General features: G+C 40.9%; 4 protein-coding genes across 11 annotated transcripts in view; 3 read left to right on the plus strand and 1 right to left on the minus strand.

The window, feature by feature from the left end:
- Positions 1-16,352, plus strand: part of dnmt3ab (DNA (cytosine-5-)-methyltransferase 3 alpha b) — a 47,814-nt gene extending 31,462 nt beyond the window's left edge. For all 5 annotated transcript variants that reach the window (XM_008399114.2, XM_008399113.2, XM_008399118.2 and 2 more), the window contains 17 exons: positions 303-677; positions 2,302-2,460; positions 2,675-2,782; positions 3,974-4,130; positions 4,219-4,359; positions 5,478-5,522; positions 5,744-5,823; positions 5,942-6,054; positions 8,423-8,606; positions 8,692-8,776; positions 8,921-9,066; positions 9,241-9,331; positions 9,447-9,595; positions 10,214-10,299; positions 10,472-10,541; positions 11,422-11,540; positions 12,016-16,352. In XM_008399114.2, coding sequence (XP_008397336.1) covers positions 303-677; positions 2,302-2,460; positions 2,675-2,782; positions 3,974-4,130; positions 4,219-4,359; positions 5,478-5,522; positions 5,744-5,823; positions 5,942-6,054; positions 8,423-8,606; positions 8,692-8,776; positions 8,921-9,066; positions 9,241-9,331; positions 9,447-9,595; positions 10,214-10,299; positions 10,472-10,541; positions 11,422-11,540; positions 12,016-12,157 — 2,250 coding nt within the window. In that variant the 3' untranslated portion in view covers positions 12,158-16,352. The remainder of the gene's footprint in view (positions 1-302; positions 678-2,301; positions 2,461-2,674; positions 2,783-3,973; positions 4,131-4,218; positions 4,360-5,477; positions 5,523-5,743; positions 5,824-5,941; positions 6,055-8,422; positions 8,607-8,691; positions 8,777-8,920; positions 9,067-9,240; positions 9,332-9,446; positions 9,596-10,213; positions 10,300-10,471; positions 10,542-11,421; positions 11,541-12,015) is intronic.
- Positions 16,353-19,270: 2,918 nt separating this feature from the next.
- On the plus strand, positions 19,271-30,094 carry dpysl5a (dihydropyrimidinase like 5a). 2 transcript variants are annotated; one of them, XM_017302443.1, is made up of 14 exons: positions 19,348-19,436; positions 21,301-21,524; positions 21,647-21,917; positions 23,829-23,987; positions 24,419-24,598; positions 24,683-24,751; positions 25,494-25,538; positions 25,644-25,719; positions 25,806-25,962; positions 26,060-26,201; positions 26,976-27,118; positions 27,241-27,448; positions 27,550-27,718; positions 28,573-30,094. In XM_017302443.1, the coding sequence occupies exons 2-14, from the start codon at positions 21,520-21,522 to the stop codon at positions 28,656-28,658; spliced, it is 1,710 nt and encodes a 569-aa protein (XP_017157932.1). In that variant the 5' UTR covers positions 19,348-19,436; positions 21,301-21,519; the 3' UTR covers positions 28,659-30,094. The 2 variants fall into 2 exon arrangements, with proteins under 2 accessions (XP_008397334.1, XP_017157932.1); XM_008399112.2 differs by lacking the exon at positions 21,301-21,524 and having other exon boundaries at positions 19,271-19,436.
- Positions 30,095-31,261: 1,167 nt separating this feature from the next.
- On the plus strand, positions 31,262-41,246 carry mapre3a (microtubule-associated protein, RP/EB family, member 3a). Of its 2 annotated transcripts, none has more exons than XM_008399109.1 (7): positions 31,262-31,369; positions 33,153-33,280; positions 33,367-33,512; positions 34,208-34,400; positions 36,135-36,277; positions 39,555-39,707; positions 39,940-41,246. In XM_008399109.1, exons 2-7 carry the CDS (start codon positions 33,160-33,162, stop codon positions 40,006-40,008), a joined length of 825 nt encoding a protein of 274 aa, XP_008397331.1. In that variant the 5' UTR covers positions 31,262-31,369; positions 33,153-33,159; the 3' UTR covers positions 40,009-41,246. The 2 variants fall into 2 exon arrangements, with proteins under 2 accessions (XP_008397331.1, XP_008397332.1); XM_008399110.2 differs by having other exon boundaries at positions 34,208-34,364.
- Positions 41,247-42,210: 964 nt separating this feature from the next.
- On the minus strand, positions 42,211-60,744 carry LOC103458372 (otoferlin). 2 transcript variants are annotated; one of them, XM_017302426.1, is made up of 42 exons: positions 60,439-60,744; positions 59,243-59,313; positions 58,751-58,874; positions 58,622-58,676; positions 58,122-58,253; positions 57,965-58,027; positions 57,774-57,858; positions 56,387-56,546; positions 56,108-56,294; positions 55,837-56,023; positions 54,611-54,834; positions 54,286-54,394; positions 53,719-53,902; positions 52,654-52,774; positions 52,459-52,559; positions 52,274-52,364; positions 52,071-52,187; positions 51,843-51,995; positions 51,511-51,700; positions 50,708-50,832; positions 50,491-50,622; positions 48,704-48,865; positions 48,501-48,620; positions 48,247-48,408; positions 47,957-48,119; positions 47,649-47,722; positions 47,459-47,485; positions 47,233-47,364; positions 47,036-47,108; positions 46,711-46,820; positions 46,468-46,605; positions 46,256-46,387; positions 46,016-46,143; positions 45,758-45,928; positions 45,487-45,647; positions 44,743-44,885; positions 44,577-44,665; positions 44,381-44,479; positions 44,029-44,270; positions 43,767-43,948; positions 42,956-43,056; positions 42,211-42,845 (listed from the first exon to the last, which is right to left on the minus strand). In XM_017302426.1, the coding sequence occupies exons 2-42, from the start codon at positions 59,286-59,288 to the stop codon at positions 42,665-42,667; spliced, it is 5,376 nt and encodes a 1,791-aa protein (XP_017157915.1). In that variant the 5' UTR covers positions 59,289-59,313; positions 60,439-60,744; the 3' UTR covers positions 42,211-42,664. The 2 variants fall into 2 exon arrangements, with proteins under 2 accessions (XP_017157915.1, XP_008397330.1); XM_008399108.2 differs by having other exon boundaries at positions 50,488-50,622.
- Between the last annotated feature and the right edge of the window lie 1,372 nt (positions 60,745-62,116).

Genomic DNA, 62,116 nt, shown 5'->3' on the forward strand with positions numbered 1-62,116 from the left:
GTCACCCCTATGAATTTTTTTTTTCTTTTCCTGCGGGCGCCACTGACTGCATTGTGTTGGGGCTATTACATAAGATCCCATTAAAGTGAAAAAAAAAGTGGAAGTAGTTCAAAGGGTATGAATACTTTTACAAGGCACAGTAAGATCCCGTTTACAAGGTTCTTTCAGACTCCGGCTCGGCATCGGCTTTGCCGTGAGGAGGTCCGTTGCTCGTGTTGCGCTGCCAAGTTCAATAGCTGCGCTGGTTTTACCCAAAACTCCTCTGTTGTTTTCTTATTTGTTTTTTTTGTTTTTTTTTATAGGCAGAGAAAAGAGCCAAGCTAATGTCAGAGATCAACATAATGAAGGACCTGGAGAAGACCGACGCAGAGAGCCGGACAGAGGAGCTCCCAATAATCAAACACCTGCAGCCTTCAAAGCAACAACCTCAGCCTCAGCCGCACAGCCAGCCTCAGCCGCAGCCTCAGTATCAGCAGCAATCACAGCCGTCTCTGCCGCAGCAGCAGCTGCAGCAGCTGCAGCAGCAGCTGCAGCAACACAAGCAGCCACCTCAACAGCAGCAGCAGCAACCTACTGACCCGGCTTCTCCCACCGTGGCCACCACCCCGGAGCCTGTCGCCATCGGAGGAGAGGAAAAAACTTCACAAAAGTCTTCAGACACCGAGCCCGAGTATGAGGTAACGCTCTGCAGAAGCACGACTTCGCTCCGCTTGTTCATTTTTTGGTAAGCTGTAGCGTGTAAGGGCTTCTGTCTTAGGGGTGAATGTGAGTTTAGAATCTCTTTGTCTTGTCAGAGCAGCTGCATATTTCAGATGGGATGTCTTAAAAGTTCACTCATACACACAATAATGCGCGATGGGGAGCAAGCAGCACATAAAACGTAAAACGCTCCTTGTGCTTTACACCAGCATCAATCTATTACTTATTCCATTTTTGACCTCGTTACAGTTTTAACTCGACAACTAATGTTTGAAATGTGGATTCATAATATTATTTAAAAAATCTCAGACTCTGAATATCGGGGAGAAAATGCCTGTTTGTGCTTCTAATGGGGTAAATACTGAACTTGAGCAATTTCCAAAACAATAAAAAGCAAGCTACCACTTTTCTGCACACACAGTTTAATTTGAGTACATTAGAATATAACTGCATCTAATTCCTCAAATGCAGAAATGCAGTGTTATGGACATGTTATAGACAGAATAGTCATCACTGGGCCTGTCACAATAAACCAACCAGTCACATGATCAATTAAAACCAGTTGAATCATTTTCATTTGCTTGAAACCGGATGATGAAAGTCTTCAATCAGGTGTTTTGGTCTTTAACTATCCCTTTTTTTGAAGGACAGCTTTGTTTACAAAGACTTCATAATTCATTTTATGTGTTTTTTCTGTTGTTTATTTGGATATTTAAAGTTCCAGTGTTAAATGTTCACTAAAATTTAAACTTTATTGATCTTTGAGAATGTGCTCTTGCATTATTAGGCAACAATATTATCGTTTATCGCAATGACTTCTGGGACGATTTATCGGCCGCTAAAATTTGTGATTGCGACAGATCTAGTCATTACTGACTTGGTGTGGAGATGAGATTTTTCATCAGAACCACAGGAGTTTCTTTCATTACCTCCCAAAAAGCATTTAGTGTGTTTTAAAAAAAAAAGGTGAGAATAAGTCTGAACATGAAAGTTTTAAAGCATGTACAAAATATGCATGTAGTGGAAACATATAATGTGGTATTTCTAAAAGAGATTGGGTTGAGCCGTCCCGTTACCACGTTTCTTTTGGTCTTTGTTTGGGCCCTAAACAAACTCAGCTCCAGTAACCCGATTCGTCGGAATGAATGGAGGCACAAAATACAAAACCTCCCTTAACAAGCTGTGACGTGTCTTTAAAATACTTTGATTTTAGCTCCGGTCTATATGATTTCTGAGCACATTTACAAACACTAAACCCACCTGCGTGTGTGTGACACCTGTGTTTACTCACCACAGAGGCTTTAACCAATCACACTCCTCTCTCAACGCTTCACATCTACAACGTATAAAATCTAAACTATGCACAGCCTTAAGACATGTGTTGGAGTGTTCTGGATAACCAGCTCTCAAAATGCATAGTTTCTCTGTGTTCTTAGGTATTTTGGTTAAGATTGTTTCTCTTTCTTTTTTATGCAACAGATAATAATTCCCCCCCCGACCCCCACCCCAAAAAAAGTAGAAAATAAGCTGTTTGGAAACGCTGTGTAACTTTGCTCAGAAGTTCATACGGAGTGGATGATTTGTGTCGTCTCCTGGCTGCAGGACGGCCGTGGTTTTGGCATCGGCGAGCTGGTTTGGGGGAAGCTGCGAGGATTTTCTTGGTGGCCGGGCCGCATCGTGTCCTGGTGTATGACGGGCCGGAGCAGAGCCGCCGAGGGAACCAGATGGGTCATGTGGTTTGGAGACGGAAAATTCTCAGTGGTGAGTGTTCGGGGCCAACACTAATATTTTTGTCAGGTGATTTTTCTTTTGGCTTTTTCAAGCAAAACACAGTCTTCTGTTTTAGTGATAACCACAAAAGGGTTTTTTTTCCCATGTATTTATTCGTGCATCTGGTTGCTCTATTGAAATGTAATATTCAGACAATTTGTAAACTTGCAGCGTCAAAACATTAATTTTTTGTGTATTTTTACAGGTATGTGTAGAGAAACTTCTGCCTTTAAGTTCATTTAATAATGCCTTTCACCAACCAACTTACAACAAACAGCCCATGTACAAGAAAGCAATCTACGAAGTGTTACAGGTGAGAGCTCCTGCCTTGTGTTTTGATGCTTCACTTAGGGCTGGACAATATGGCAAAACAATGTATCACATTATAAACTTCTCATACTGGTTGATATAAATAATTATTAATTAATTTTTTGTTTTAAATGTCTGAAATACAGCCAATCTACAGAGATTACCTTTCCTGTTTTATCCAAAAATTTCGCTCCACGTTGTCATTTTTTTATTTTTAAGCTGTACAGGCTTGGTGTTGCTCAAGTTACGCAACAGGTTGTTGCTAGGTAACCAAAGAGTGAACAAGTTAGTTGATGCCATCAGCCTTTTTTAGCTAGCCATGAGAGATCGAGTTTTGGATTTCAGTGAAATTGTTTATCACAGGTGTTATCTAGTGATATTGATTATTTGTCTATCGCAATATATATTGTTATTGATTTATTCTCCAGTACTTGTTTCACTCTATCATATTGTTGGTATATTTTAGATTCACCAACCAGAGTTTCCTGTATCCATTTTTTTTACCAATAATAAAGAAGATCTAAGGATAGCATTTAACATCTTTTCCTAGCCTTCTTACTCTGAATGTTATTTATATTAGACGGTGATGCTATCTGTACAATAGCAGTTACTGTAAATATTCTACATTTACTAAATTGAATCTAAGTTCAAATGAGTAGAAAACTGGTCCTCCTTAGCATCTAGAAAGATTAGCGTTAGCTAAGGTTAGCCATGCTAATGGAGAGTACTCTCTTAAACATCCAGGATTGTTAATGCTAATAAAAATTCGCCACTTCTTGGGGTGCTGTGGTGGTGCAGGGGCAAAGCACAACCCACATATTGAGGCCCTGGTCCTCATGCTGGTGGTCACAGGTTTAATTCCCAGCCTGGTGACATTTGCCACATGTCTTCCCTCTCTCTCATTACCTTCCTTCCTGTCAAACTACTTTCAAATAAAGGCCACTAGAGCCAACAAAACCTTTAAAAAAAATCATCACCTCTTTCTTTCCAGACAATAAATGACTTATTTTAACCAATGATATGTTGGTTTTAAAATGATATGAAGCTTCTATACATCTTGCTATCCACAGCTTACTCTATTAGCCAACACTTTTAAGCCAGAAGCATCCTGTGTGCCTCTTAATTTACAGGTCCTCTCAGTTTGTTTTTCCTTTGCCGATGAAGCTGGATTAAAATATTTTCCACATGTGTGCAGGTGGCTAGTAGCCGGACAGGAAAAGCCTTCATAGCCTGCCCCGACAGCGACGAAAGTGAAACCTCGAAATCAGTGGACATGTTAAACAAGGAGATGATTGAGTGGGCAATGACCGGGTTTCAGCCCACTGGACCTAAGGGCTTAGAGCCACCTGAAGGTAAGAACCTTTGACCTTGTGGGAGCGGGAGACGGTCGAACTCACTCGAAATCACTTCTATAATTTCCACTTTGCCTCGACTTGCTAGAGGAGCGTAACTCCGAGGTTTACCCCGAGATTTGGGTGGAGCCCGAAGCGGCGGCCTACACGCCCCCCCCAGCCAAAAAGCCTCGCAAAAGCGCGGTGGAGAAACCGAAAGTCAAGGACATCATCGACGAGAGGACGCGAGGTGAGGGGGGCCCCCGTCCGTTTGTGAACTCCTCACTCTGTTGACGAGGGGTTAATGATTGTAGGAATCAGGCAGGAAACGGGGTCAAGTTGCTGCGTATTAGTGTCGCCTACAGTTAGGACGAAACTACATTCTGTGTCTTAACAGTGGAGAGCAGCAGGAGCCATACTGACTTAGTTAAACTATCAGAGAGCTGCACATTAAAATGAATCACGGGCACAATGTGCTTCCTGTCGCACATGATCTATTTTTAGTTCGTGATCAGAGGAAGGCTCGCTCTGCCTTCCATGTACGAGTGGACGCAGCTGTGTTTGCCTGATTTGTAGATGGTTGTTCACTTTGTACAGATTTTCTTTCCAGCCTTCTCTTTTAGTCTTTTAGCTTGAAGTGCTTTTGTTGTTGCTGTTGTTGGGGAGAGATGCACCAATCAGAGTTTCACGGACAATTTCGGTTCACCTTTGATCTGACAGCATCAATCTGAACTGATTCTTCTTTAAGATAGGAGTCAGTATGATTTTTCTATCTAGTTTTTAATATTTGTAGCCGAGGTAAATGTTACGTTTAAGTTGTGCGTGAAAGAGTAGAACTGTTATTTGAAAGTTGAGATATTGAAACTGGATGATTCTTCAATCAGGTGTTTTGGTCTTTAACTATCCCTTTTTTTTTTTTTGAAGGACAGTTTTGTTTACAAAGACTTCATAATTCATTTTATTTGTTTTTTCTGTTGTTTATTTGGATATTTAAAGTGTAAATGTTCACTAAAATTGAATTCGCTTCTGGGTAGAGACCCACAATGCTTCAAAATATGTACACAAATATCAGCTTTTTGAATTTTTCTCTCAATTTTACTCATTATTCAATCATTTTAACATTTATTTAGCATAAAATCAGCCTCATACCTTCTGATTTTAGTTGCCCGTGAGTCCTTAGGGTTTTTTTTTTGAAGCAGTCAAATGATTGACTGAAGCCGCTTTGGAGTCCTCTGGACTTGATAAAGCGCTCACATCATATATGGCCATTTACCATAAGTGATGCGAGCATAAAGTGAGAACATGTTTTTTTTTTTGTAACATTTTCAGCAACATTCATTCATTCGTTTCCTCTCTTTTCTGTCACAGAGCGACTTGTTTATGAAGTGAGACAAAAGTGCCGCAGCTTGGAGGGTAAGTTCGGCTCACACATGCTCTCCAGATGCGTTCGGTCATTTTTCACTGTCGTTAAGAAGCAATCTAATCAGAATGTATGCAACTGTTCTCATAAAACACTAAAGGCAACACGTTTATTTATGTTCCGACCTCCTTTACAAACGTCCCGACTAACCTGCGTCACAGCTGACTAGATACTTTCACTCAAGTCTTCATCGCCGCCTCTCGTCTTCCTCCAGACATCTGCATCTCTTGTGGAAGTCTGAACGTGAGCCTGGAGCACCCCTTGTTCGCCGGAGGAATGTGCCAGAGCTGCAAGGTGAGACGCTGGCCCACCGAACAAATTTACCGTTTTTGAAAACAACAAAACTCTTTTTAAGTTTTTTTTTTTTTAATGTCTTAGTGCTTATATTCGGCTCCTTCTGTGCGCTTTGTAGAACTGCTTCCTGGAATGCGCGTACCAATACGACGACGACGGTTACCAGTCGTACTGCACTATCTGCTGTGGTGGACGTGAGGTGCTCATGTGTGGAAACAACAACTGCTGCAGGTGAGGGTTTGACTTTCTAATACGGCGAGCATAAATTGCGACCGCCTCGTCTTCGGTTGTGCACGTTCAACCTTGTTGGCCTCTTGTGTGGGGCGGTTAGAGGTAATTAGCATCTAGAAGTCTAGAAATTTGAGTCTGGAGAAGTACGGGAGTAAAGATGCGTCGGAAATCTCGAGCACCACTGGGTTACACAAGCTGAAATACTTTGAGCTGGAGAGAAATTAAATTGATCAAATCTGTAAAGATATAAAAGTTTTAGGTTTTTTTAATTTCTTTTAGGAAATTTAACTAAAAAGCTATGATGCTTGGGGTGTGAATGTAGGACAACAAAATCAAAAGTCCTTCCTCACATGAAGGACAACGGTTTGTCTTGAAGTTTCAGCTTAAGGCATTGCAAGATTTTCCCTTAACGGTGTGAAGCATAAACCAAAGCATCTCTTAACCAGACATGGCTCACTTTTTACAATCTCTACACTGGACTTGCAACTTCAAACCAGCATGCTACACTTTGCACTTGCTACAGTTTTAATGGAGATCAGAGAAACTGCTGAAATAAACTCATCAAGCTCAGTGACGCTTTTCATTAAAAATGGTATAGTCCAACCCTCGCACATCCAGGGCTTTTCAAAAGTTCTCAAACTCCTCCGAATTGTTCACATTTTGTCACTTTACGATCACAAACTTCAATTTAGTCAAAATGGTGTTTGATTGTAATTCTGAAAAATGTTTAATGCATTTGCTTTATGCCCTTTTTAATTTGACACCCATTGATAAAATCCTTCAGAAGTCACCTCTGTGCACTTTGATGTGCGGATAGCATCTGTTCAGATTTGTATTTGCAAGACACACACATGCTACACTTTGCACTTGCTACAGTTTTAATGGAGAATATCCTTGAGCTCTGTGACACAATCTTTGGATGAATCCACCGTTTATTAGTCCTAATAAATCAAACACAGATAGTGGCGTTATTCTTCACAAAGAGCTCGCTGTAGTCATCACGAATGTCACAACACTGATGTCAGGCTCCATCACGGAGGTCAGGCTCACGAACGGCTGATAGCAAATATTACGTCATGCGTGGTTTTTCAGTTTGAAGTCTCAAAGAAAGATCAGCCGAAGTAATTACAAGAAAACTAACGTTGAAAAAGTACCACTGAGAGTAACACGATCAGCGCACAGGGCCGTTCTTTGTGTTAACACGATGGCGTGTGACATTTTGATGATGAGTCGTTGCTTGTCAGGCCGGGCGTTTGGATGGAAACTTGATGCTCCAGCAGCCTGACCTCTGACCTCTGGAAGTGAAAACCGAGAGAATCATTCGAGCTGAGCCTAATCTATTTAACAAGGTATAAAATATCCTGTGGTAAATTAATCCCACCAGGAGACATGATTTGAACTAGGAGTGCAAGTTATTGATTAATCAGTTCGTTTAAAGTTGATTGATCTTATCGCTTGAAGAATGATTAATTGGTCAGCGGCCAAACCTCAGTTTTCTCTTGCATCGAGAAGGATGATCGTCTTTCCATAATATTAAGGGCAATGATTTTTTTAATAAGATACTAAATTTAAAAAATATATAAACATGTTAACATTATTTTTGTCTTAAATACTGACTGAATAAACAGAATATTATGGTTTTCTCACATTATTAAACTTAGATATATTTATAAGATTTAACAAAACGGGAACTCTTAAGTTGCTCAATGGAAAAATTAGAGATGAAAAGGATAAAAATATGTGAAACACTTAATTCCCCATTAACAAAGTGATCTTCATACAGAAGAACCGTCTGTAAAAGAAAGGTTAAAACTTCGCTGTCATGATTTTGAGGTTCACGACCGACCTCAAAATCAGTCTTGCGTATTGGCATCATATTTCTTTTTCATCATGCCACATTTTTTCTGTTATTCCCTCTCCTCTTGTCACCACGTCCTCGCCGGTAATTTTTAAATAAGAAGTTGACGCTGCTTTGCTCCGTCGTGCCGCTCACCTGAATGAGCCTTATTAGCGTGAAACTTAAGGAGCTTGTCGAGTGTTTTTATTTCCAAACAGAACCGAATAAAGTCCATTTTTCATCCCACACCGACCTCTGTTTGGACTGTTTCTCCTTCTGTATCAACTGGCTCCGCTTAAGGGTGACCAGCGGCGCCCTCTGCTGGGTGGCGGCCAAACTACAACACTAAATGAAGGTCCAAGCGGACGTGATTAGTCAATCTACTGGAGCTCATTTTAATTTAATAAACAGTTAATCGTAAGTCGATTAATTGTCTGCGTCCCTACTTTGGACACTGAAAGTTTGAAGTCCTGCTCCAGCCAAAGCGATTTAGCACTCGCTGTGTTAACGCAGCTGGATCTCTGTGTGCAGGTGTTTCTGTGTGGAATGTGTAGACCTCCTCGTGGGTCAAGGAGCCGCCCACGCTGCCATCAAAGAGGACCCGTGGAACTGCTTCATGTGCAGTCCGAAGGGCGTGTTTGGTCTTCTGGAGCGCCGCTCAGACTGGCCCGACCATCTGCAGCTCTTCTTCGCAAATAATCACGACCAAGATTTTGTGAGTAGTAGTAGCAAGTGCCTTGCAGAGGAGTCTCTCTCTGTGGCGTATCCGTCTGACTTTCCTTCCAATGTGTACATTTCAGGATCCACCAAAGCTTTACCCCCCAGTCCTGGTGGAGAAGAGGAGGCCCATTCGTGTTCTGTCGTTGTTTGATGGCATAGCGACAGGTTGGACTTCTTCTTCTCTTTTGTCTCAGTCTATAGGTTCAGCAACACTTGTTTACTGTCAAATAATTGATACTCGGGACTTACTCACTCTTAGTTGGTTCGACTAAATGTTGATGGATTTGTTGTTTATTACGCTCTCCACAGGACTGCTGGTGTTAAAAGAACTTGGCATCCAAGTGGATCGCTATGTGGCGTCCGAGGTGTGTGAAGACTCAATCACAGTGGGCATTGTCCGACATCAGGGGCGGATCATGTATGTTGGGGATGTGAGGAATGTCACACGCAAACATGTAAGTGAAGAGGCTTTACTTTGGGGGGGTCTTGATGAGTTTAAACTCCATCACCTGTCATAAGTATTTGCAGTGGATTGGTGGAGCACTTTAACGTTTTGTATTCTGTCACAATGCATTTGCACATGATTATTTTTCTCCCTTTGTATGACTTCGCGTTGCGTCTTTGGACAGATTCAGGAGTGGGGTCCGTTTGACCTCGTCATTGGTGGAAGTCCCTGCAACGACCTCTCAATAGTCAACCCTGCTCGCAAGGGTGTTTATGGTATGTTCACACAACTTCTCTTTTTACATTCCCCTGTAGTGTTTTATAAATCTTTCTGCTCCAGATACAAAACACAAGACTGTTCCTCAATGTGGGGACTGTTTTTGTCCCACAGGAGGCAGCGGCCGCCTCTTCTTTGAGTTCTACCGGCTGCTCCACGAGGCTCGGCCGAAGGGAGGAGACGACAGACCGTTCTTCTGGCTCTTTGAAAACGTCGTTGCGATGGGTGTGAGCGACAAGAGGGACATCTCTCGCTTTCTAGAGGTTAGCTCCTACAGTGATAGAGGACTGCCTGCGAGTTAAACATAGTAAACAAGGCAGTGGACCTCCTCTTGATTATACTTTTAATATATAAAACGATCTACCTCAAGTTATACGTGGGTAAACTTTATTTTAACAAGGCACCAAATGATTACTGGGTTGTGACTGCCCCCTTGTGGCAATTTCTTGTCGAGGAGTAATAAGGAGGAGATTAATGTTGCATTTTTCTTATCACTGCATTTTAAACACCTGATTACTTTTAAACTTTACACTAATTGTACTTCAAAACAATTTAATTCCTGTCTCTTTCAGAGCTGTGACATAAGAGGAAATAAGAACATTATTCAGATTTTTTTTGTTGTTTGTAAATTTTGATTTTATGTTATATTTTATAGATTACTATGCCCTAGACAAAATGACTTACTGTAGGCTGGCTTTTAAAAGTAAACAATGTTAAATTAAAGTAAAGTAAATTAGTTGATCCATTTAAGGATGAAACTCAGCAGATGCAGCCCCTCTTCTGTTTTTCACAGATTTTTCTTTCATTTTAATTGACAAAAAAAAAAAGAAAACTTTTGAAATTATGCTGTACTGTTTAATCTTTCTTGTCTTTAATCTCAGTGTAATCCAGTCATGATTGATGCCAAGGAGGTGTCTGCCGCTCACCGCGCCCGTTACTTTTGGGGTAATCTCCCTGGCATGAACAGGTTAGTGGCTGCACTGTCAGAAAGAAGCATCAAAGATAAGCATAAGCCTCTGCAGATATATCTCATCTCCAGAGGGTTTCGGTGGCTGTCGTAGGAGATTCTCCATCAAACCAAAGCTTTCAACTACAGTTCATGTCATTGTAAACGGCTCCCATTCGTTTCTCCTCTTCAGACCTCTGTCGGCCATGTGCTCCGACAGGCTGGACCTCCAGGACTGTTTGGAGCACGGCAGAACGGCAAAGGTACGAACATCAACCTGTTCACAGAAATCCGTTAGTAAAAAAAGTTAGCTAAAAACAAAAGTCACCGATATAAACGATTCCTTATTTATTTCTGCTCCTACATGCTGTAAATTGTGGTGGCTGCATAGCAAATGTGTATAAAAGGTCAATTTATGGATTTATCCTGTAAAAATAATCTTACTTAGAATATGTCTTTGAAATTTTAAGAATTTCAGTGAGGTAGAAAAACTCCTTCACGTTCGAAAATACTAACTAAGCTAATTACTAAATCATTAATTCAGTGTCAGACGTCTACAGCTTGTACAACAGCTCTTACTCTGTTTCTGTTAAATTTGTTGAGTTCTTAGTTTGAGAGGTTTCATCAAGTTTTTATTAAATGTCTGGACCCACAGCATCACAGATCCTCCACCGTATCTTACATTGGGAATGTCTCACTACTCAGCAGCTTCATGCCTTATTTCAAATCCAGACATACACAATTCAATTAATGAATTTAGTTGAATTAAAGCTTAGATTTTTCTAAAGTTTTCATTGAGAGATTACGTTAAGACACTAAAAACTGGCTTATTTTAGAGCTTTCAACACATCTTTATAGGTGCCATCAAATTAGGCCGCATTTGGTACTCCGCTATCCAGGAGAATATTGAAGCTTAATATGATTTCTGAAAGTTAGCAAATGTTTCCTTGATTCGGGAATACACAAATTTCCACATTCTCGGCTCCAATCTTGTAATCTGTGCCAAGAATTTTTGAGAAATACAGCTAGTGTATGATATTTCTTAAACAAGAAAAACATTATTTATTACAAGAATTATGGCTTATCTACTCATTAAAATAATAAAAACCTTGTTATTTTGATTCATGTTTTGTTTTTCTCCAGTTTGAGAAGGTGAGGACCATCACCACCAGGTCTAACTCCATCAAGCAAGGAAAGGACCAGCATTATCCCGTCTATATGAACGAAAAAGAAGACATCCTCTGGTGCCCTGAGATGGAAAGGTATGAATGATTTTTTTTTTTATGAAATAAGAATCCGTGTATTCTTTAGGCGCTTTGAAATGGGCCTTTGTCCCTTTAAGAAGCTCCTGTTCTTGCTAAGACTCCATATGGAGCAAATCGTCACAACAAAAAAGCTGTCTTCAACCACTCGGATGTGCAGTTTCACCAGGTGTTTACTAGTCTGGTGGAGCTGTGTGGGACTGGGGTTAATGGGCGGCACTTTGTGACGGAGCAAACATTTTGCACCACCAAATGGCTGTTAATAGGTAAGGTAAAAATAATGGGATCTGAAATGGTCCCCTGTGGAACACCAGTTTTGTTGTTGTTTTTTCGTTTGCATTTCTCAACCCCATTTAAATTTGATTCAAACTATGACAATGACTTTTCAGACAAACTATAATTTGAGGGTTCCGAGGTTAAGATGAGCCTTTTGGTTTTAGATCTGATCCCGTTTGCTTGTGGTTTCTCTCGTCAGGGTATTTGGCTTCCCAGTCCACTATACAGACGTTTCCAACATGAGCCGACTGGCGAGGCAGAGGCTGCTGGGCCGAGCGTGGAGCGTCCCCGTCATCCGCCACCTGTTTGCACCACTTAAAGATTACTTTGCCTGTGTTTGAGGAGCGAGACGTTGCCTTTCAGGCTATTTTAGGAACTAGAAATAATAAGAGCCTTGATTCTCAGATTATACTCTGGTATAATTTGCAAACATTGACATAGATTCACATTATCTCTTGTATTTGAATTGTAATTCTTATTCTATTTAATTTTGGGTTGTTTTTTTTATTTTTTTTGTCATTTTTTACCTTTTAGCATTGTTATCGAATATTGTTTATATGTTTGTGCGAGCTATACTTGTATGAGTGGAATTTTGTTCCTTTTTAAAACGGTGAATCAAAACGTTTCTCAGTGGAGAAAAAAAAAGAAATTTTACACCAAAACTATACAAATTGGAAATACTATTATTTTGCGGGAAAAAAAAAAAACAACACATTTGCTTTCAAATCCAAAAGTTTTTATTTTGAATGAAAACGTTTGGATCACAAAGCTAAACTTTTCTTCTCGTCGGAAATCTTTGGTCTGGCACTCGTATTTGTTTTTGGGGGTTTGTTTCAGTGCATAGCTTAAACTCTTTTTTCTTTTTACTAGTGTTTGACTTGATTAGTTCTTGTGCAAAAACTGAAATATTGCAAATCTGTACTGGACTCTTCAACACTAAACAGAGATTCTGAGATCTTAGCTTTTCCTCTAAATAGAGTCCAGCTTGAAAAAATGACAATGTAGAGAATAATTAAACCTGAACTAACCAAAATATATATTTTTATACTCCCCCACTCTTGAAGTTAATGTTTAATGCACAGCAAACCAAAAAGTGGTTTCAAGCTAAATATTCTCAACCTAAAATTGTGGAGGCGCAAAAGAAACTTTTAGCTTTGTAAGCAAACCTGTAGATGCAAATTTAAGCTTAAATTGTATTATCTTTACAAAGCAAAACATTCAATTGCATTTTTCTCTACCTTTCACATGTTTGTTTTTTTTTATTGAGATTTTTTTGTTTTGATTGATTGCATCAAAAAAGAACAAAATTCACATCATAATTCTTGAGACTACGCTTTCCTCTAGAGCAGGGGTGTCCAAAGCCGGTCCTCGAGGGCCGGCATCCTGCACGTTTTAGTTCTCTCCCTGGTGGTAGTAACAACCTTTTCAGCAGGTCAATGTTCCTCTAAGGGCTTCTAACAAGCTATCATTTGATCCAGGTGCGTTAAACCAGGGAGAGAACTAAAACATGCAGGATGCCGGCCCTCCAGGACCGACTTTGGGCACCTCTGCTCTAGAGACACTGAGACACTCGAGCGCCGAACGCGTTTTACTAAAGAGACTGAAATCTCTCGAGAAGCATGCGGGACGGCGTTTTAGGTGCGTGAAACGCGTCGGCGCCGCCGCAGCCGCAGCCGCAGCAGCAGCAGCAGCAGCAGCAGCCGTGCTTCCAGCTACTGAGCCTCGACGGGGATGTGAAAAGCGAATTTTCTTTATTTTTTTTTATTTTTTATTTTTCGTTTCGCTTCGGTGTCGGGGGAGGGCCGTGTCTCTGAAAATCCAAAACGCCAGATCACAAATACCTCTTTGTTTATGGTTTCTATACACAGCTGAAGGTAATAAAGGTACTACTGTAATATGGTTACAACACCATGGTGCTTCAAGATGATGACAGACATGATAACCCATGTGGCACTACGACTTTAGACAACACAGAGCTCTTTAACCTGTTGCTCGAAAGACTTCTGCTGGATGTTTTTACATTTAATTGAAAAAAAAAAAAAAGATGTACTAAGTTCTGGGAAACAGACTTTAAACTGCAACACAGAGCCTGTCCTCTTTTACAACTTTTGTACTGTTTCTACTGGTGCTCATTTGGTCTCCCAGCCTTTCTGCACTCAGGCCCAAGGCCTGCATCTGCACAAACAGGGTGTGAAGCTAGCCACATGGGGAATGATGTTTCCTGTCATTAAAAAAAGAAATAAATAAAACAAACAACAAAAAAAAAATCTTTTTAAGTCTTCGGTGAGCTACTTTTTTTTCTAGTGTCACCCCGACTAACGATATTACTGTACAACTGTTAGTAAGTGCTGTTGCTGGACGCCCGGTGACCGTCCTCCTCAACGTCCGCCTCTCTGAACTGAAAAAAAAAAACAACTGTCAGGTGCAAAAACTCAACAACATGGTGCGGCTTCACAAGGTTCTTCTACCTTTTATAGCAATTTTGTGCTGTTTTATCAACATTATAAGCACTTTTATATGTATACTTTCTTGTTTTCTTGATTATTATTTTTTTTATCATTATTAAATGATAATTCTTGTGAATTTTTTTTTTTTTTTTAGTTTTATGATGTGAATTGATCTACCCCTTGTGTAATACTTTTTGTATTCAGTAGGGCTGTGCCAATAGAAGTACAAGTATGGATTTTGATATGTGAAACTTGTTATTGGACTGTGTACAGTTGGTGGATTGATGTTTGTTGACCTTTCCTTTTCCTCCATCGTTCATATTGTACTCTATTTTAAAGCAGCAGCAAACCATGTCACCACTAGGCATGGGTCGGTGAGATTCTCACGGTGTGACTTTGGGTGAAAATACCATGGCTTCCTGGTATTTGTACAAACGAGTTAAGAATAAGGATCAATAACAAGATTTAATTGCTTTTATCAGAAGAAAAAGGCAACAATTATTCCTGCTGCTGCTAAATTAATGCAACCTATTGATTATTGGTGTAATATAGGGTTAGCTATAACATACATTGTCGTAGACTTAAGAGCGTAAACAACGGATAAATTCAGTTGTTTTCTTTCTAAGCTAATATGTAACAAGCTAATGCTAGCTCGGGAATTAGTCAAGCTTTCAATATATCAGAGCACACAAGCTGCTCGTAGCTTGCCAACTATACTTTTAAATTAGCACTATCTTTAAATTTAAAAAAAAGCGCGATAGGCGGCGCTTCTTTAATTTCCACACCTTTCGAATAACTCTCCGAGCTGTTTCCGGAACCTTTTTTTTTTTTTTTTTTTGCTAAAGCTAAATTTGTAGCGCTGTACAGCCAGGAAAGTTAACTTTGGTTACTCAAGCACTTTTTCTGGGCTTCTCTGAAAATGATTTTTGAACTATAGGAAATTGTATAATGGACTTTTTTTTTATCGGGCTTCAAACGGTAATGTTTAAAAAACTTCGGAATATCTTAGGACCTGTAAGCGGCTCATGCCTAGTTACCGCCCAAACTCAACGAATGTAGAAGAAGAAAAATGTCTGCCAGAGTTTAAATATTGTCACCTGCTTTTCATCTATATTTTGTCTTGGGCCTCTGGTATTTCCCTGAAAAATTTTAAGAGTGCGGATCACAGCCACCCTCGGAACCAGAGGGAGGCCATTACTCCTGATTTTAAACTAAAAGCTAAATCAGGAGGCTCGACGCCACGGTTTGTCAAAACAAAAAACTGACGTAGTGTTTGACAAAGATTTCAGCTCTCAAAAGATTTAAAGAGCCTAATGAAAGCAGATGTGATCACTTAATCTATATCGTATTTAAGATTGAAATTTTTTAAAATTTTATTTCTCTATGTAATTACTTTCTTAAGTGACCTTATCGCCATAATTTTTGTCCTCACAGAAGAGTCATATTTTCCCTGTTCTGAAACAAAAGAAAAACCCAACATCCCTTCATCTTTGTACATTTTTTTTTTTACATTTTGTAAATAGAAATTTTCAGTCACTGTTTTCCAATTCATCTTTGTTCTTTTTTAATGATTTTTATTTCATATAAGATGTACAAATATTCTTTCCTAATATATATCATCAACAACACATTTTTTTGGGGGAGGGGATAAAAGTTTTTTTTTAAAAAATCAAAAATCTGATTCAGAACTTGCTTTAAACATTAGACGTTAGCTTTTCCATCCCAATCTGTGTGAATACAGATTCGATGTCTTTGTGATGTTAGCATTGGCCTAATGGACAGCTTTAAGCATAATGGTCTCAGTGTTAGCGCACAGCCCTACCTGGTGGTGTTTTTTTTATTATTATTATTATTTTAGCTTGTATTTTAATGTTTTTTCCTTTCTGCTTATGTAAAAAGAGGGATTGTAGTTGTTTCCAATGGTGCTAAACAGTTTATCTTATCCAGAAACATATATTTAATTGGGAGAGAAATGAAAATGACAATGACTGTTTTGAGTTCTTTGTAGTGATGAAAAAAGACCTGTTATGTCAGTCATACAAATATATTAAAAAGGCATTTTAACTTTGTACTTGAAAAAAAAAAGGAGTAACAGTAAAGAAAGTTTTCCTATATTGTTTTAGACTATAGATTGCTAGATTGCTGTAGTTGGTGCTTTATCTGTGGGAAATTGTGTGAGAAAAAAAAAACAGTAATCATTTTTACTATTGCATACTGTATGCTTTACACGCGTTGCTTAACCTTACATTCCATGCTGTAATATTCATGTCTATTATCATGCTGTTGTTTTGAACTGATGCCTTTTTTTTGCCCTTTATTTTGTATCACCAACCAGTTTTTTGTGTTTGTTTTTTACTGTTAAAGGAAGGTCAATACTGTGTGATACACTCTTTTTGACTTTCTTGCTGCCATAACTGTTTTATGGCCTATATACGCTTTTTTTCCCCCGTCAAGAACAGTTCATACAGCAAATGTAGCACCCATTCTCCGCGTGACTCCCCCATACTTATGTTTAGTGTCCAGAGACAAGATAAACTCTCTGTATGTACTTGTGCTGGAGAACACTTGAATAAATGTCTTGTTTTTGTGCAAAAAAAAAAACAGCCATCTACCACTTTCTGCCTCATTATATATAAAGCATATACAACTTGGATATGTATGTATACACCCGGAACGAGTAAAGTAGACTCTAAGAACTTACCTTTCGTTGCCGTTTCAAGGTGCCTTTGGACCTTGTTCAATGCCAGGAACAAGGTCCAGGCAACGGCTAAGCCTTGCCAGTAATCAGATACCCTGCTGGTGTAACAAGTTGACCAAAGGAGGAAATTTAGACCACTGATGTTAAAACACGAAAGCTACTCACCATGTATTGTGGGTTCCACCTCAAATCCAGTATCCACTGGCTACACACTTAAGCGCACAGAAGGAGGCGGAGGCCTCATGAGCATCAGAGCCACCATCCAAGACGAAATTGCCAAGCTCCGAGAATACATCCGGAAGACAGTCCCGAGGAATGACGTGCTCTGTGAATGTCTCTGACAATGGAAACTGGACGAGAAGGAACTGAAGAAACCATCATGAGAGGTTCCACCGATAGGATAGCTGAAGTGGCTGATGCGGCCAAGTCCTACAAGTGGGTGGTGACTGAAGGACAGGACAGGAGCACCAGAGCAATAGAAGCCCAGATTTACCACAACAGGTGAGATCCCACCTGTAACAATCCAGGATGTAGGATGCTAGCAGGAAAGCAATAGATGGAACGCCTTAACTTAGTGGCCGGTATCGTGTACAGAAACTTCTGGGAAGAGCATGAATTGGAGACCCCAAAGTCAAAGTGGGAAAAAGTGGTAGAAAATGACGGAACTGAGATATATGGGACTTCCGGATTCAGACAAACAGCATGGCAATGGTCAACCAACCGGACGATGTGATCATTGATAAGCAGCACAGGATTGATGTGATTATCCCCAATGATATAAATATTAGGAAAAAAGGACTTGGGAAGAGCAAGATAGCGTATGACAGGTGAAGGCTGTGGTTGTGGTTATTGGAGTGATAAAAGAAAAAAAGACACTTACACTTTTTTCTCTCTTTGAAGTTAAATAAGACCAAACTTTTCTTGTTTTAGCTTGGTTAGAATTATCAAACTTATTTCTATTTGATAACTGGCAGAAAAATCAGGAAGAATTTTATTTTAGATTTTTTTGTAACTTTTAATTCAGAAACTTACACAAATYTGTTCAGTATTAGGGGTAGTTGTCTTTTAAGCTGTATGAATTGGGTCAAACCTTTTGGGTTTTATTATATGCATTCTGATTAAACATTTCTCTATTTAAAAAAAATCCTTTTTTATTCATCTGATGTAATATTCTAATCCCAGATGTTGTGTTTTAATTAGCTGTAAAATCATAAAGGTTTAAAAACAGGCTTGAATGTAATAGATCTATATAACATGCTCCATTTAGTGAATTATGTCAATAATATTCTAATTTATTGAATATGACTGTATGTCTCTATATTAACAACACATAAAAACTACACAAAAATAAATGATGAATCTACATGTAAAAACTTTGCCTAATTGTAGTTTTGTAAATTATTTATAAATTACTAATATAACCGCAAAGCATTGTTGGGCAGCTTGAAAGTATGACGAACTGTAGCATAATACTGTCGAAGACAACTTACAAGCCAGCGAGGAAAATATACATAAATATTAAATAATATAGAGTCCTGTTACTCACAACACAATTACCCTCGGTAGGAAGATAATACTAACAGCTAGTAACTTTTTAAAACTCCATTCAGATAAAATGTTCTACCATTGATGCTTGCCTCTCATCTCCCTCCTCATTTGATAATGGTACAGCCTCCACTGAGTGGACGCGCCCTACGTCTGCTGTGATTGGCTGTTGAGGAGACCAGCCCTCATGCAGCGCCGCTGATTGGAGCGTCGCCTCGTCTCGCGGCGTGGATGCTGCGGCGCGCGGAAGGTTAGCTAAAATAACACATACAAATCGCCACCGGACCATAGGATATGCTGCTACAAAATAAAAGGCAGAAATGTATCTTTTTTTTTTTAAGTGGGAAATTAAATTATTGTATTTTCTTGCTTGACAGAGTTTTGGCTGTCAGGTAGCGAGGCTTATTATACGTTCAACAAATGTACAATAACAGAAATGTTAGTTTATTTGTTAGTATTTCTTATTGTTTAATTACGACATAAATCTAATTTGACCTGTCAATATTTAGATTCTGGTATACCGTAATTTCTGCTGTTTAAACCCAACAACAGTCATCTAAAGAGCATTATAAAGTGTCTGTAGTATTTCAAGGTATGTTTTTTTTAATTACAAGTACAAATATAAATGGATTAATTTATTTATATATGGCTTCCTTAAAGTTCATTATTTTTGAACGGTGACGTAAAATAGTATTTGATTTCATGTGACTTTTAGTTTGAAGGGGCACATCAGACGTTTCCATTCAATCCGCTTCGCTGACTTGACGCTGATGCTGCTGCGGTGTGCTGGTCCCAGACCGGCCGGGAAGGTATCCATCTGGTGTGTGTATCTGCTTGGGAAGGGCCGTCCACGGATTGTGTTGCCTTCTGTTCCGGTCAGAAAGTAACCAGAGCGCGGATTGGAGCAGCTGCAACAGGCCCAACCTGGAGGTATGTGCTCCACATATTAGCGGTTTTATTAAGGCCAGCGGGCTTCTGCGTCTTAATCACCACCCCTGCTACCCGGACACTTTTGTTTCCGTATCCCCCCTCCCCAGGGGCTTCACGGTGCCGTTCACACCCTGGAGCTCAGCCACACCTTCTCCCTCCGTCCAGACGGGCCGCAGGGTTTAATTAATGTCTGGCCACTTAGATCGCCAGCGTTACCTTACCGCGGAGAGAGGGCGCGCAGTGGGGTTTTCTGAGTCTTGGCTGTGCAGCTGATCGTCATGATGGAGACCGGTTTCTTTGTGTCATGTGTCATCATTTTTGACTACGCCTGGAAACAAACGAGGCAAATCTGCATATTTACCAGGAATTATTTATAGATTAAAAGCGGGAGAGGAATCGGTTTTTTGTTTATGCGCGTGCGCGCAAAATGAATCAGGAATAAAAGTTGAGCACGTTAAATGAAGCGCCTGATTTATTTATTTACTATAAAACAATTTCCTAACATTCTTTAAAGAGGCCCGTTTAAGCAACTTCCACGCCGTTCACCGCCGACCACCTCCGTGTTGTAATAATACAAGTAATAAGTGAGATCACAGCGGAGCAGCAACAGCGCAGTTCGACCTGTTCGCGGAGGTTCTGGTGGATTCTCCAGAACCTCTCCCCACTATCAGGCGTCAGATCTGGAAGCGTGAGGCAGTGCCATGCCTTGCAGTAAACTTGCCGCACCCTCAGACGCACGCATCCTGCGCTTCACGCAAGCACGCACAGATCCAGGGAGATGGTGGGCACACACCATCTCCACGTCCACGCACAGCTCCCAACATCATCAACCACAAGTGATGCGCAGGGAAGGAGAGGGGAGGCCGCCAGGCAGGGCGCAGGAGGAACCCGGGAGATTGCTTCTTTGTTTCTCATGAATTGTTAATCGCGGACCGTAACCTAAATTCAACCAGAACCGATGCTGAGTGGAGGGATTGCAGGGAGGGGCAAACTTGGCGATTGCTTAAGTTCCCAAAAGCAGAAATATATGCATATGTTTTTTTTTTTAGTTGAAAATCGTGCAGTTTAAATTGTTTTCCCTTTATTTTAACCTACTGTGAAACAATTTGAATATTGTTTCACATATTCAAATTACTCTGAATAAACAGTAGAACTGGTCAGTATTCAGGTCAAGCAAAAATTACATTAAAGTAACAAATATTATATCATTTCTATATTACACTATCAGGCTTTATTTATTTATTTATTTATTTCTTTGCCTGTTTGTTTTTTTTTTTTATTATTATAATTAATTGTCCTGGCTGCTTAGGCAAACAGTGCACTATAAAAATGACTTTTGGATGATAGTAAATTTTAGCCATCTTTTAAAATGTAATCAAACATAATTGTACACTTGGTGTGCCATGATGGTTAGAATCTAGTAACATTAACTACTAAATTGTGGTATTGAATTTTACTTTAGCCTTTTATTTAGAACTGAACTGAACTCGGGTGTTCAGTTCAAAAATATTATTTTTTGTTTGTTTGCTAACTTGATGAATACATTACCTACCTACCTACCTACCTACCTAACTAACTAACTAACTAACTAACGAACGAACTAACTAACTAACTAACTAACTAACTAACTAACTAACCAATTAGCCAACCAACCAACTAACTAACTAACTAACTAACTAACTAACTAACTAACAAGTAGCCAGTTCTGTGTTTGGTATCATCACTGAAATTAAAATAACTCATGTTGAGATTTTGGTCGCCACACATTTCTGTCTTTGTATACATTTGTCAGATTTATCCCAGTGTGATGCAGGTCATTGTACGTTGCTGTCTGACTGGCCGTCTTTTTTTTATACAATAACAGCCTTATTGACCCTTGTTCGCCTCATTGTGACCTACAACCGGACTCAGCTTCTTTCTGTTCCCACTGCGTCACCGCGATGGTACGTCAGGTTTCAGGCGGTGACTGACACAGCCTCCTCAGCGCCGTGGCTGATGTCAGTCACAGTGTGACAGACCCGTCACAGAGTAGCATTACCCAGAGCTTCTTCTCCCCTCGTTAAACTCCTCAAACTGTCGCAGAATGAGGTACCTTGTTATCTGTAGCTTTTTGTCTTTTTGTGTATTTGGACCCAAGATTGCCACACTTTTCACAAGGACGTCACTCAAACTCTCCCGAACACGTGTGCGTTTCTCTCTTTGCGACGCAGAGCGATAGCCATGTCTTCCAGCTCAGCAATGGTGCGGATCCTGGTGAAGGGCGGCAAGGTGGTGAACGACGACTGCACGCAGGAGGCCGACGTCTACATCGAGAACGGCATCATCCAGCAGGTGGGGAAGGAGCTGATGATCCCCGGAGGAGCCAAAGTGATCGACGCCTCGGGGAAGCTGGTGCTTCCCGGGGGCATCGACACCAGCGTCCACCTGGAGGAGACCTTCATGAACGCCGTCACTGCCGACGACTACTACAGCGGCACCAAGGTAGCACCCTGCAGGAGAGGGGAGCGGAGGAAACTTTCTGTGGCAGTGCAAGATGTAGATGTTGATTTATGTGTCGGGGTGTGAAGCTTTCAAATCTGGATTTTGGTGTCATTTCGTTCAGCAGATGTAAATGTTTTCAGTTGCTAATTTTAGCCGAGATGTCGGTGATGAATCGAGCTTTTGATCCCCGTAGGGAGAACTTTTCAGACTCTGTTGAAACTTAAACACAATCTTGGACAAATCTTGTTGATTTTACACTTATATCGAGTTTTCTATTGCAAAATGCACGAGGTTACTCTCACCACAAAGCTTTAACTAAAGCTGTGGTATTGATTTTTGAGAACAGATTCAGTAACTTTAGAGATCATCATCACTGATATCTAATGTAGACAGTTTGAGGGCAAAATTGATGTTAATTTAACCAAATCACACAAGCAGCTTCAATGAAAGCTTGAATTGAAAAGAAATTCTTCTTCACTCAGGAAGAGTTTTCACACCAAAGAGTGTTGTTGCTTTTATTAGGACTTATTTGGCTGAAAATTGTTATTTCTGATTGGCTCCTGTTAATCAGCAGTGCAGAAAAAAAATAATGAATAATGCTTAAAAAAACAAAATAAGTCTTTGCTTTCCTGTATCAAGTCATTGAGAGTTCTTCAGAAAAGAAGATATCCAGCTCAATGTTGGACAGAGTTCAGCTGATTCCGGTAAAAATATGCATGAAAAAGTAACAGCAAAACAGGTTGCTGTAGGAAAAAGACGTGCGCTAAGATAAGAAAAGCACATTTATTAAGTTTTTTTTTTAAATCATTTATTCTCTCTATAGGATTTCCAATTTGCAGAGCTTTCTTTGTTTACATCCCCATATTCTGTGAGCAGGGCTGATATGTACTTAAAGGAGTTATCCTGAATGAATCAGATGTGTCGTTCTCCTCTCGGGCGTCCATGATGACTCGTCACTTTATAGCGTTTTACGACGGCGCGAGCTGAGAGGTGGCGGACGCTGAATGTCGAACAAACCCACAGACACTTACAGCTGCTCCCTCTCCTCCCTGCTCATCCTCCCCTCTCTCATCTCCTCCCTGATGCCACCAGAAAAAGAAAATAGCCTGGGGACAAATGTAGCTTGCTAGCCGTCTCCATGGATACCGAGGGGCTGCTGCAAAGACTGCCGCAAATCTTTTCACTCACGCCATTGTACTGAGGAACAATGGTCCTCAGACACACACCCCTCTCCCTCTACCGTCCTCCTCCACAGTCCCTCTGGGGTCAGATGCTCACTGAGGCAGGCACTCGTACACAAAAACACACTCTGTCCTCAGTGGTTATCCAGCTTTACTGTAGTAAATCTGCTTCTAGGGGCTGGAAAACTATTAAGTACTGAGGCTGTAAAGTAATAACATAGTAATGGGTTTAAATAGCTCATAATTGCACCATGAGGAGCCGTCAGCCTGGTGCTTTAACTACTGATAGAATTATGCTTCACATGTAAGGATCATTGTTAAAGGTCTTAAGGTTCATGGTTGGGGATGAGCCTGTATTGATTATTAGATTGTGGTTCTGTAAATATTTACTGGGTTAACAAGTTAATCTTTTCTGTAATGTTACATAATATATTTTATTCAAAACGGGCTCAGGTCAGCATGTGACATGTTCATTTTGAACTGTAAATGCATGAAATAAACAAATAAATAAATAATAAAGGTTAATGGTTGTACATTAACCTTTATTGTATGAATATTTAAGGTAATTTTATACTGGTAATTTTACATTCTGCTTTCTGTCTATGTTTAAGTTAATTTATGTCTTGAAAACGTAAAAAAAAAAAAAAGCACATCAAGAAAAAGTAGTTTCCATTCAAAAGATATATAGTTTGCTTTTAAAGCATTTACCTACACATGGGATTTCCTCCAGGCTGCTTTAGCTGGCGGTACAACGATGGTGATCGGACATGTTCTGCCAGAGAAGAATGAGTCTTTGCTGGAAGCGTACGAGAAGTGCCGCAGCATGGCTGACCCCAAAGCTTGCTGTGATTACTCTCTTCATGTTGGAGTTACATGGTGGGGACCCAAGGTATGAAACTATGCATTTCCCTCTCTTAAAAAATATGTTTTCAACCTTCTTCAACATTGATCACATTGTACCTACTCAGTATTGTTCAAATTTGTCAAATAGCTCAAGTTAGGAAGCTGCTTTAATTCTTTACTTTAAAAGTAAAGAATTAATACTCTTATATTTTTTCGCATTTTCTTTTCGCATTTTGTCCATTTATTGTTAAACCTCCATGTTAAACAATGTCAAGTTGTCCCAAATGTTGCATGTGGCAGAAAACAAGCACTGCACCTACAGCCATCCAATCAGATTCTGGTCCACTTATTTTACAAAGAAGAATGGCTAAAATTTTCAGTCTCCAAATGTGCAAATTGTGCACATTCAGCACACAAGCAAGTATTGTTGGCCCCCGCGCCCATTCATCAACACCTGGACCATTTCCTTGTGTGCAGGTGCGAGATGAGATGGAGAAACTTGTGAGAGAGAAAGGAGTGAACTCCTTCCAGATGTTCATGGCCTACAAGGAGACGTTCATGCTGAGGGACAGCGAACTCTTCCAGGCCCTGCAGCACTGTAAGGACATCGGGGCCATTGCAAGGGTCCACGCTGAGAACGGGGAGCTGGTCGCCGAGGTTGGGAAGAATCCTTGTATATATATTTTCAAACAGTTTATAATAACAGTAAATAAACATGTATACGCTGCCTTGTCTTCTCAGGGTGCGAAGGAAGCGTTAGACCTCGGGATCAGTGGCCCGGAGGGGATTGAAGTCAGTCGACCTGAAGAGGTTGGAGACTCAAAATTAACCAGCCACTGTCTTTAGACCTTAGATAAAATAACTTTTTACTCCTCTAGTCTGGTCAGAGTCAATAAAATCTCAGTAAATATGTTGCCTATATGAGACTTTTTCTTACAGAACATGATTTCTGCAACCTGTGGTGCCGAAGGCAAATTTTACACTTCAAACCCTTCGCTAGCGTGTGGCTAGTAATGCATTTTTATGTAAAATTAACAATTTTAATCAATTAATTTAGACATTATTTTATGAGATAAAATCTCTTTTACCGTATAGCTGAACCTGCAAGGAGTATAAATAAGTTTGGGCTTTATTGTATGTTCTTTTCAGGTTTTTGTTGTTTTCTTTTCAGGTTTTCCGAGAATACAGAATTAAAGAAAATTCATTCATGTTTTTCTTTTTTCTTAAACCAAAATACATTGAAATAACAATGATCACTATTTTATCTAAGCATGAAAACAAATTCTGGAGTCTGTATTTATATATAAAAAATGATGTTATCTTTTTTTTTCAAAGAGTCATTTGAGGTTGTGGACAGTAATGGTTTTCAACTCTTGTGATAAATTGACCTCAAAGTGGTGCATAATTGTGAAAATGTACTAAAACAGACCACTGTCATAGTGAAAAATGGTGGCGGCTGCATCATAAAAGAAAAGTCATAGATGCTTTTAGCAAGACGCTGCAAATTATTTGCAGTGGAACAGAATCATTTCTGACTCTGTGTGGTTTGCAGCTGGAAGCAGAAGCAACGCACAGGGCAATCACAATCGCCAACAGGGTGAGTTAAACTTTGGCATTAATCACAAGCGTAAAACGGTCTCCACGGCCCAACAGAAGTGCTGGGATTGCTGTAAAAAATATATTTATGCTCGTTCTTCTTCAGGCCCACTGCCCGATCTATCTGGTCAATGTGTCCAGCATGTCTGCAGGCGACGTGGTGGCCGCAGCCAAGATGCAAGGTTGAAGCTAGCTCACTTTCAAGTTGCGCGTCTGCAGCAGGTATCCCACTCCTAGACCGTGAGCATTTCCTTGTTTTTCCTGTCAGGTAAGGTCGTCCACGGGGAGACGACCACGGCCCACGCCGTCCTGAACGGCATGCAGTACTACCACCTGGACTGGTCACACGCGGCCGCCCACGTCACTGTGCCTCCTCTCCGCCTGGACCCCAGTACTCCCAACTTCCTGATGAGTCTGCTGGGAAAGTGAGGAAACTCCACACGGTCTCTCACTTACATTCGCAGATGGAGTTTGTTTCAGCGACTAAACTGACGTTGCCTTCCTTCCTCGTCCCCGCCGCAGCGACACTCTGAACGTCCTGGCGTCTGATCACCGTCCGTTCACAGTCAAGCAGAGGGCCATGGGCAAGGATGATTTCACAAAGATCCCTCACGGCCTTCCAGGCGTTCAGGACCGTATGAGCGTCATCTGGGAGCGGGGGGTGGTATGTGTGGCTCTTTTGTTCCTGCTTTGGCAGCCGGAGAACTTCCACAAATATAAAATACAATTTCACTGGGGGAATAAAAACAAATAATAAAAACAAAAACAAAAACTGCTTTTCAAGCATTTGCCCTGTAAAGATTTCTTCCTCTTCTTTAATTCTTTTTTTTTTTGTTTTTGCCTCAGAACTCAATATCCAGAGTGTTTGCGCGTCCTTAAAAAGTCTTTAAATGCCTTAAATTTGTGTGATTTGTGTAAACATTTTGGGAAATTAAAAGATTACTTTGACTTAAATCTGCCAGCCTGTACTTGTTAGGTTCATTCAGCTTTTAGTTGAACCTGTTCGAGTTTCAAAACGTAACATAATAAGAATTTTGAGTGGCCTAGTCAAAGTCAGGAATTCAGTTGAGATGGTGTGGCTGTAACAATAGCTGAAAACCGTCCTGTGGTGTTGAAATAAAAGATGAGTGTGAATAAGGAAGGTCAGGACATGACAGTGTAAAAGACTCGCGTTTTTTTCAGGTTAATTAAGGAAATGCCTATCCTGTGGCAGATATAACATCATTTGTGAGCTGCTGATAGTATTTATTTAGAGATTTAAAATCTACTTAATAATCTGAAACATTTATATGTCCATATATGAAAAGCAAAAAAACAGAATAAAACTCTTAGGAAGCGAATGCCTTACACAGCGTGTCAGATAACGATTGTTTCCAGAGTTCCTTCCATTTCAACCTTTTAAATTTTCACAAACTTTATTTTCTTTTTACCGGGGCAGGTTGGAGGCAAAATGGACGAGAATCGCTTCGTCGCCGTCACGAGCTCTAACGCGGCCAAGATTTACAACCTGTACCCGCGGAAAGGCCGGATCATCCCCGGAGCAGATGCTGATGTGGTGGTCTGGGACCCCGAGGGATCCAAGTATGAAACCCGATCCGCACTCTCATCGACCAGCTCGTCTCGCTGCAGCTTTTATCTCTGCAGCCCAATCGAGCCTTTGTCTGACTGAACTGGGTCATCTCTGTTCTGATGTCCGCCTGCAGGACCATTTCAGTGGACAACCAGTTCCAGGGAGGCGACGTAAACCTGTACGAAGGTCTGCGTTGTCGCGGCGTGCCCCTGGTTACCATCAGCCGCGGGCGTCTGGTCTATGAAAACGGCATGTTCACGTGCGCAGAGGGTTCTGGGAAGTTCTGCCCATTGAGGACTTTCCCAGACTACCTCTACAAGAAGATGGTGCAGAGAGAAAAGGTAAAACTCTTACAACATGGATATTTCTCTAGTCGCCATGGTGACTGGCAGGTTTTCCTGGTTTGATTTGTCCATGTTTGCCGACCCTCTCGTTCCACCAGAGCCAGGCGGTGAAAGCTGTTGACCGGGAGCCCTACAACGGCGATGTTGTTGCCGTGGTGAATTCAGGAAAGAGGGACACGGGCGCTCCGGACCTGGACACCCCAACGCGCCCCTGCACCCGTCATGGCGGCGTGAGGGACCTCCACGAGTCCAGCTTCAGCCTGTCTGGTGAGACTCGGCACCGAACAAGCCTTTGCTCCGTGGCGAAACTAGCTTGATTTATTTTAAGCAATAATTGGACGTCAGTACTTCATTTAAAAATGACCTGACGAGGGCGCTGTAGAGACTGTTGGGCTAGAAATGCTCTGGTTGCCCCTGGAGATGGCTGCACTATTTTTGAACTTAAAAATCCTACAACTACCAGGGATTTATTTATAACTTTGTTTATGTTGAGAAAAAGGGGAGAAACAGACACAGTAGGCCTCGGACGCATTACACATGGAGTTAGAACCGGTTAAACTCTTCCACTTGACATCCACAAGCTTCATTGTGGTTTATTTTGATTTTATTTGATCGATCAACCAGGAGTAGTTCTGCAATTTTGATGTGAAAGCAAAATTTTTTCTAAATGTTTTCATCAGATTGAAAGCCATTGGTTAAATTTTGGTCTCACTTGCTGTAAATAGAAGTCTATATAGAGTTTGTTGTGTCTTTAAATCCATGGACAATCTCTGAATTGAGAAGTTTGAATCAAAAATAAATTTCGTCCAGGTTTTTATGTCTTCAGGACTTGATTTAGCGCTACCCGGTTGATTCGTCTGGCTGATAAGTATAGCTGGTTATCATCTGCATATTGCTTCACAGAAGATTAGGCATCAGTAATCTGACGCCTCAGATTTACATTTTCAGTTGTTTCACAGGAACGTGTGTTTAAATCTTAAACCAGGAGCAGTTTCAACCTTCATTTCTTAAATCTATCTACAGTCTACGCTTTAGAAAGCTGAGAGAAAACAAACACTAACTTGTTTTTTGTTTTTTTGCTGCTGAACTCAACACAATTCCCCTTTTCTCCGCGGCTGCAGGTGCTCAGATTGACGACAACATTCCAAAGAGATCCTCGGCTCGGATCCTGGCCCCTCCCGGAGGGAGATCCAGCGGGATCTGGTAACCGGTTAGACGAAGCCCAACACGGTGGAAGATGTGCAGAGCAAGGCGACTCATCTTTCTTTTAAAACAAGTCGATTCTGTATGAAGCGATCGAGTCACATTTTGGTTTGTTTGTTTTTTTTATCTTGAATTTTGCTGTTATTTTAGACGATAAAACCGTATCCATGTGGATTTGCTGAATTGTAAACATTTGTCACGCGGTAACAGCCACCAAAATTCAGTCAAAAGGTAACCAAATATGAAAGCAGCATAAAAAAACGATTTGCTGTTGAGTTCCTTTTGTTTTTTGTTTTTTTTGGATCGTGTTAGGGGAAAGCATTGTACCGTATAGTTTAGAAAACATTGTTTTTATGAAACAATTGTGTTACCTCACTGTAAGATACAACTTTTTGCACTTGTGTCATGTACTGTTTAGATGCCTTTTTACATCCTTTAATGTCATAAGATGATTTTTACTGCGGGCCGTGGCGAATGAATTGTAACTATTGTATATGTATTACAACAACTCGTCGGTTTTGATCAGCTGATGGAAGGAAAAAAAGGAAAAATGACCTAAGCTTTCTTTTTTTAATTTGTATATATTTTTATGTTTGGATTGTTTCGCGTTCCAGGGATCAAAAAGACGAAGGAGTTCAGATTAGCGTCTCAGTTGATGTTTACAGCAGGATGGGGTTTTTTTTCCCACCCCACTAAATGTGAACGTACCTCCGCCGTGACTTTTTTTTTTTTCTGTGTACTGTATGTGTGTTATGATCGCTACTATCATGTCAAGCACAACTATTCATTTTGCTTTACTTTATGACCACACTGAGCAAAAAGTCTCACCCAGATGGCCTTTTTAACACCTAACCCCCCTCAAACAAAAAGAGCGTAGATCATGACGTGTCAGTCGCCGTCATTTCTGCCCTGGTTCTTTTGGGGACGGAGCTTAAACGCTCCCGCCAACACTTCCCGGCTGGCTGGCGTTGCCACTGTGAAGCACGTCGAAGTGTTTTCACAGTGTGTTGGCGTCGGGAAGTTAGTGCCAGGCGTCTACATGCCTTCAGACGTTAACAGTATGTATGATTGTTTAGTTAGAGCAGAAACGCACTAGTACTTTTTTTTTGTCTTTTTTAAAAGTTTTCTGCTGTTGGTTTGTAAATTTCACACTTATAATAAGTCTCTTAGTACCTGGTTTTATTCTGTTTGTGAGTGGAAGCCGGAATACGCACAGCTTGTTGCTCTTTTCGTTTCTGTAGTCTTGTGATGCTCCAGTGGCTCTCGCAGTGTCTTTCCCCTCCCAAACATACTGTACACTGGTGCTGAACAATGTGTTGTCACATTGAATTCCTCTTTCTCCTGTTTTTGTCTTGCAGCTCTTTATCACATGATTAAAGTGCAAATAAACCACAATGAAACCATGGCCTGCGTCGAAGCACTGATAAGGGCTGGATCACATGCTTGGCTTTCGAGTATTTTTGCTTTGCACCGTTGCGTTTCACCTCAAACGCCTACAAAACAAAACCCACTTTTGAAATATGTTGGAAATAAAAGTGATAAAATGCCCGTGACGGGAATCAGAGACAGGTTATTATCAAGAATACATCTTTTGTACATATTTGCTCTTACTAGGTTATAAAATGATTAAATTTAACTTGAATTATTGTAAGCAGCTTGTTTCTTTTCTGTTTTGTTTAAGATCATTGTCTTATTCTATGATATAATTTAAGACAGGCTTTTGTCCTAAAGCTAAACTTTAAGCCACAGTTAGATGGAAGAGCTTGAGGCTAACTTAATAAATGAAGATTATTAGGAAATGTGGCAAAAGCAACTCTGACCTCAATGAAAATAGTAAGATATTTATTTTTGACATGAGGATTTCTAACATCAGATACCAGTTAAAGAAAACACCAAGGATCCCTTAATCATTTCTCTTGAACAGACGAGTGTAAAAAAGAAAACTAAATATTGCATTCCAGAAACCAACTAAAACTTCACACAAACTGTGAAGCAGCTGGAATTATCCTGGTGTTTTGCTGCTGCAGGATCTGGCCAGCTAACTATTGTAGCATCTACTGTGGAGACTAACGACTCTTTAGTGCATGATCCACCGCTGGCAAAGAGTTGCTTCCCTGAAGTCCCCCCTGACCTTTTTCCTTCTGGGCATTGTTAACACACACCTGTAAGCTCCAGCACAGCTGACTGCCAACACTCCCTCTGCTTTTACAGATTTTATTACTTAATTAATTGTTTATTGTGCTGTAGTTGGACGCAGGGATGCTGCTTTTTCAGCCAACAGCTTCTCCAATTTGTGTTTTTGTTTAATGAACATTGGGCTAAATTTTCAGAACAACATAAAGACCAGATTATTTGTGTTATGTGCTGATAAAACCCTGTAATTAAATGAGGGTGCGCTCCCCCCCCACACACACACACACACAGCAGTAGAAACGAGTTGAACATAAGCTACTTGTTGTGTGTCCTGACCTCTTTGAGAACCTCTTGCATCGTGTCACTAACGAGCTTAAAATCCAACCCGACACATCATGTGTCTCTTAGCAGGAACGGGCCAAAGTCCTATTTATAATAAGCCTTTTAACAGCATGGAGTCGGGCGCCTGCGCAGTAGGAGCCGGATTGTTGCAGGCTCAGACAGGGCGGCCCGTTACCAAGCACTGCACCGCGCTTTGCCATAAGGACAACTGCTGCCAGCCGGACAACAACACGGAACACAGTGAGTATCGGCGCTTTTACACCTCAGAGACCCGCTCTCCTTCCCCTCAGCTCCCTGTGTTGCGTGGGGGAGACGTGTTTTGCCTTTTCCTCCCACACACAGAGGATGTTTCCCCCGTGCTGAGAATCCTGAGGTATTCGGGGAGGCCTGTAGAGGGGGCCGCTAGGAGAGCAGCTCCGGCGTTGCGTCTTTTTCAGCCCAAAGAGCTTCCAGCGTCAGCTAACGGGAGCATTTATTGTTCTCAGCTCCGACTCGACATGTCAGACCCCACCGCCCCGGTTTTTATCCGGAGATTTCAGCGGTTCTCACTCAGGGCTTTGCTGCAGCTTTTTTTTTTTCCCCCCCCAAGGCCCCGCACATTTTCCCCCATAGAGAATAGACTGACTTTGCTTTGGTGCGTCGCTTATTCTTATTCAAAGCAGCCACTCCTGAACCAACGACCGTGTAAGTCTGAGCCTCGGTGATTGGGTCTCATAAATGTTTATTTATTTATTGCTCTATTTTATTTTATTTTATTTTATTTTATTTTGCAAATAGGTGTTAACCGCGTCAAGTGATTGTGAGGCAATCGAGCCTCAGATTGGGAAACGCTGGCTCTGCTGAGAGGGCATTTACAGTCCTCCAGCTTTAAACATGACTCAGTTGTTTAAATAAAACCGATAGGACGTGCTGATACGGAAAGGTGAATGTCGGTGCAGGGAGGCATCACTGGTTCATTCAGTCTGGAGCTGCCAGATGTGTAAAGCTGCCATCCGACTTCAATCTAAAGAGGATTACAACACATCTGGAGATTATAGCTGGTTTACAATCAGAAATCAAATGTGTATCCCACAGGCTGTTATGTGACTGCTCACGTTGGGTTCTTCTAGATCCTTCTAGACTGAATCTTTTTCTTTTTTTTTTTTTCATTTTGGTTTTGCCACAAATTCAGATCTGAAAAGTGTGGTGTGCTTTTTTTGCATTCAGCTACCACTAGAGGAACATTTCACTTACTGTATTTTCCAAACTATAAGGCGCACCTAAAAACCTTCAACTTCCTCAAAAGCCGACAGTGTGCCTTATAATCCGGTGCGCCTTATATATGGACCAATATTGAGCCACAACAGGTCTAGCAACTACAGTAAGCAGCCGCCGACTTCATTTTCTCCCGTAGAAGAAGAAGCGCGCGGTGCATGCTGGGATAGTTGTCAGGTTATCAGAACGCTGGTTTGTTAATAAAGTTTGACTGACCTATCTACCTACCGATCTGATAATCAGGTCGTCTGCAGGTCATTTAGCACCACGTTCTCCAAGAACATGCTGTGCGCGAATGGAGAAGGGTGACCATCGCCCGGCCACACCCCGGCCCAGTCGTGGAAGGCTCTCCTCGCCGACCGGAGTCGGACTGTTGTGTTGACATTCTTTAGGGACCAGCCCCTATACATTTAAAGCCTGGGGGGCGGGGGAAGAGAGACAGAGACTGCAGCGGCAGCGTGTCAATTGGTCTGTGTTACCCAGAAAGCAGTTGGGCACAAGATCACAACACCAACACCGTGAGTGAAACAATGACTGGGGCAGACTACTATATAAAGTACTCGGGGTCCACTTCTTTATTATTACACATCCACATTTGTAGAGTACGGAACAAATCACGTCCCGCATAGGTTCAATACTGGACGGGTGGCAACCCTTAACTGTAGTGTCTATTCTATGCACCTTATAATGAGGTGCGTCTTATAGTGCAGAAAAAATACGGTAATTTATCAAAGAGCGGTGATTGAAAGAGTGTCGCTGTTTTCCTCAGGAAGGGGATGGCAGTGAATGTGTACGCCACATCCGTGTCCATTGACAACCTCAGCCGTCATGACATGCTCGCATGGGTCAACGACTCCCTGCATCTCACGTACACCAAGATCGAGCAGCTCTGTTCAGGTAAGCTCGAGCGAAAAAAAAAGAAGAAGAAGAAGATTCTCCAGCGTCTTCATTGATCTAACACAATGTCTGTCTGTGTTCTCCAGGAGCCGCTTATTGTCAGTTCATGGACATGTTATTTCCGGGTTGCATTCTTCTAAAGAAGGTCAAATTTCAAGCCAAACTGGAGCATGAATTTATACACAACTTCAAAGTTCTTCAAGCCGCTTTTAAAAGGATGAGCGTCGACAAAGTAAGCGGCCTTCATCGCCCAGTTTTACGTTGCAAATCTAATACCACGATACGACAGAGTACGAGGGCCATACTAATAAAAAAAAAATAATAGTAATAATAAGATTACAAGATCAAAGTCGCAAAACGATGAGAATACTACGCAGGATTTCCTCCAGAAAACTTGCTGAGCCCGGTGCTCATGGCGCTACTGCATCCAGCTGGCCGCCATGTTTTTCAGTATAAAAATGTTTAAAGTTGACAGAAAATGAGAAAATATCATTTGATAGTTATGCGTTTTTGGAAGACTGGAAGATTAAGACCTAAACACCAACTATAAAGTAAAAAAGTAAAATAAAAATAGCCAATTATTAAAATAAACTAATAAATTAACAATGCTAAGCCTGGTGGGGGCCCAAGGAAAGCCTGGTGGCCCGCCAGGCTTATAATGCGCTGAATACGAGAATAAAGTCATAATATTTTGAGAGTAAAGTCTTTACATTACCAGAATAAAGTGTTAATACTATGACTTTATTTTGATATTGTTCTGATTTTATTCTCATGCTATTTCAACTTTATTCTCATAATATCATGACTTTATTCTCGTAATCTTGATATTCTATTTTTCTCAGCGTGGCCCTCATTCTCTGCTGGACGTCAAAACTCGGAGTCTCACACCTTGAGACTCACAGAGATCTTTTTGTTTCCCCTCTCCAGATAATTCCAGTAGAAAAGCTTGTCAAAGGAAAATTTCAGGACAACTTTGAATTCGTCCAGTGGTTCAAGAAGTTCTTTGACGCCAACTATGACGGGAAGGAGTACGACCCCATGCTAGCCAGGCAGGGGCAGGACGTGGCCCCTCCCCCTAATCCAGGTGATCACTTTATCCACAAACCAAAGAGAAACCCAGGTAAACCAAACCCCTCTTGGCTTTCGCTGCACGGCCTTGCTGAGCTTTTGGATGGCTCAAAAGCGCTCGCTGTAAAGCAAGTGTTGTGAGCGGCACAATTCACAGAGCGGCGGGCTAACCTCACAGCTCGGCAACCGCTGACCTATGACACTGCGGGGGTCCGCGGCCGACACCGCAGTGCATAGAGGGATGCAGCCACACTAAGAAAGACAGTCCACATCCTTTCCCCTTTTCTTTTCTTTTTTTTTGGCTCAGAAATGCTAAAACATGAACAAAAATGTTGAATATTTCCACCTGGATTCTTCATCACACAGCTGATGCAACTGAAGAATCATCTGAATAAATTCAAATATGATTAGAATATCATTTAAAAGTTATTTTTAGTGAAACCTCTACAGATTCGCTGCAGACATGATGGTGATGTACTTCAAATGATTAAGTCAGTTTTGATGATTACGGCTCACGGCTTATAAAAAGCTAAAATTCAGTTTCTCTGGAATTTTTCTTTTACACAGGACATTCATTTTTAATTTAGAAATGTTGGCCTACTTAAAATATGTCCCTGCACTGGACAGTATATTTACAAAATTAGCAGCACTCTGCTCTGCTACGTCTCATTAGCAGCAGCCCAACGGTTCAGGTTAGTTTCTGACGTCATCTGAACTGATGACATGAACTTTAAAGCCTGTAACGGTATTTTTGGCACTGTGGCCAGGGGCTCAGGTACTTTGGAAAATAAAATCAAGCATGAAGGTGGTTAGCAAATGGAAGGATTAAGTCCTTTTTAAAAAAATATTAAGATATAAAATGTACTTTAATCTAAAAAGAATAATAGGAGCCAATTCACTTAACAACAGCCTCACCTGTTTTCTCCTTTCCAAACTCTTGAATGAGATGAGAATTACATCCCAATCTTCTCAAGACTGGGGTTATTGCTGTTACAACCACACTTTTTCCCTTCCACTCAACTTTCCAATAATATCTGTGAACAGCCAGCTTCTTTAGCAGCGACCCTTTTGAGGCTTAACCTTATTGTGGAAGGTGTCAGTGATGACCATGCCTACAATGTAGCATTTACTCATTATGAAATATTCAGATTTTTCTTTGAGAAACTCAATTTTAGGTTTCGATTAGCTCAAAATCCTTGAAAATGTAAGGAACCGAAGGCTTGTGTGTAATCAGTTCAATTACCTAAATACATGAACTTTTAAATGATACATTCTGATGAATTGAGATGTGCCTATGCTGTTCCTAAAGCTGGTTTGATTGACCACATTTTTAAAAAACTGCTTTCAGATTACTAACACGAGCTTGGAGCAGAATTGTTCTGTTGCTTGAACATCATGGCGAACAATCTCCATGGAGCTGCAGTGTGTCAAAAACCAGCTTTGTAACTCTGTCACTACGTAGCTGTGTGGGTGGAAATGGGCAGAATCATGACTGCACTTATTTTCAGAACCGTAGTTGTGCGTGTCGGCATGTTCTGTCTTGGAGACTTCAGCACTTTTAGTTGTCTTACAGTCGAATTGAACGTGCATAATTTGGATCTCCAGTGTCATAATGAAAATGGTAAAAATTGTTTTCCACAATGTGACGTCTCAAAGGCACATCATGCCGCTCTAGAACGTGCTCGATCTGTCGCCACTACTGCTACAGAGCTCAAGTGTTGTGATCTGACTGGTTTTAAAAGAAACGCCCCCCACTGCTCCCCCCTGCTGTCTCCGGTATCTCCAGGACCACAGCGAACGTCTCCAACGGTTCCCAAAAACATGCCAACACCACAGCGAGTCCAGCACAACATGCCTGCCATAAGGAAGAATCCGTCTTTGTCCAGAAACGGGGGCAGCGACGCCGAGATCATGGAGCTAAATCAACAGGTACAGTCGCACAAAGACCACTTATATTCTACTGGAAAAGTAAATTTGTGTCAAGCTTATATTTGTAAAAAAACTGTTCTCTGCTGATGACACCTGGTATTTTTATGTATTTTTTTGCTGGAAAGAAAGAATTAAGAAATGATGCTAATTTAAGATTTTGTTCCAGTAGCCGGCATTTGAGGATTTGGGACATCTTAGATTGCAAACAAGCAAAAAAATGCAATACTTTGCAGTCATTTACCTTTGCATTTAAATAAGGAAGTTAATGTGGAATAAAAAAAAATGCACTGCAGTTTGGCATAAAACAAAAATGAGAAAAGTATATGTATTCTTAGGGGGAAAAAAATAAAAAGTACTGTAAATTGCAAAATATAATGCTTTTAGTTGACTATATTTTAACAATATTTATACTGCCTTACGTTTTAAAATGCAGTTGCTCGATCCAGAAACAATTCATGTTGGCTTCACACAGGAAGATCTTTGGCTTCGCCTCCAACCTGCACTTGATCAGAGCAAATAGGGTTTATATACAAACTTAACCTTCTAACAGGAAACTATCTGTTCCATCTCTTTAAGATCATTGCAATTAAAAACAAACTTTATTTACTGTATGTAAATCAAAATGCAAATTATCTAAACCACATGTGTCAAACTCAGGGCCCGTGGGCCAAATCCGGCCCGCTGTAGCTTTTTATGTGGCCCTCTAGTCTCTAGACTAGCAGTTCTCAACGTGGGCGGTACCGCCCCCCAGGGGGCGTTCAGAGGACGGCAGGGGGCGCTGGCGGACATTTTTACAAAAGGGGGGCGCTGGGATGCCTTTGGGGGGCGTTTGGTCTAAGGTAAACTTTACACCTTAAATCCACAACAATACCAGTTTAGACTTTGAGCAACTTGGTAAAACTGTATTGTGTAACATTAAATCATGCTTGGCTGCAGCTGTATCGATGGCAGCTCTTCCTCTATTCAGTGTTCATGGCGCAGCTCCGCTCCACATCAGTTCAGCGTAACACCTGCTGATGATGCTGCTGTGATTCACTTTGCCTGGTATTTATGTAGGCTACATATGTTTTGGCAGTTCTGTGATCATGTCAAAGCAGCAATTTATATTAAAAAGTGTTTTATTTCCGTTTGAAAACTGCCCGCTTCCATGGAAGGACAACAGAAAATTGCTCTTATAAACATGTAATTACTAAAATCACAATGCCTTCACTTTGTATCCCTCTGAAAAATGAACCCATTTAAATAAAGAAATCCCTCCATGGGTGATTCCACGATAGAGAGCGTTCATGTTATAGCGTTAACACCGGTGCTGAAAGTGGTCCGGTATGAAACGGGTTTGATGGAACAACGGTACCACAGCACTTTTAAATTTCAATAATCAGAATACCGAAATTGTTTCCGTTGTTTTAAAAGTCTGCCTTTTCCCCATCGATATGTTTCCCGACCGCCCTGCACCTTAGGGAGTAAAAAAAAAAAAAAAACTCAGCGCACATTGCGCAAAATTCTGAAACATGAGAAGCGGGCAAAACGGAGCGACGAACTAGATGTGAATTATGGCATGAACAGTGAAAAAATCAACACATGATGTGAAACATGACGATTAGGAGGCGCAGCTGGTGATGAGTGAADATTACTRGTGGTCAATAAACGATCATATAAATCTAGCAACAGGAAAGAAACTAAAGTGGACATAGCAATAAACCAAGAGAGGATAATATTAATCAAATGAAACTAAATGTAAATGAATGAAGAACAAAATGCAAGAATAAACTAAGAAACTAAAGTAAATACAGAGGAATAAACTGGTATGGCAAGACCTTTTGAGCAATAATTAATTCAGAGAACTGTATGGCAAGAATAAACAGACACTATTTCCAGATAAAAGGTCAAATAACATTGTTGAAATGTCATGGGCAGGAGCGCAACTACACATTATTCAGGTGGATGCGAAAACATAAATCGGCGCCCCCCACGAAGGAGCGTAGAAACATACGCCCCCCCCACCCCCCTCCTCCAGACGCCGATACGTTTAGGGCAAAACTCGCTACATTTACCCCGTTATGTGCGCGAGGTGAAGGAGCGTAAGGCGYGCTGAAGTGTACGGGAAAACATAATCGGTGTGCCGATTCAAAACATCTACAATAATGATAGTAACATTAATAATAAAATAATTGTCAGTGCAAAGTAGCCTACAAATTCTTTGGTGGGGGGCGGTGAGGGACCTGGAGAAGGGCTAGGGGGGCGCTGGCCTGAAAAGGTTGAGAAACACTGGTCTAGACTAAACACCAAGTATGCTTAAATATTATGTTATCAATCAACTCAATACAGCTTTTATCGGCTTACTGCCAAATTATATCAATTTAAGTTAGAAGAGTTCACGCAAAATTAACGAATCCCCAAACTTTTTTGTGCTGATACATAATTGGGAGTTTATTGTGGATTTTTATCAAAAATTGTCAGAAATGATCTTACTTGTACTAAACAGCTGCCTTAGCCTTTAACTGATGTCAGATTATAGTCAATAATCTATACAGTGTGTAATAAAAAGTCACATTTACCGCCATAAATAAGCGCAAATATTGCAAATATTGCAAATATTTCCAAATGTGCACCACAAACACTTTATGTTACGATTCTTATAAATCCGTCATACCTGTAGAAGTTTCATTTTGTGTGTTTTATTTCTCAGAAGTTAACGGTAAATAAAAAAAATTATAAAATAAGAAAAATCTAGTTATTTCTACCTTTTTCCTACAACAGAAAGAGCAGTTGATCTGCTTGTTGCCTAACAGCTTCGGTCAGCATCCCGCGTTATTCATGTGCTATTTTTAGGACATATTCGGTGCAGTTTTCTAAAGAAATATTGCAATATTAAAGAGGTAGATTAGCTGTAGGGACAAAATATCCCGACCAAATTTGTAGTCAAACAGTATTTATAGTAATAGTGACACTAAACGGGACTAACGTCTTGTTTACAGTTTGGTAACAATATTGGAAACGGCAAAAGTCATTTGTGTTAATATGTTTGATTAACATAGCAACTTAATTAAATAAAATTTACTGTAAACCTCTGAGAAATAAAACACACAGGTTTGACGAATTTATAATAAATCTGCTGAGCATGCACATTACCATAAGGTCTGCTGGATTTACGGCTAAGACAGATAGTCAGAACACCGGCCCTTTAAGAGTATTCATGACCTTGATTCAGCAGAAAACAAAGATGCGTTTGACGCCCCTGGTCCAAACCGTCAACGTGTTGTTTTCTCCCCCTCAGTTGATGGAGCTGAAGCTGACGGTGGACGGTCTAGAGAAAGAGAGAGACTTCTACTTCAGCAAACTACGGGACATTGAGCTCATCTGCCAAGAACATGAGAGTGAAAACAACCCTGTGCTCAGCAGGATAATTGACATTCTCTACGCCACAGAGGTACCTTTACCATTAGGACTGATGATGCGTTTTGCTTTTACTGATCTGTAGCGAAAACAAACATTTCCCAAAACGTCTTCCGTCGTCAGCGGCTGCACTGTGACTCATCCGACTTCGTGATGTGTTTTTGCAGCTACTAGAGACGAGATGATTAAGACGTGTTTTTGGTTATTTTCAATTCAGTCGACAGAAAACGTAAATCTGAAAGACGTCGATGTTTTGTGTGTCGCAGGAAGGCTTTGCCCCTCCAGATGAGGACGACCTCGATGAACAAGGTCACCTGGACCAGGACGAATACTGAACTCCCTCCTCCGCCACTTCTTTTCTTTTTGCCCCTCAGTTTTTCTACTCTCTGCACGCTTTCTAGCATCACTTCTCCTTTTTCCTGCTCTCTGTCTGTCTTTCTTTTTGATCATGTGTATATCTGTTGCTAACCTCCACCCTCCCTTTCCTGTCTTACCGCACCTGCTCCATCTTATCATTTCCCGCTCCGCCTTTCCTCCATGTACACAGTAACAGCAACTACGACAATATCCCAGTGATTTTAGCATGAGCAATGCAAAAAAAAAAAAAGAACTGGAACAAGAGGAGTTACGACAAAAGCTAAATCTTTTCTGTAAAGATTAACTTTTATTTCTAAAGGAATATCTTATTTTTTTTTCTTTTGTTCTTGAGTTATTTATTTGCCTTTATGTTGATACTACTGTTAGAGCACAGAGCAACACTGCTCCATAGTGCCATCATGACACTTTTTGAGCCACTAAACCTGTAATAGAAGTGACTTCTGAGTAACTTTCTGTCTTTTTCTTATTTATTTAACTTATATTTTGTTTCGGTTGAATTTCTGTAGCAGAACTATTGCAAACCTGCTGTATGTGAAAAGAGCTGAGGGCCGAACGCGCTCCGGTTTGTGCTTGGGTCAAGCTTCTGAGTTGTCCTTTTATTTTATTAAATTTTTTTGCTGCTGGTTTTAAGCATGTGAAAATGCTGAAGGAAGTTGTTCGGTGCGACGACTTCAGAAAAGTGATCATTGCTCTGCAAATATTCCTTATTTATGAGCAACATATCTGAGCATGAGAATGTTACACAGTGACTGTGAATGAGTGATATTTTGTAAATGTGCTTTGTGTGAAGATTTTGTAAGTTGTGTCAAGAAGATTCTGGTTTATCCCGACAGTATACTATGGGCTAACAATGCACTAGCCTTTAAGCTTAACCTGCAGACTAAAAATATGGTTATGTAGCAGTTTACAACAATCAAATACAGACACATTTTTACATGACAGATTTTTTTTTTCTTCTACTGATGAAATTGCTGTTTTTATGTCTAATTTGCGGAAATGTCCTAAGTTTTAGTTCCCGTCTGAAGGAAAGTTGTGATCTGTGGTTAGTTGGCTGGTTGTCAACGACGACGCCTCCTTTTCCTTCCCTACGCTGTTTTTCAATTTGCAAACTGGCTGGAACATGCATTCATCGACCATGTCCACAGAACAATCATCTTTTGAGTTTTCAATAAATACACAGTTGTTGAACAATGTATTTGTTGTCTCTTGTCTCTAAATTTAACCTACACACTGCTAGCACAGAGGAGAAAACTTTGCCACGTTTCCATTGTTTCTAGCGGAAGATTCTACATTTTAACACAAGCTAACGTTAATGATTGTGCTGTATTTTTCCGTAGAGCTACAAATACATTTTTAAAACCCTTATTGAAAAATATTACAATTATTCCCAGATAAAAATCTAGTACTTTTCTTTAAAACTGAAACTTTATTTTTGTATTCTTTTTCGACATGTTTGCCTTTTATGAAGATAAATATCCCTCCGCTTTTTCGTCCTACTTCGACGGTAATGCATCTAAATGTATTACTTTGCATTTCAGAAATATCATTTACAGCAATTACCTTCCTTTTTATGTGATTTGTAAACGTAGTTTTAGTTCCCATTAGCTTTTTAAGAGACAAAACTGCGGTATTTCAACAGAATCCACCAAAACATACTTACCAAACTTACCAAAACATGGTGTCATTTCCATTTAGAGCCAGCAGATGGCAGCAAATTACAAACAAACTACTTACATCCTCTCCATAGAGCTCGTGCGATACATTTTCTGTCGATATCAAAATAAATCACTCGGTTTTTTTTTTACTGTTAAATACAAGACTGTTACTAAACACGGTGAAACTGGAGAGTAACAGACAGACCTAGGATTCTCATAATGAGACATGTAAAAGTTATTTTAAACTAAAAATCGTTCCCATTGATTTTCTGCTTTGAAATATTTAATTAGGAAATCACTTGCATTATCTTACAAAAAATATGCTTTCGATTTCACTTGAACATTATGTTCCCCTTTCTGTGTGTCTATCACTTAACATCCCAATAAAAAGCAATTAATATTTTTTGACAAAACCTGAAAAAGCCCCAACACATGTCACCACTTTTGAAAGAAACTTTACACACCACATATTTGTACATTTGAATGACATATTTAGAGGAAACCTGAGGTGCCCAGAGGGAATTTTATTCACAAATTCAATACATCATACAGAAAAGCAGAAGCGTAAAATTCAGAAAATCTGAACCACAAGCAAACCACGTGTAATACCTTCACTTAATTCTAAATGAAATCGTAATCTGATCTGTTATAATCAAACGTGAACAAATAAACATTTCCAAGAAGCAAAACAAACAAACAAAAAGTTGCCTACATATCAGAACAACAGTAGCAAAATGAGATTTTTTTTTTACACAATAATAAGCAACTCATACACTCAAGCCAACATCAGATTATTCTTGTTGCTATGTTGCTGTTGGTAGAACATCAATTATTTTATTAAATAGTATTTTTTGGGAAAAAAAAGATTGAAAAAAAAACAACAAAAAAACAACAGAAGCTATTGTGTTATAGCCCACCATTTGCGGTGAAAAAAAACAAATGTGATCCGGTTTTGCTATCAAGCGCCCAGCATTTTTTTCACCATGTATCCGGGCATGTTGTAGAGGAAAAGGCCCAGGATGGCCAGCAGCAGGAGCGCCGTGACGATCTTGATGGTCAGCCACCTGTACTGGTCACACACCAGGTGCTTCGCTGCTTTGAGCGGGATAAGGAACCAGAGGAGGGCAACGTCTGGGCGGCTGTGGGAGCAGAGAGAGGCGAACGACAAATCTGAGCAAAGCCGTTTCTTCTGCGTAAAACACGTAGCGCAAAGACAAAAACGGAGGTGAGAAGAGCACATCTTTCATACTTGGGTTTCTCCAGAGGATCCGGCTCGTTGCGCCCGTCTCCAGCTGGGCTTTTCTCAGCTTCCTCCCCTGTGAGAAGGTGCAGCTCAGCTTCCACCTTACCCTAAAGACACAAGAAGTTTTCATTTTGCCAGGTCGGGTTACAGCGCAGAACTCCCAACAAGCATGGCAAACTTTCCAAGTCGAGCTTTCAAGAACCGAATCGGGATACGTCTGCAGCAACGAGTTTGAACTTGGCAACACTTGACGAAGCCTGCAGTGTCAGCCTGCTTTTCTTATTGTGTTTGCAATAGCTGTCCTTTTGTGACCTTCAGCTGTTTCAATACAAACCAAAGACTGATCAGTAAGATGCTGCAGCACAAGCGTTGTTGACCACAACAAAGCGAGTTTAACACCAACGTGGCTTTAGACGATCAAAAAAGACCTTCTCGCTCCAAACTCACCGCCTTGAGGCTTAATTGAAACTTCCTGCTGCCCAAAGCCAGACACTTTCTGAAAAAGCGTAACATTCAGACGGGATAAATGTTGAGTTATTTGGCCACAATAACAAGAAATAAGGTTGGATGAGTCAAAGTTAAGCTTTCAAACCAAGGAGCTACAACTGAAAAGATTTCTTGGATCTCACAAGTGAACTGAGTAAGCTAGCTGGTTGAAACTTCATCCCAAACACATCAGAACCTGTCTGGAATGGCCCAAACTTCAAAACCAATACTTACTTAAACTTGAAATCTGATTCATATCTGATGCTGACGTTTTCAGAAATGGCTTTCACTAAGGAGAACTCTTCTTGCCTGATCTGTGGCTGCCACCCACCGTCAGTTCAAACTCGTCGTCTTCTTCATTCCTGGCGACAAACGGCCACCAGCCTTTGATCCTCTTCTGCTTGAAGATGGAGACCAGCGGCATCTCCCCTTCGTTCGTCACCATTTCGATGGTGCACTGCTTGGCCGTCTTGGCGCCACGTGGGAAGCGGTTCAGGTCCAGCTCGATCGCACCTGTGGAGAACATTTAGCTTTTAATAATAAAAAAATTTTAATTTAGTTAATAATCAAATCGATTTTGTTTTAAAAAATACCCAGAAAATCGTCGGCAGAGAAGTGATCGGCGTCCCACACTTGGAGGTTAAGTCGAGGCGGGATCTTGTACTCGGTCTCATCCCAGGCAAACATGGACTCCTTCTTGGAGATGACTATCTTCTCCTCGGCCACCAGGTAGTCGAAAGGGTAGATGAAGCGCCAGTTGAAGTTCCCCTCCCCGGTGATGGAGTGGTAGTGGACGTCGGTGTCCTGCTTGTCCTCCTGCTGTCCCTTCAGCCATCTGCCGACGCAGATCAAAGGCAAACAGAAGAGAAAAAAAATGGAGATTCAATCCTTCACATGGAAGCATTTCTGCTTGTCTAGTTGTTGGCGAAAAAATAAATAAATCACCCTCGCACAAAGATGTCACTTGACTTCTCGCCCGTGAAGATGTCGTCGTCCTCTAAAACCACCTCGTCTGTGTTCCAGACGATGACCCTCAGTTCAAACCTGCACAAGAAAACGTCATTTAGACAAGAGCTTCGAAACGCATCAGGAGTTGCTTCGGACATTTCACGCCGGGCTCCTGAAATCTTTCGACCCGTACTTCTTTGGCTTCCGTGGTGAAATGTCCAAAGCGGGACCGGGCGCCGTCTTGTCCTTGGGGAACAGATCCACAAACATCTCGATTCTTCCCTGCGCACAGTTAGAGAGATAATCAGAGATAGCTCTCAGCGGCAGGAAGTCGACGTTGCGACGTTTTACCGCCGTACTTGTTCGATTCCCGGTTTGTCCGGATGGAGCAGCGGTCTGGTTTCCACGTGCTCTGGGACCAATTTGCAGCCGGCTTTGGGAATCTTGTCCCAATGCCTCAGCACAGTCAGAGCAAGGTGCTCGTCCGTCTGCTTCTTTAAGCCTGGCAAACATCGTCACTCGTTCACACTTTGCAAAAGCATATCTGCCTCTTACGCTTCTCATGTTTCAGTGGGATTTTATCTGACGGACCAAAATAAAGAGGCACATGTCTGTGGATTTGGAGGGAAAAGATGCGCTGTTGTCTGCAACAATAGCCTGAACTCAGGCAAGAGCATCTGTGAACAGCAATAGTTTTAAGATTCTCAATCTATTCAGGTCTGGACTTTGACTGGGCCATTGTAACTCTCTGAATTTGATTTATGCCACTGAAATGTTTTAAACCAGTGAAGATGTCGTCATCCATCATGTTGGAATGTTAAAATGCATCTCAACAGGATGCTGCTGCCACCGCCGTGGTTCTCTGTAGGGAAAATTTTCAGTCACACAAAACGCTTTACATTCATTTAGCTTAATTGAAGGAGATTGGATATAAATACATGCCAGACCTTTCATTTTAATTACTACTTTGTGTTGGTCCATCAGCTAAAATCCCAGTAAAGTTTGAAAAAATATAGAAATTGACTATCTTTTAAAGGATTTTTGCAAGTCCATTGCAAATCTTTTTAACATCAGATCAATGAAACGGTAGAAAGCAGAGATACCGTTTTCATCCTCGATCTCAGTCGGCGCCATGAAGACCCGGTTCTCCACCTTCACCCGTCCTCCGGGGCCGTAGTGTGGGCCGTCCAGCTTGCCTTCCTTACACAGCTTAGCCAGGACGTGTGTGGGTTTCATGGGGTCTCGCCACACGTTGTAACCATGGCTGTACAGTAAACACGTTAAAGTGTGTTTATATGTAAAACTGTCTGTACCCTCGATTATTTATTGTTTTAAAGTACATTTATTTTGTTTTTGTGGGCTTTCGATTCTTACATGGCGTAGCTGCATGAAATCCCACACGTGGCTCTGTGTTTGCTGTAGAAGCGATTCTCCAGGTCGACCTTCGTTTCTCCAATCAGATCATCGGTTCCCACAAGGTCCCAGTCATAGATCGACACCGTCAGGGTGGAATCCATGGGGAACGTGGCCTCCACGTCGAAGGATCTGCGACCACGAGGAAAACGCTTGTGTTCAGTAAGACGCTATTGTTTGGACTCTGTTCAGAAACCCAGCCGGTTTCCCGTCACTTACTTGCCGAACAAAGGGTTCAGCTGTTTGGAAATATAGTTCTCCTTGTCTTTGATCTCTGTTTTCCCCAGCTTGATCGCGATGTAGGGGTCAGCTTTCCCGTTTATGTCCGCTGGATGCAGATCTGTCGCCTATAAAGACACAGAAGCGTCACGACGCAAGAAAAATAAAATCCTTGTAAATAAGACTGTTTTCCCTGACAGAGTAATCACATCGTTATACGTTCAGAGCGCATAAGCTCACCCTGACGACATAAATGCGGACCAGGACGTTAACGGGGTCGTTGTTGGGGATGTTCTGGAACATTCCTAAGTTGGAGTCGAAGCTCATGTCTCTGGGCAAATCATCCGACACTTTGTACATGCACAGCGAACCCTAACAAGGAGCGGGGAAAGGAGAAGGAGTGGACGTAGCAAAAACATAAACACTTGTAAGGCGCATGGAGCGCTCCTCACTTTGAACTTTCCAACAATCCTGTCCTCGTCCGTCACATTTTGGTCGTCGTCGTCGCCGCCCTTCCCTCTGAACAGGTAAAAGGTGTGGAGCCAGTCCTCAAAGTTGTCAAATTCACTTTCCAGTTCCTTTGGATACACCTTAGTTTGGGAGTAGGAAACACAGCGTTTATCTCTAACCTCGCACGGATTACACATCCATCTGGATGACGCTAAAAAATGACACCACGATTATTCATCCTCCACCTTCAGCTCATCCAACTTTGGCTTTTTCTTTTCAAACGGATCCACGACTGCCCTTTTCTTGTCCTTCTTTCCTTTTCCTCTCTTGGGGGCTTTCACTGGAGCGTCGTCACCTGTGATGTCAGAAAACCGTGCAGAGAGAAAGACAGATTCTAAAATTTACCACCCTCACCCCATACAATGAAATATGTCATCGGATTAGACATCTCTGACATAAAAACTCTGACTGAGAATTAAAACCATTGCACTGTAGATAATCTACATAATTGCTGAACTTTTAAGAGTTGAATGTCAGAATCTTGAGATGTAAGATTTTTTTTCTTTTTACCTCCACCATCAGCGATGTCCATGTCTTCCTTTTCTTCTGAATCTGAGAGAGCTGCCTCCTGAGCCCTGAGAGCCTAAAACAGTTAGAAAGTATTTCTCTAAAAATAAATACACGACACTTCACAGGATACATTTATGTCTTTATAGGAGATAAGTTTTAAAAGTAGCTTAGCGCAAAAGAGCAAAACCGTTCCTTACCTCAGTTAAAGTTTCAATTGAGGCAAAATATTTGGACCACCAGTCCAACATGCTCTCATCAAGTTCCTCCTCTTCAGGTTCGTCCCCCTTCTTCCTCTTCTTCTTCTTACCTTTCTCGTCTTTGTCGTCATCCTTTTTTTACATTTAGTCCACATAATGGATATTGTCAGGTTTTGCAAGGACAACACAAACCGTCATTAAAAGTAATCGCTTGTGCTATGCTCACCTCAACTTTGATCACAGCTTCAGAGCCCTGGGGGGAGAACACCAAGTTTAACATGTGTATCAATCAACCAATCAATCAATCAGGTTTATTTGTATGGTACATTTCAGCAACATGGCAGTTCGAATGAAATAGAAGGAGCTTTTAACCTGGTTTAAGTCTTTCGAATTAAGGTGTCAGAGTTTAAACTTACAGAGTCCAGTTTGACCACGGTGTCCATCTTCTTGAAAGCAGGCTCTGTTTCCATGCTCACCACGATAATTTCCTCTGAAAGACAAACGGCGTAAACTGAAACCAGATGGCGTATGTAGATATTGGTACAACAAACACACAGTAGTAGAAAGAACAATGTAGCTAGCTCAAAAATATACTCTGTACATCTTAACAGCTGATTCACATGAACCTATAGGTTTGTGGTTGTGATGTGATAAAATGTGTCAAAACAAAAGTTAAAGGGCTGTGAATGCTTTTCACTGTGTGAGCCCTGCGTATAGGTTATACCCGTAGTGGACCAGTTGTTGGCCTGCTTGTCTGATCCCCTGTAGATGAACTTGCGCAGGCTGGCGACGGCGTTGGAGCCGACCAAAGTGTAGCGGCCAAACGCTCTGCAGTCCACCACGCGGATGTTCAGCGGAGGGTGAAGCAGCTCGTTCTCTGGCAAATCCTAACGCACACATTAAAAGACTCTCTGACTTGGTAAACCTAACGGAGCGGCAGTCACATGCCGGGTCTTTAAGTGTTTATTGTTATCGTTACTCGGCCAAGGAAGCGTTTAGGAAATGACACGGTACCACTTCGAACCACTTGACCAGAGTGCTGAAGTTGGGGTTCTTTTTGTAGTTGGGGATGAGGGCCGACTGAATGCCCTTCCCTGCGCACTCAATGTCCACACGAGGCCGATCCACCTGGGCCAGGTTCACCCTCTTCAAGTCCCTCAAGCCCCAGAACAAAACCTTCAAAGAAGCAAAAATGTAGGTGTTGTCAAACTTTCTGCAAAACGGACCAACAATCACTGAGGTTTTCTGAGTAAATCTGAAGCTCAGACCTCAATCCTGTACTTGCTGAGCACTGGCCTAATCCCCAGAGGCACAGGCAGGATGGGGCCGCGGTCCATATCCGTAGGGCCGTCTATGGGAGGAAGGTCCGCTTTTCCATTGGGGCCAATCTGAGAGAAGACAGCAGCGTGAAGCCACAGCAAGGCTTACGAGTGGGAAGCCTTGTTTAGTGAGAGAACTGCCTTCAATTAACCTGGAGAAGCTCAAAGGCTGCCAGCATCTCTCCAGCGGCTCCGTTCCCGCGGTAGATCTGATAATACTCCAGCTGGGGAGGGAAACGTGGCGGCCCATAGTGCTCATCCGCCATCTTGACCAAAGGCTTAGCAAACGTCCTGCCCATGAAGTCAGCTTTACCCTGAGATCATAAAGTAGACAGTTATACATCAAATCTGCACTGGATGTTTTAGTTAATATGTATTAGTGTTGGCATTACTCTGTTTTTTATTAAAAAATAAGCTAAAAAGTGTCAATATTCATGTTTTTGATTAACAAAGAAACATGGCTTGAGGTGCACATGTTTCAAGATTTAAAATCTCTACAGATACAAGGAAAGGAAAAAATAATAACATCAAGATCCCCTAAAAAATAACCAGTAAACTGCAAAATAGATGCATCTATGTTATGCCAAAGAACAGTTAAATAACCTCCTGATGCCTCTGAGAGCTGCGGAACTTAAATCTTTCTTGCAGTTAGTGGTTATAAAGAGTCAAATACTTTGACGGCCACATACAAAAGCACAAAATGTCACTGAAAGGAATGCAACAGGGATAGGACGCTAGTGCAGGGTCCATCTGTTTGTCCTTGTGGACCTATCTTATTCCTCTTGCATGCCTTTGAACAAAATCTACTCTGCACACTTTAAAATCCTGCTACCGTACATCAAGGCAATCCACACTCTACTTATCCACAGGGTCATCCAAAACATTGGTGTAATTGTCAGGAGCAGATATAAAATTGTCAGTCAGAAAACATTTCTTCAGATTAGAATCATGTTAAGTTAAGCAAACAAAAGACTGTATTTGTAAAAGGCATATTGTTGGATTATAAATAAGGATGTCCAGTTTAAAGGGTTTTTAAATGGTCAGCCACATCTGTGTGGATAATTATAACAAACATGACTTATTTTCCTGAGCAGGGCTTGAAAAACTGTTATTTTTTCAATTTAATGCCTAAGGGTTTTAACAAAAGAAATCCTGAGCAAATTTACTTCTTAAAAAAACATTTGCAGTGTAAGACATGGGATACATTGGTTTGTCGTGTGACTTGATTCGTGAGTTGTTCTTGTTTGCCCAGATAGCTTTTTGTGTGACACAGAGAGCTATACTCTCAAGTCGCTAACTTTTAGCAAATTACTAAATTTGTGAATGAAGAAAACAGCTTTCTTTAAAGTTTTGTCAAAACAAATTTAACTGGAACGGCTGTGAAATATGTTGCAAGCCATATCATCAACAAGTAACACCAAAACAGAGAAGAAGAATGCTAGCGTTAGCCTAGCGCTTCAGCAAATTGGTTCGCAACAAAATATTGTAAGCACGATCATGACTCGAGTTCATGAGATTATTACTGAAAGTTGCTCCATATATCGAGTTACAAAGTTGTTCAGGTTTTAATTATGTGTCGAATTTTACGATCGTCTTGCTAAAACTCTGGTTGGGATAACCAGGTAGTGTCGAAGAAACAAAAGTGACCACATCATCTGTAATGCTGATAAATGTTAAAGCATTTTAACAATTTTAAAGCTACGCTGGATTTTAAGAGTCTATGGAGGATTAAACCAGGACTCAGATTCAGTAAAAGACTAAATTGCCACTGGGAAGAAAAACAGTGCAGATCAGGACATCCCTAATTATAATTTGGATTAAAAAAATTCACATAAAACAGTTGCTGTGTCATTTGTTCTATTGAAAGGAAGCACATTTTCTCCCATGAATAAAAATGGAGAGCTTGTGACATCTCTGTGTGCAAACTTTTCCTCACCACTGTGTCCTGGTCATAAAGTTCAATGACAATAATGGGTGGATCGTCCCTCAGCTCATAGGCCTCTCCAAACAACTCCACGTTCTCAAACACCAGCAGCTGGTCCCATGTGGGGCAGAGGGTCTCAGCCAGCACCTGCAAGAAAGCAGAGCATTTGTTCCCACCCGATTTTTTTTATTATACCTTCATTTTTTTTTTTTAAATGGGTGGATGAACTCACTTCTGTGACTTGGCTTTGGGTTGAGAAGAAAACTCTTGCGAAGGGATCAGACAGACCTGTGCTGTCAGCAGCAAACAGGCTGCGGGCCTGGTACATGTGGACCCTCAGCTGGAAGATTTGCTTCACTGCAGTGAAAACATTCAGTCTCTCATTTGCAATGTGATTTGAAGACGCTTAAATACTATATGTGCTTTCTTAGACATCTGTTACCAGTATCAGTAATCAATATAATCTCCTTAGTGCTGCGAAAAGTGCCACGATTTTCAATAATCAAGTAGAGCTACGTAATACGGTCTGAGGCTTACCAGATGCTTTCTAAATAATCTAATTTACTCTCTACGAACCATCATAGTCTCTACGTGCCTTAAACATTTCAGAAACAGACGCCTTTAACCCCCCTAACGCCACCATACACTACAACCCAACTCTAGAAATTTCTGACTATGTTTCGCAAATAAAAATGATGCGTAGTTTTTTAAAAATATATGGTTGATCTGAAAAAGTATCCGGTAAGTAGATACCTTGTTCCAGTAAGTAACTACTGGGTCTTGGGGAAAATAATCAGTAAAATGAGTGGCAAGTTCTGGAAAAGTAAATGTTTGATTTTCAGAAAAGATATAGGAAAGCACCTGTTGAAAAGTTCCAGAAAGTACGCTGTAAGTTCTAGGAAATACCTTGTAGATCACTTGAAAGTTTCAGAAAGCTACCCTGTCAGCTTCAGAAAGTGTTTTGCAGTAAAATTCAAAAGTATTATTCAAAAGGAAGCGTGTTTGATAATATATTGCTCCAGTTGTTGGTCTTACTCATGTAGGTAAGGCTGATGGGTGGTGAGCAAGGCATGCCGGGCCCCTTGGACAGCTTGTTTTCCTCAAACCCGTTGGGCAGGCCGCTCAGGTAGTCTTTGCGCTGCCTGCTCAGACCCAGCCACAGATAAATCTCCAATTTGGACTGAACCGTCCAACCAGCAGGTCCGAAACCTTTTTTACCAGGGATCTTAAGTAGAGAAAACATTGTTCAAGGGTTTATTAGTCTTCAGAACGCTATAAGCAAATAAAAAAAAAAACACAACATAAAATGAAAAATAACAAGAACATAACTGTAAGTGGATTGGTTTTCTTTTTACATTTTAACTCACCCTGAGGAAAATAGTTTTGACCTTGCCACAATCTTTCCCTCTTTCCTCGTCTACACCTGAGAACAGGATGTCTTTGGAAGGAACCCGGGCGTAAGCGATGCGCTTCCCGTTGCTTATCATCCAGATGAAAACATCAGGAACGCTGTGCTGGGGCTGTGAAGGAACATTATATGGTCTTGCAAAGTTACGAATTTATTATTAATTGACTCATTTGGAGAAAGTCTTTACCTCATCGGCGAGGAAGCGAAGCTTTGTGTGGAAGTTTTGAGCCAGCTTGAGTTTATCCCTGACTGTGCTCTTCTTCACTTGTGTCCTCATCGTCTTCGCTTGTTGACCAATGGCCTCCTAAAAACAGAGACAGTTTAGTGAAACAACGCAATCATGTTCAGCAAACAGCAGGAAAGTGCGGTTTGGGGAGTCGGAGGACTCACCACTTCTGACAAGCAAAGCTTCAGTCTCTCTCTGTCCAGTTTGGTTCTGCCAGACTGATTGTGGTCCTTGTTTGCCAGAGCAATAAATTGACTGAAAGAACACGAGCTTGCTGAGTGTGAGCATCTGAATTTGTCAAATCAGACGGGTTTATTTGGTTCAGTTTTAGTTTTGGAGGCACACAGACCTGCATCCTTGGCTGAGTTCCTCCAGAACGCCTCTCAGCCTTCGTTCAGGATAGGTCTTCTCTGTTTTGATGATCTCCTGCACGTCATTCAGTCCATCCTCCTGCAAACCCCCGCACCCCCAAAAAACACATTTAGACATCAGACTCAATGGTATTGGCAACAATAATTTGCCATCACGGTAGCCATCCACCTACCAGTTTGTTCGCAATGTTGTCGATGATGTTGGAGTTGTACAGCCGTCTTCTCTGGTCCTGCCACCAACTTTTGATGTAAATGCATGGCTTCCTCTCAAAATAGGGCAGATGGAAATAGTTCCTGTGGATTAAAGCAAGAGCCACGGTGAATTGTTCCTCCAAAGTTGCCGTTTCAAGACGGATTCACAAAATGCATTAATAGATACGTACAAAATGAACTTTTTTCACGTTTTCCACACAGAACCAGAAAACATCAACATATTTCATTTGGATTTTCCATGGTAGGCATCATGAAGTAGCATGTACATGTGAAGTGTACATGCTACACTTCACATGTAGCAGATGTAAGGTAATAGATGATTGGTTTTACTAATAAAAATGTGAAAAGTTAGGTCTCTCTTTAAGTTCAGGTCTCTTTACTGAGATGAGATCAGATCTGATGCTAATTGCCTTCGGAAGTCGTCTAATTAGTAAGCAGAGTCCACCTGTGTGTAATTTAACCGCAGCATAAATACATGCGGTCCGTGACGGCCTCCGAGGTTTGCTGGAGAACATTAGTGAACAACGGCATCAGCAACTATCAGAACCAGTTAATGAAAGAGAGGTGAGGATAAAGGCATCATTAAAAGAAGAAGTCCCGTTTGCTGCTGCTCTGATTAGATGAAACTAAACCTGAACTCACGGCTGGCATTTTTATACCACTTTTTGTGCGGCATATAAATAATATCACTGCAAAAGCAAAAGAAGTGGAAGTTGCTTCGAGTTGATGGATGATTTATTTGGTCACACTTTGTTTGAAGTGAGACTGTCATAAGCATGACATAACAGGAGTCTTTATGAATGCTTATAAGTGTTGTCATGAAGTGTCTTTCGGAAAATAATGACACTTTTAACGCAAAGTTGATACTTTTAATTGACTTTTAAGGCAAGTTATATTACAACCTTGCATTAAAAGTGTCATTTTGTCCTGAATGACACTTCGAGACAACAGTCAGAAACATTCACGAGGCTGTGCTTCATGTTCATCGTTTCACTGTTTGACTGCTTGAGAGTATCGGCTCTGACCGGTCAGTGATGACGGGTTTCATGGGTGGAGTGGTGGACACTGAAGTCAGGTCTCCGTCGTCGTCCATCTCCTCCTCGCTGGAGTTGTGTATCAGCTCGGTTTCCTCTTCAGCACCGTCGCCGCCGCCCTTCTTCCCCTTCGTTTTGGGTTGGATGACGCCGTCATTCTCGTTTCCGTAGTAACCTGGAAAGAGCAGCTCTCTGAATATTAACTTTGTCCCTTTCACGTCTTACCCCATTCCGTCTGCCGTGACAGACGTATGGGTGGGGTGGCACGGACTTAGAATTTTAACACAATATTTTGTAATGACGTAAAGGTGGTTGAAACAAAGTATTTATTGCTTATTTTTTTTGTAACTGTATGGCTATGCATGGCGTTCACAGTGCCACCACACAAACACTGGCCTTGAAAATCATTCCTGTTTGAAATTGTCTTCTTAAAGACATGACTTACTTAAAAGAAAAAGTTATTTATAACACTAACCTGGACACAATAACTGTATTTAATCATAAGAAATATTATAAGTTAAACGATAAAACGATTGGATAAAGACGCAGCTGACGTACCTATTGTGACCTCAAAGCTGATTGGCTTGTCGCCGATCTTTCTGTCAATCATTGTGGCTTCCAGGAAAGACCCAAAAAGGAAGAAATCCTCCACCTTCCCAGTAGCAGTCTGGGGTAAAATCAAATAAAAAATAAAAAATAAAAAAACACAACCATAAGCGTTTAAACACGAGTAGACTCATCGATGCAAACAGCTATTATTTATTCATGCAACGGGCTAAATTAGAGCTATCAATAATTCACATTAATCGCAGCGAAACGACCTGTCAGCGGCAGAAACAATATGCGCCGCTTGCATGGCTGCCCGTCCGGAGCAGAGACCCACCTCCGAGATGTTGGGCACTCCCTCCACCTGGACCTCGGTGGAGCTGGTGATGTCAGGCGAGGACGGGTCCAGGATCTCCACGCCCAGGCTGATGAGAAGTCGGGCCCTGAAAGACACGCCTTCTCCGAGCCCCTCGTTCAGCTCCTGGTACTCGTCCATCAGGGTGTAGGTGCGGGTGGAGCCGTACATGTTCACCCAGGCGGGCCCCATCGTGGGGAGGAAGCCTGGGAAGCAGTGTGCAGAAGAAGAGCGGAGGGTGATTTGGAAAAGAATTGGAAACGATTGAAGAAAACGATCAATCAATTGTTTTAAAATAGTTCTTAACTGGTTGCACAGGAAAAGCAAATCCTCTGCGTTATCTAGATATTATATTATCTAAATATTGCGACATCAGATAACAATACTACTTATGTATATTTCAAATAACAACTTTGTATTTGGAGAAAATTACAATTGATCACCTAAAAAAAATGTACAACATTTTTTTCCTACCTTATTTTTAGGCCTCAAGAAAATCAAAACATTAAAAAAAAAATCCTGACACAAAGGATCATAATTCATGCATGAAAGGGTTAAAAAAAAAAGTCTGACAATAGATAACCTGCATAGACGGACTGATTTCAACGATATGCTTGACAGAAGAGAAGCTTTTACGAATTGCTAACTATTTCAAACTTTCAATAATCACAGGGAAAATAATTCAGTCCAGGATTGTTTGGTCAATCTACGTAATACGTTTGTCCTACTTCTCTAAATCTAAAGAGGTCTTAGAAACGATTGAAAACTGTTATTTTTCTGTTCGTTTGCAAATAGAGGAGAGAGTTTCTAAAGCTCTGTTTGGTGCAAATTATTCACTTGAAGTCCGACTGGACCAAATACGTAACGGTTTGAACTAGAGGAGGTCAAACACATTCCAGATTTCTTTAAAAAAAATCTGAAGTTGCCAAATTAGACACAAACTACAAAGCTATCAGTCAGCATTATTGTCGTACTGGATGTACGTCACATGGGGGCAGCAATACCACTGACATTACATGCAAATAAGCAACAGAAAACTCTATCAGGGAGCAAATGATGGAGCTTTTAGTGTGTGTGTGTGTGTGAGTGTGAGTTGTTGCTCCCCTCAGGCTGTGCTGCCCTGGGCAGAAAGCCACGTCGTCCATATCAAATAAAACCTCCTACTTTGTTTGCACACGCTGTTGTTTTTTCTTGTGATAAATGATCACCTTTGTCCCCATCATTGGAAATCTTCTTCAGATCTAAGAAGTGTGTTCCCATGGCCACATCGTTCACTTTATCCGAGTCCCGGATCTGGATCTTCATGCGCTTGCAGAGGGGAGGAAACATCTCCGTGAAAACAATCTGCTCATTCCAGATGGGCTCATAGCAGCTCTTCTGTACCGACGTCTTGCCCTGTGGTCACAAATTGAACGCGCTCACGTTCTGAGTCCTGCTAACGCACGACAAATATAAAAGGCGGCCGTTATTCGAGCTGACCTTCTGCCCCGCAAAGAGCACTTGGACGTAGGGATCGACCAGGTCTTTATTTTCTCCTATAAACGCCTTTTTGACGTTGGCCATGATGCTGGTGTTCATTCTGGGGAGTCCCTCTGCTCTGTAGATCTTCAGGTAGTAACGAGCCCACTGTCGCTCTGCAGGAACGCCCTCAGGTAGCAGCAGATTCCTGATGCAGGCAGGCAGAATTTACTTCTCGCTAACTTTTAAAAAAAGGAGAACTTTCGTGGGTTAAATGGCGGATGTCGCGGGTTTTATTACCCCTCTATGTCGTCGTCTTCGGACTCATTGGCCTTGTGTGGAGTTTTAATGGTGTCTCCTTTAGCCACAACGGCGATGTCACATTTAACGTAGCCTTTGCAGCCTGCTGTGATGTCGTCAGGGTCGGACAACAAGGCCCATTTGTGGTAAAACTGATGTTCTGTGGGGCAAAAACACAAATGTCACATTCGTTTTGGATTTCTGATGATGATGTGTTTGTTCTTTATTCACTTTAAAATGAGGATGCAGTAATAAATAGTCATAATAAATTAACTGTACAAACAAGAATCGGGTGCAAAAGTTCAGATTTATTGTTGATTTTCTTGAATTTAACAATTAAATTTACATAAATTCACAAATAAATACATAAATGCATATTTGGTCATCAAGGTGCTGGCATTATTCCAGCTGGTCACTTGACCAGTCCTCTGCAAAATTTATGGTTTTGCAGAGGAGTGCATAATTTTGGTTTTGCAGCTTTAGTGCATAATTCATAAGTTTTTAAGTAAGTTCAAATTGAGGCCAATGCAGAAGCTCAATGTTGGCCTGGTTTATCTGTTTCTAAACCTAGTTTAGTGTTTACTGGGATCAATATCCTACTGAAACACCCCACTGTTTCCAAGTTTTAGCCATCTGACCCAAGCTGTTAGCCACAGATGAGGTGAAAATTGGTTCAAACATCCAAAAACCTTCATGCCTCCAGTCTGTAACGAGCTAGAAGGTAGTGGAACATCACTATCACTGTCCAAAAGTGAAGATAGTGAAATCTGTTGGCTACAACGACTAAAAGAACGTCTGAAGACGTCACACTTTGCAAAACGGCTAACTGCTAAGCATCATGTTGTACCACCATCGTATCGTGGGATTGTGATGATGTCAGTAACACTTTGTGCTGCAGATATAGAGGACTTCCTAATGGCTGACGGTCGGAAAGGAGGACGATGATCACAAACGCACATCAAAACTGGTATTACAACGGATGACATTGAGCTTCTAAAGTAGGACAGACTTCAAGCCATTTGTGGAGGCATAGAGACTTTAATTTAATTATTTTTTTTTAAGTATTTTACGTAAATCAGCTTTATCTGATAAGAGGAATAAAGCATCTAGTTGCAGTCATGCCATAAACATTATTGAAGACTATTGATTCTTTGTAACTTGACGATGCGGATTTATCCAAATATTGAATGTATAATTTCTATGTTGTGTGGATAAGAGGTCATCTACACTCGATATGGAATTGATATATCAATAATATTTATTGACGTTAGAAAATTATTCCACCACAGACAAAGATAGTTCAAATAAATCTCTAAACATATTAAGGCATCCATGCAGACAGAGGGCTTGATCTGGAGTTAAACTACCAAAGACGTTGTTTTCTGACCTGGCTGGAAGTAGACTGTGCCAACATCCATTTTAAAAGACCCAACCAGCGTTCCACTTCGCAGAAGATTTTTGGAGTGGATCACCTACAAGTAAGTTAAAAAAAACACACAATTAAAAAATAAATTTAAAAAAGCCCCCATGTCACAGAAGAAATTCCTGTCAGTCGGCTCAGAGGAACTAATAACTTACGGACACTTTCAGGATTTTGTCGAACATGACATCTGGTGGGATGTGGAAGTCAAACACAAAGTACTGGAAGAGACGACAGTTTGAGGTGAAGTCTCGTTGTAAGTCAACCTTGAATTTCAGAGAGTTTCCTGACGCCGCGTCATCGTGACCGACTCACTTCGTTGTAGTAAGGGCAGTTGGTCGACTCCTTCATGGAGGTGTACTTTTTCTCTTCTCCGATCTCCACACAGACCATGGGGTCCATGTTCAGGCCGACCAGCTGCCTGGCTTCAATCACCGTCACACTGACCTGAAAGTGCACCATCCATCAGTTTACATTTGTAAATCACGCAAATCGCAACAACCCGTGAACTGTCCTACTTCGTCCCATTAAAATTACAAAAATGTGATACTTTATTTAACTTTTATGTGACAGCATACAGGGGACAATTGAGCTTAGCGAGTTGATGTAAAAAAACTTACAATAAGCTGTGCATGCCACACTTTTCAGATTTTGAAAACCGTGTATATGTTTCCTTCAACCTCCCAGGTATGATCTACTTCATGAGTATTGTGTAAAATACTCATAACAGACACTGAAGTTTGTGGTTGCAATATCAGAAAATGCGAAAAAGGCTTTGTAGGTGCAAATACTTTTCCAAGTATTTATTAACCTACCTGGTAATCCATGGGTCGTCCAGAGCTGGGCTCCATCTTGATGTCCGGCTTCGATCTGAGGAGTTACGCATGATTAATAAACCCAAATAAAAATAAAAATAAAAACCAGACAGTTAGAATAAGGCCTGCCTTTTATTCGAAACATTGGTGGTGACGGCTGTGACGGAGGCCAAAGAGATGGTGTCGGGATCCGGACCTCCCATTAACATCCCATTACGATCCATGTTCTCTGTCTCCAAAATGGCTGGCTCATCTAGGCATCACACAAAAGACACATCTAAAGAAAAATCCTAAAAGAAAGAAAGAATTGCTATTTTTCTTGCAACATTGTGTTTTGTAGAAAAAAAAAAAGATACTCTCAAATTCATCCTGCCATGTTTTGCATAGATTAAGAACATCATAAGACATGAAAACATTTAAAAGCAAAAATCATAAGCAAAATACTTTTTAGAACAAAAGTAATTTTCTAGATTTGCTTTTCAAATAGACCAATCTTGGATAAGAACATCTGCACCGCATTGTTTGTGACAAAACGTTTGACGTATTGCAGAAACTGTGTAACATTAAACTGGACTTTCTGGCCTCGTTGACACGAATCCAACGATCCGGCTAAGGTGATACCTCCGCCTTTGTCCTCCTTTTGTCCGCGGTGCTTACTGCGCTTCATGGTTCAAAGGTTTCCTCTGAGCGCTCTGCGACACAAAAAATAATCACATTAACAACTTTAGACATTAAAACACAGACAAATGGGACAAACATAGCAACAGAGTCGGCCCAAGTTTGGTTTTCGGTCAGGTTTGTTACACGAAGTCCTTTTGCTCGATTTTGCACGTCAGTCACTTTGCATTTATTGCTGCACAAAAAAAATCACTTTTAGGATCTGTTCAGTTTTCCATAGAGATGCTATGAAGCTTTCCTGAACTGACAAACACGCTTAAAAAACTTTTGGGGGGTTTTAAAACTGGTTTCTCAGCAATCGACAGAACAGCAGCGATTAATAAGTTGGCTCTAAATTACGACTGCTGTTAGCACAACTTCAGAACAAATCGACCTCAAAATCCACTTATACCTGGAACCACTTCTGCTTATCTTATGTTCAAGTTGATTTATCTTCTATTCCTGTTGTTAGGCGAGCTTAACTCTTTGCTTTATTCTGTCTCAACAGCAAATCACCAGATCTAAGAAAACTTTAAATGAACAAAAACACAAAGAACACCTTAAGTTTTGTATTTTTTTTAAACCTAAAATCAACGATAGAGAGTATTGTAGCATAGTTTATCTGCTGTTATTTTGAGTGAAACGTAGCCTTCGGATGGGCCTTTTAATTATTTAAATCATCTGACCCTAATACTTCAACTGGAGGGGATACATTTCACATGCATTGTGAAAATAATACCATTAGTCTCGTTATTCTGCAGAAATTAATCAACAAAGTGCTCCGTCGACACGGCCGGTTTAAAGTGGCTGCCTTATTTTATGAGACAGTTTGGGATTACTAATTATAATATTGGCACGTTTCTTTGATTATTTTTGACTGAAAAGTTAGCAAAAAACAACAACAACAACAAAAAAAAAAACAGAGGAACAAAATCTTACATTACCAAAAAATTTACATGCCTGGCATGATCCGATAGCGTGTAATTACATATAAATATGATGGAAAATCAAAAACCACTGTTTGACCTTCAAAAAAATTTTCAAAAATAAGATCAGCTGACATGAAAAAAAAAATCCTTCTCAAAGAAAGTCATTCACATGCACTCCAAAACACCGAGGCCTGAACGCCACAGTTTGATCTCTGCTCAGACGATACGTACCATATACGATGAGTTATGCTCAGTTCTCTCCTCCACGTATCTCCCAGAGATTTCCTTTAGAGGTAAAACAAGAAAAGAAAAAAACAGCCCAGAACTCAGAGGTTTCGGTTTTGATTAAAATCAAAGAGATGCTACACGGGCATTTTAGGCCTTTTAGAGAGACCCCAGAAGAAAAGCCACAAAGTTAAGTTGTGCACAGAAAGGAAATGTGTTTGTTCATGTCTGAGGTCTGGCAGGAGTGAAGCGATACGCCGATGAATAGTGCATGAGCCTCGAACCCGAGACTGGTAACTATAACTAGCCGCCGCTGAGAGACGTCATCTTCCAATCCGCAGGTTTTACGACGCTGCAGAGCAAAGAGAGAGGATTTTTAACAGGCCCAGCCACCGATCTGGTATCTAAAAGTACATTTTTTTTATTTGCTTTATGTTGATCCACAACATATCAGAAAATACAACTGCTTAAACCAAAACACACATTTTACTGTAATCTTGACACTGCTGGGCCTTCAAGTGATCAAAGCCAAACTGAGCTGAAAAGAAATGCTTGAAATGTGCAAAGGTACTGTTAGGTAAGCAACATTGCCATGTCATCAATGATAGGATGACATGGAAGTAAGATGTTGCTGGAAGAAAGCCTTCCTTTTAATCATTAACAACCTGCAGGTCCAAACTGGGTCTCAAGACAATCACACTGTCCTCGGTCGGTGATGGTGGAATGATGTCGAATCCTATTTGCGACGCTGTTCGCTTCAAACTGAATCAACTTCGAACCTGACAATTCTTAAACCGAGCCACAATTTTTTGAGTCATGAGAATTTTACTGACATTTTCTGTATTAAAGTGTTTAATTGAAAGGTTTCAGGGTCAAGTAAGGAAGAAAAGAAAAGAAAAGAAAAGCGTAAGATTGCTTGCCTCTCAAATAAATGCACAAAGAGAAAACACGATTCTCATTTCATCACAGAGCTTAATTTGTTTTCTTGGGATTTTTTTTTAAGTGATAGATGAACACAAAGTGATGCATAAGTAAAACGAGGCATGGGTTTCAAAGGGTTTGATACCTTGAAGTGATTTTAAATGTAGCAGCCAAGAGGCCTACAGTATCTTGGATGGAACTGCAGAGATAAACAGCTCGGGTGGAAAAACCTGTTATGATTTTTGCCATTAGTCGTGCATCTTTATGGAAGACTTGTGAAAAGATAGCTATTACTGAAGGAAAGAGATGAAAAGTCCGGATTAAGGTTGACCAAAAGCCAGTTTTTGGAAACAGCAAAGACGTAGAAGAAGATCTACATGTAAAACACTAAGCACAGTGGAAAACTACTACTACACACATCAGCACACCACCTGTTTGGTAAGACACGGTGGTGGGAGCATCATGCAGAGTTGGATGGAGCTGAATACATGTAAATCCTGAAATACTACAAATTGTTGGCTGCAAAGTATTTGGAACTGTGACAGAATGTCTCCTTCTTGCAGAATGCTAAGCATGCAGCCAGAACTGCAACAGATCAAAAACATATTGGAATGGTCCAGTCAAAGTCTAAGAATCAACTGTAGGCTTTAAAAATGCTGTCATTTCATCTGTCTGAGCTGGAGCTACTATGTGAAGGAGAATTGTCAAAATCAAAAATCAAAGTAAAGACAAATTTTCCGTTGTGAAGCAAAACGTGCGGGGT

This window comes from Poecilia reticulata, linkage group LG22 (assembly GCF_000633615.1).
Source record: "Poecilia reticulata strain Guanapo linkage group LG22, Guppy_female_1.0+MT, whole genome shotgun sequence".
In the NCBI taxonomy this organism is placed as follows: domain Eukaryota; kingdom Metazoa; phylum Chordata; class Actinopteri; order Cyprinodontiformes; family Poeciliidae; genus Poecilia; species Poecilia reticulata.

What these genes read in the sequence shown, in the direction of transcription:
- LOC103458372 (XM_008399108.2), bottom strand. Translation starts at nt 59,288, where the DNA reads ATGAAGCGCAGTAAGCACCGCGGACAAAAGGAGGACAAAGGCGGAG. An exon ending in TGCTCTTTGCGGGGCAGAAG is followed by an intron (nt 56,024 to 56,107) that starts GTCAGCTCGAAT and finishes TTGTGACCACAG; the next exon opens with GGCAAGACGTCGGTACAGAA. An exon ending in CCGTGGTCAAACTGGACTCT is followed by an intron (nt 47,486 to 47,648) that starts GTAAGTTTAAAC and finishes TTCTCCCCCCAG; the next exon opens with GGCTCTGAAGCTGTGATCAA.
- mapre3a (XM_008399109.1), top strand. Translation starts at nt 33,160, where the DNA reads ATGGCAGTGAATGTGTACGCCACATCCGTGTCCATTGACAACCTCAGC. An exon ending in AAAGGATGAGCGTCGACAAA is followed by an intron (nt 33,513 to 34,207) that starts GTAAGCGGCCTT and finishes TCCCCTCTCCAG; the next exon opens with ATAATTCCAGTAGAAAAGCT. An exon ending in ACATTCTCTACGCCACAGAG is followed by an intron (nt 39,708 to 39,939) that starts GTACCTTTACCA and finishes TGTGTGTCGCAG; the next exon opens with GAAGGCTTTGCCCCTCCAGA.
- dpysl5a (XM_017302443.1), top strand. An exon ending in ACTACTACAGCGGCACCAAG is followed by an intron (nt 21,918 to 23,828) that starts GTAGCACCCTGC and finishes GATTTCCTCCAG; the next exon opens with GCTGCTTTAGCTGGCGGTAC. An exon ending in TCATCTGGGAGCGGGGGGTG is followed by an intron (nt 26,202 to 26,975) that starts GTATGTGTGGCT and finishes TTACCGGGGCAG; the next exon opens with GTTGGAGGCAAAATGGACGA.